Genomic DNA, 72089 nt, shown 5'->3' on the forward strand with positions numbered 1-72089 from the left:
ATAAAGAATTATTACGGGACCACAAGGACTAATACCTGAGGTCGCAACCGACGGCATCTGTTGCAAGAGGTAAGACGTTCTTTTTCTCTTTCTCTCTCAGCCAGTTGTCATTGATGTGTTAGGATAAATTTCTTAGCCTCAGACCTAGGTCCTTGATTATACCTTTTTTATAGCATCCTATTAAGAATTCGCTATACATTGCAACAGATACTGTTTTTTATATTAAAATGAATTCCTTACAAGTTGAACAATCATCGCGGTCATCCTTATTGGAAGATCAGAGAGTCACTCGTACGATGATAGACTTAACACTAGAAAATCTTAGTGGACTTGAACCTCTTGAGAGAGATGTATTAGAACTTCATAAACGAGACATTCTCCAGTGGCTCCAAGAGTTATTGCATATTGACAAGAAAATAATGAAGGAGACACCATCGATTGAGATGAGGAGCTGTTTGACAGACAGTTTCACTTACAAAACCAGGGTGAATAAATTATTGTCGCAGTTAGATGCTTCCTTACCGGTTCCAGAGATCCATTCCCCTTTACTAACCTCAACTCCTCCCACTCTACCTTCCCCAGCTCAATCTGGCATTGAATTAGCGAAGCCTAAAATAACATGTCCAACATTTACTGGCGTTGATAAAACCAATAAATTTGCCCTGCGGGATTTCCTAACCCGTTTTGAGTTTTGCACATCTGGAGTGAGCTCAAAGAAGGAAAAACTCATATGCCTTAAGGCATATGTGATAGGTCGGCCATTTCATCTGATCCATCACCTGTCAGAAAATGACCATAATTATGATGTGGCCATAAATATTTTAAAGGAGGAATACTGGGACAGAGAAGCCATTAGGGAAGAAATTTTTAAAAGAATAGTGCAGTCTACACCTAAGGTGGACAAGTCTTATGAACAACTAAAGGAATATCTTTCCCAGGTTCAGTATGAACTTGGTGAGTTAGATTCAGACTATGGTTATGATTTTTTAGTTGAGGACTCCGGAAGTGGATGTCTGGTGGCTCATATCCTATTTGATAAGATCCCTGATGAGATAAAGGCAGAGCTCATTAGAGGCTCTAGCACACCATATCCTGGCTTGAACTGCATACTGCAGTATAGTCACGAAGTTATTAAAGCATTACTCCGGATTAAACCTATTTCAACTCCTAAGACAGAACTAATTCCACGGTTTAAGCCAAGGTCAAATGCTGTTTGGACGAGAAGCCCACCTAAAAATTCTGCATTACAAAGTTTTCACGCAGACCTAGACTTGGAAGACAAGATTCCTTATTGCAATTTTTGTGCAAGAAATGGACACACTAGTTCTCAGTGTACTACCTATCCCTCATACAATGAGCGCCTGCAACGCTGTAGGCAACTTGGATTGTGTGAATTCTGCACAGTTGCCAGCCATGATCAGAAAGCCTGTCCAGGAGTCAAGGGATTTAGATTCCCTTGCAGGTATTGTAAGTCTCGGAGGCATTATGCTTCTATGTGTCCTCAATTTGTACTAGAGGAAACAGAAATAAATACTAGCATAAGTACAAAACTTGGGGACATTCAAAACCTACTGCCAATGGTCAACATCACAATTAAAAGGGGAGCCTCCTCAGTTTCTCTGAATTGCCTTATTGACTCGGGCAGTCAGAGGTCATATTTCTCTGAAAGGGTTCTTCAGCACCTGAAGTGCGATCCAGACTCATGGGAGGAGGTGGCCATGGACGTTGTGACCTTTGTGGGGAGAAAACGCCGCATTTTCAAGCAGTTAACTGCAGTTGTAGAGGTCTTGCCGGGAGTAGCCCCCCAACTACCTATTCTAATTGATTGCGAATTGAATCTGTCTCACAAAGTACCAGACCTTCCTCTGGTTTGGGAAAACCTAAGAAAACTGAATTATACCTTTGCTGCAGAGATAGAGAGTGGCAGTGTACAATTGTGGGGTCTCATGGGAATTGATTTGATTCAATATATGCGTCCCATGAAGATAACACGATGCATGAATGGTGCGGCTTGGCAGACATCCGCTGGCATTATCCCCATAGGAAATACAAAACATTTTTTGCATGAGAACCAAATCAGTAAGATTGCTATAACTCCGGGAGCCTTGAGCTATGAAATTGACAGGCAGTACTATTGTAACGATTCTTTGGTTAATAGTATTGTGAATCCTGTTCCGACCTATGTGGATCCATTTGCCGACATTTTTGAAGGAAGCACTGTGGATCGGGGCTTGGAATGGATGTTTAGTCTAGAATCCTTGGGACTGCCTGACATAGAATCGGTTTCTGACTATGACAATCAAAAGATGGAAGAATTCATGCAAAACATAGTTTATAAAGATGGTCATTATTTGGTTAAATTGCCTTGGCATAAGGACAAGTTATCTCAGGTTCAATCTAACCATCATATAGCACTTAAGGTGCTGGACAGAGTAGTATTCAATTTAAAGAAGAAGGACTTATATGAGGAGTATATTAAGGTTTTTGAAGACCAAGAAAGAGAAGGGGTAATTGAACCCCTAGAATGCTCCCCTCAGGAATACAAGCATTATGTGTGGGTTCCACATAGACCTGTGTTCAAAGACGAGCATACAACTACAACTAAAATTCGACCAGTTTTTAACTGTTCTTTTAAAACTAAGAACTCTGTCTCTCTAAATGATGCTGCTTATCCTGGGATCAACTTAACAGGGGACATGCTTGATTTAACTCTGCTTTTCCGAACAAATAGGTATGTATTTTTAGCAGACATCAAGAAGGCATTCTTGATGATTCGATTATCTAGTGAATCTGATAAGAATAAATTTTGTTTCTTTCTGCGAAAAAATAATAAGCTAATGTGTTATCGTTACACAACAATCTTATTTGGGTTTAGTGCAAGCCCATTCATCTTGAATTGCATACTAAAATTTCATGCTGGGCGTTATCCTTTGGATGATTGCACTGGGATGTTACAGTCTAATTTTTATGTAGATAATCTGATTAAAACAAGCAATTCCTTGGATGAGTTAACGGGCTTGTATACACGAGCAGTAGAAAGATTGCAAGAAGGAGGATTCATACTCCAATCTTGCAATTCTAATCATACAGAATTACACGATTTAATGAGGAGAGATGGTACTCTTGTGAGTCACAGCTGTCCTTGGGAGAAGGTATTAGGTTATCGTTACGATCCTCTTGCTGATACCATCAATATTGCTTCCTATAATTGTAACCCTGAGGAAGCAACTAAAAGGCATATACTGTCTGAAGCATCAAGGATATTCGATCCACTCTCATTATGTTTGCCGGTATCTATACAGGCACGTACTCTTGTTAGTGAGTTGTGGAAATTAGGTTTTGAGTGGGATGAAATTGTGCCAAGTGAACTTCAATCCAAATGGGTAGTCATCGCTCATGAATTGTCAGAACTTGGTTCTGTTACCTTCCCTAGAAAAACCCTTGATGAAGGGAGAGAAGCTGAATTATTTCTGTTTTGTGATGCATCCAAAAGGGCATATGGATTTGCAGCATATGCAGTCCAGGGGAAGGTTTCATCTCTGGTTTTTTCCAAGGCAAAGGTGGCGCCTCTTAAATCGAAGAGTTTACCAACTCTGGAGCTTTTATCGGCCTTCTTGGCCATCAAGTGCCTTCCGACTTTGTTGAAGGCCTATTCTAATGTAAGTTTCAAAAAGGTATTTCTTGCAGTTGATTCACAAATAGTATTATCCTGGTTGGTCACAAGGCGGACTAATAGCAAGAATGTTTTTGCCATGAATAGATTGAAGGACATTAGTCAATGGGAGGCTGAATTGATGTCTAAATTTGGTGTGGCCATTCAGTTTAAATATGTGCCTACTGCACAGAATCCCGCTGACCTTATCACCAGGGGTATTCCTACCTCTAAACTGAGGGCCAATTTGGAATATTGGGTTTCTGGACCGTCTTGGCTAAGAGACCAACCGATTTCTTGGCCTGAAAATCCTTTGAATTGTTTGAGCCCAGAAAGCAAAAAGATTGTATCTTCGATAGTTTGTGCTGTTTCGCACAGCCAGGAGGAGCCAGTTGTGCAATATGATAGATATTCTTCATTGTCTAAACTATTAAATGTCACCACATGTGTGTTCAAGTTTATTAATAGGTTGAGGAAAAGAGACTCCGACTTTGGTAAGATGGCTCGGACACACTTGATTAAAGTAATGCAGAGACAATCCTTCTGGGAGGAATTAGAATACTTACAAAATCCTTCAGGTAGGTCAATACCACCGAGAGTGGGAAGTCTAAACCTTTTTTTGGATAAGGAAGGATTAATTCGATCCAAGGGAAGAATTGGGAAGGTCTCTGTATATGAATACGAAATAGTTAATCTCTTGCTTATTGCTAAGGATCACCATCTTTCTAATCTCATAATATTGGACTGTCACCACCAGTGTAAGCATCTGGGTGTTCCTGCTACCTTGAATAAGGTCAGGTTATCTGGGTACTGGATACCCCAGGGTAGGCAGGCGGTAAAGAGAATTTTATCAGGATGCTCCTTGTGCCAGAAATTTAACTCTATTCCATTTACCTACCCCAAAATGACTGATTTACCTAAACATCGGGTGAATATGATAAGACCATTTTTGCACACAGGAGTAGACTATACGGGTCATCTGTGGGTTCTGAGAGGTGGGGAGAGGGTGAAGATGTATATCCTGGTCTTTACTTGTTTGGAGATACGGTCAGTTCATCTAGAACTGATTGAGGATATGTCTGTTCACTCATTCCTAATGGCCTTGATTCGATTTTCAAATATTTATGGGATTCCTTCGCATATTTATAGTGACAATGCTAAGTCATTTGTGGCTGGATGTTACATGATTCATGAGGTGATTGCTTCCAGTGAATTCAGGGAGAAATTGGGGACATGCCAAATCAAGCATGTTAAGATCCCTGTACACTCTCCTTGGTATGGAGGTGTATGGGAAAGACTGATTAAAACCATCAAGTCTTGCTTGTATAAATTAATTGGACGAGCTAGTCATGATTATTTCGATCTCCTGACAATTATTTCTGATGTACAAAATGCCATAAATGACCGTCCCTTGACTTACAGAAGTTCATCTGACTCAAGTTTGGAAATAATAAGTCCAAATCACTTTTTACGCCCTGTAGTAAACCCTCGTTTGATTTTGAGAATGGATGGGGATGGTATTTATCAACTAGAACCTCCCTCTCGGAAACAACTCTTAGAGTCCTTAAATTGCAGGAATGATGCATTAAAAAGATTTAAGAAAATTTGGTACGAAGATTATCTGCTTAGTATAAGAGAGCATGCCCAAAGACAACAAGGAGGGACTTCACCAGTTGTTTGTGTGGGAGATGTAGTCACAATCAAACTCCCTAACAAACCTCGACCATTTTGGGCATTGGGTAGGGTCACACGTCTATTTACAGGAGATGACGGATTGGTGAGATCTGCTCAGATAAAACGAGGAGATGGCTCCTTGCAAGTTCATTCCCTGAAGCACCTCTATCCCTTGGAGTCGTCTATTCAAGAACCCATTGATGGACTTGATTCCTTGATGGGGAATGCTGATGACAATCTGAATGGCTGTACATCTGTACTTGAAGACCCTATTGAAGAGGGCACAGAGCTTGGTTGGATTTGCCCTGATTGTGGTGAACCAGACAATGGCAGTGCCATGATATGTTGTGACTGCTGTGATGACTGGTACCATTTTTCCTGTGTTGGTCTATATCGACCTCCACCAGAAGAGGAGAGTTGGCGGTGTGGAAGTTGCCTCAACCAGGATCCTTCATTATCCCATGATATGATGGTGGATAATTTATTAAATGATGCTGAACATGCATGTATTTGCCCAGGATGTGTTCTACCGGATAATGGTAGTCCAATGATATGCTGTGATGAATGCAATCAATGGTACCATTTCAACTGCGTAGGTATTCAGCAAGTTCCCCCAGAGGGTGAGAATTGGTACTGTTGGAATTGCCTACATTCAATTCACTAACAGTCCACTCTCAGAAAATAGGTAATTATTTATTTACCTCTCCCATTTTTTTTTCTCTTCCTTTTCTCTTTATCCTTTATTTTTATTTATTTACTAGCAGTTCAGCCGGCTTGGCAGTCAAATTTTGACAAAAACCGATTACGAAGCTTGCCCTATGTCTGAATACACTTTATGTTGGTTTGGAATGTTTGGACCGGGGATTGGCTGAAGGTTCAGTTTTTTGGGGGGGGGTTTTGTTTCGACCCCTTAAAACTTATTTTTCTTGGATTTGTTCAATTTATCAAGTTGGATCCATGTCCCGGGAATCTAAATTTAGAATTTTGAGTGTTTGGACCCAAAATTAACAGTTATTTGTATTAAAATGTACTCAGACAACTTCACTGTTTACTATTTATTTATTCATTTATTTTATTTATTTATTTTCTCTTGAGACGGGAGTGTATAAGAAAATCTTTCCTACCTTCAATGACCTCGGGTTTTGAGAGATGGATGCGAAAGCGTCTTTCCCTTTGTGATTGTTTTTTATACTAATGGATAAATCATGTGACCCTAGACCTTCTATAAAATTGTATGGGTTGACTAGCTTGTGTGTTATTTTTTTACCCCCACTCCTGAGTCTACACTGCGATTATTCTGTAAGTCTGTTATCTCCTCTCTGTCTTTTTCCTCTTCTTCCTCTTCACTGAGCCGGATTTTTTTCTACACAATTTTTTCCCCCCTCCTACTGTTTTTACTGTTATTTATAACAGTTTTGTGAACTTTTTTAACCGTTTTTTAAACGGTTCGGCTATGGCCGCTTCTGCGAGCCAGACGCCTGTTATCGTCAATATGGAGACGGAGAATGGCGCAGCTGCAAATCCGTGGACCAAACCCCCGAAAGTCGACATTGACATAGACCAGTTCATAGAGAAGGCAAAACAATGCCTAGACAAAGTCACCAACACCGGACTTATAGTCGACATACCGAAACTCGAAGAGATCAACAAGAGATGCCTTACACTATTCGTCGTGGATAGAAAGTCCAAAAAAGTAATACGAGCCTCAGTCGACATCATCCTAAACCTACTAGCTAACGCAGGATTGAGACCCTTACGCGTCATCAAATGTAAGGGGTACAACACGTGGAGCGCTCTGTTCAACACCGCGCAGGAGTGCCTCACTATTTCCCAAAAGGGAATCATCACCCAACAACATATCCTCAGAACAGAGTACATGGGCAAGAGATGCACCACAGTCTCAGTTTTCCACGTCCCGCACCACATTGACGGCGAACAACTTGGTGCCTTCTTCTTAAAATTCGGGGAGATGGTCCACGTGGAAGTGGATGAGTTCCACGGAGTATGGAGCTTTGACATACTCCTCAATAAAGAGGATTTTATGAGTATACCATTCTTTTTAGAGGTTGGTGAAGAAAGACTACCGATAATAGTGGCCGGCAGACGTCCCACATGTTGGAACTGCGGGGAAATCGGACACCTAACATCCGAGTGTCCACTTAAAAAACCCCCACCAAACCAAAAGAAAACTACAGGCCAGCACTTAGGAACCAGCATGCCAAGTATTCCCAAACAGCCAGCTGATGAAGCGACCAACGACATCCTGAAAGGAGAACCCTGGCAGATCGCTCCCGGCAAAAAAACCCCTGGACGCATCTCCCTCGACCAGATGAGGGAGGAAGCCATGCTGCAGAAAGACCCTGGTAGGGAAAAGTACCTCGAAATCATAAACTTAAAAAAAAAACTGGACCTTCAAAAAAAACAAATACCTCAATCCCCATGTAAATCACCTCCACCCAAAAACTTGAAGCTAATCACTAGTTCCCCCTCTACATCCAAAACTCCTTCCCCGTTCAAAATGCCTCCTCCAGTCACATCTCCCGTCCCTCCAAAAACACCCAAACTAATACCACTAAGCCCCATTAAGAAAAACAAATCCTCCATTCCTGTCCTAGCTACCTCTAAGTCCCCTCACAATACCCCTCTCACTTCACCTGATAAAACCTCGACTAACCCTATTAACATGGACACCACCCCCGCAATTGATATAAAGAAAAAAACCCTCTACCTCCCTGGAAAAGATATCTGTATATTAAATGCTGCTGCATTGAACAACAACAAAAATTTTAAAGGTGCTGACCTCAGCAAGTTAATCGATTTCAGGGAGATAGGGGGAAAGCTAATAGACACCCCCACCAATTTCCCCAATGCAAAACGGATTTTGACCGTTATTAGGAAGAAAGAAGAAGCCAAGGACCTATGGCAAATGCTGGAGGAGGCAAACAAGACCTTCAATCTTTCCCCTCCCATAGTAATATTCAAAGACTCTGACATAAAAAGCCTAAAAAAATGTTGTGTTGGGAGGGTCCCGGTAAAAATTCACCCCTCCCTGTATAGGATAGCAAAATTAACCTATCCTTTGCATGTCGGTGGTATCTCTCGTGACGGCCTCATCGATACTACGATGGGTACTTATTCCCTCACGAGAGCCGTCGGCATGCTCACGACCGCGATGTTCGTTCCTGGTTCCCAACCCTAAGGCACCACCATGGATCTCAAGCTTGCTAGTTTAAATGTCCGAGGGCTAAGGGCCGACTCGCGCAAATGGCGCTTGAGTTTGGACCTGCAGCACCTCGGAGTGGATATCTGTTGTGTGCAGGAAACCCACCTTATTCCTGGTGACCATTTGGGTGCACTGTCTAAGACCTTTGAGGCTTACTCAGCGCACTATAATTCTCGCTCGAGAGGGGTTTCCTGGCTAGTTAAAAGGTCTCTAGATGCGTCGTGTGACCCGTGTTACTTGGATCCGGAGGGAAGACTATGTGTTTTGGATGCTACCATAAAGGGTAGGGCATTACGTCTTATTGGGGTTTATGCGCCCAATAGCCATTCTGAGCTGGCTGGTTTTTTTCGGCGGATCGAGCAGTTCATAGATGTTTCCAGAACGGTTATCTTAGCGGGAGACTGGAACGCCGTCCTGGATCCCGAGTTAGATCGATTTGGGTTAACATCTAGGGGAACTAACAGAGATCGGGATGCTGTTTTATTTCGTGAATTTGTGGATAAGTTTGATCTTATCGACAAATTCCGAAATGAAAAGCCCCGTGACTTAGTGTGGACTTGGACAGGTAGAGGCGGCTCCGATTCGATGCAGCTCTCGAGCTATATCGACCGGTTCTTAGTTAGGCGAGTCGACGTAGGAGTATTGAATTGTCCAAGTTTCCACAATATAGTTTACTCGGATCACAGACTTGTTCGTGTACGGGTAAACTTAGATAGACCTAAGCCTAGATTAGCCGGTTACTGGAAGCTCAACACGTCGTTGTTCGATGTGAAGGGCTTCCGTGACGGGCTATTACTAACCCTACAGCGGGAATTGACGGGGGCAATTATTGGGAATAGGTGGTGGGTAAAAGTTAAGGAAGCCATTAGGTCCTTTGCTGCTGACTTTAGCAAAAGACTCAAACTAGATTCTAGGGCAGCTAAAGTGACACTAGAGTCTAGACTAGATCGGGCGGTGGAGGAGGGGGATAGTGCTAGCGTTAATATAATTAGGGCTCGGCTTGCCTCCCTTGCTGAAAAGGAGCACCAAGCCTTAGCGATTAGGGCTAGGTTAAAAAGAATGCCCCAGGAAGCAACAAACATGGCCGCTGAACTGCGTGCAGAGGAGCTTAGGCAAGCGGCTGATAGGCACATCGCTCGTGTCACATTGCCGGACGGGCGTACCGTGACCACAAACCAGGGTGTGCTGGAGGCGTTTAGATCCCATTTCCAGGAGCTTTTTTCCATGGAACCCGGTCTGTCATTAGAACAGTTTGACACCTATTTGGCTGACTTTTCTCGTCTTTCGACGACCGAAGCGGCTAGGTGCGAAGGTGGCATAACGGAGGATGAAGTCATTGAAGCCTTAAAGCGGGTCGGCCTTAATAAGTCACCGGGGATCGATGGTCTTCCCTACGAAGTGTATTTGAGGTTGTCGCACATCTTCGTCCCCTTACTGACGGTTTTGTTTAACTCATGGTTTAGGAACGGCTCAATCCCCAAGTACTTTACCATGGGTGTGATAAAGCTTGTTCGTAAAAGCAAAGATGGAGGGGATGGGTTAGGCAATTTCAGGCCCTTAACGATGCTTAACGCTGAGTTAAAGATTTTGGCCAAGATTCTCGCAAATCGTCTGCAGCTTGTCCTGGCTCGTCTTATTAGCCCCGAGCAAACGTGTGCCGTGAAGGGCAGGACAATCCAGGATAACTTGCACTCGATACGCCTGATGATAGAAAAAGTCGACACTGAGGCCGCGCTGATCAATTTAGATCAGTCCAAGGCCTTCGATAGGGTTGACCATCGGTACTTGGGGGCTGTTTTATCGGCGGCCGGTTTTGGCCCGCAATTTCGCTCTTGGGTTCATCTTCTCTATGCTAACCCCGCGGTGATGGTAGAAGTAAATGGGAAGAGGTCGAGACCCTTCAGTTTGTCACGTTCCATTCGTCAAGGGTGCCCGTTATCACCCATGCTATATGTGCTTGCGATCGAGCCATTTTTGCGCAGGCTAAGGGTGAATCCGGTCCTACGCGGAATCACTTTGCCAGGTGTGGATGCCCAGGCGAAGTACTCCGCCTATGCCGACGACGTAACTGTGCTTGTAACGAGCAGTGCTGAGATTAGTGTCGTCGGTGTAGAAATCAGATTGTATGAAACGGTAACAGGGGCCAAAATTAACTGCGACAAGTCTTCGGGTTTGCGCATTGGTGCCTGGAGGGGTATGCCCCTTCAGGGGCCCTTTAGTTGGAGCGATGGGCCTTGCAAGATACTCGGCGTCTGGTTTGGTCCTGACCTCCAGCTGGAGAAAAATTGGTCGGAGGTTCTGAAAGCGGTACGGTCTGCAGCTTCACGGTGGATCAGTAGAAACCTTTCATTAAAGGGGCGAGCGGAGGTGTGTAATACCCACATCTATCCAATCGCTATTTATCGTCTATCAGTGCTTCCAATCCCGTCAGACACACTGCTATATTTGCAGAGGGCTCTTTTCAACTTCTTATGGCTTGGAAGGGCCCCTAAGGTCTGTCGCGATGTCTGCTACCTACATCCTTCTGAAGGCGGTCTAGGTATGCCAAACGTGGAGATTCGGCTATACACGCTACGGCTCTACTACTTAGATCGAATGTGCACACAAGATAGGGAAAACGGTGGCCTCTGGATGGAGGACACTAAGAAAGCCTTCCCGGCTTTGAGAGGGGTGCACTACTCCGAGGGGGAGGCACACAGGTTGCCCCGAGGTGAATGCCCCTTCTATCGCGAGTGCCGGCGCGCACTGAAGTCCCTCTTAAGAGTGAAGGAAAGCCTCTCTAACACTCTGCTGTTGTCCCGAAAGGCATTATATCGGGTTTTAGTGAGGGGATCCGTAACGGATGTCATCGGTGGGAGGCTCCCTTTGATGAAGGAGCAGCTCCGCTCAATCTGGCCTTGGGCGCCTGGGTCAGGATGTCTCACTAACGACGAGGCTTCCTTGACCTGGCTGGTAATTCGGGATGCTCTCTGGGTCGGTAAGAGACTCCACTCAGCTGGCTTGGTGGACTCGCCTATTTGTAAACGGTGCGGCGATGAGGACGAGACTTTATGTCACGCCTTCGTTTATTGTCGCATCGTGACGCCGCTGATTGAGTTTGTTACAGGTCTCATGGTCCGCATACTAAACACATCCTCATTAACTTTGGCTCCTATTAATGTCTGTAGCAATTGGGCTCCGACAACGGATAGGCTCAGAAAAGATTTGTGTTTGACCTTGCTAGCTGTGATGAGAGGTGTTATCTGGAACACACGTATGAAAGTGGTCTATGGATCTGAGGACTTTGCTCCCCTCGACCTTATACGACTCTTCCGTCATTATTTGAAGGATCGTATCAAGGCCGAGAGAGTTAGACTCTCTCCGTCAGACTTTGTTGAAAGGTGGGTGTCAGTTGCGCGTGTGTGTCGGGTGAGAGAAGCAAGTCTTGACTGGTTCTTGGATGTTCCTTAGGAAAAAGAATTTTGGGTGACAGGAACGAACGTCAGCCCTGACTCGTTTTTAGTCCAGAGTAGGTCACGATATAGGCAAGAATAGGACCATTATTTAGGCTTCTTTGTTCATAACCTAGCTAGTGTGTGATAGCGATCATTAGGCCCCTTTTAAGTTTGTCCCTTTTTTTTTTTTGTTTTTTTTTTTTTAACCCCACTCCCCTCCCCAATTAGGTGACAGGTCGCTTGATTCGCCAGAGATGCGGGTTCCCTTTCGAAGTTTTCGTAAGAGGTGTTTTTAAATAAAGCGTTCGGACCCGCATCACCCTTTCGACTGGCGAATCGGTGTATCTGCCATAGTTTAACAACGGGGGGGTCTTTTGTTACTAACATTGTAAATATTTCATTTATATTTTGTATATAAAATTTTTATCTTCCAAAACCCCCCTTTCTTAAGGGTTTTAATTAGGTTATCATGGTATGATGTTCTTATGGTGATTGATGAAGGATGTATACGCTGATGGATGTATAGTATGAATGTGGTATTATGGTGTAAGTAGAGTGAAAGTAGGAACTAGTTAGGTTAGATTAGTTAGCACTAGTCAGAGAAGACCGCCCTTTCCCCTCCCCCATCTTCGGCCTTGTGCCAAATTTTTCTGAATTTTTATTTGTAAATTTTCTGAAAATAAATACCTATTTTTTTACCCCCATCTTTACAATCGGTTCACACCGTGTCTGAAGTTGTTCCTTTTCTTCTCTTTCCTTTTCTTTTTTTCTTCTTCTCCTATTTACAATTGGGACACCGTCTTGGTAGTTCCTTTGTTTTTTCTTTCTCAATCAATTATTGTATTGATAAAGAATTATTACGGGACCACAAGGACTAATACCTGAGGTCGCAACCGACGGCATCTGTTGCAAGAGGTAAGACGTTCTTTTTCTCTTTCTCTCTCAGCCAGTTGTCATTGATGTGTTAGGATAAATTTCTTAGCCTCAGACCTAGGTCCTTGATTATACCTTTTTTATAGCATCCTATTAAGAATTCGCTATAGTTTAAAGCGCAGTTTCGGGTTAGGGGTGTCAAAAATTCTCCCAAAATTCAGACACACCTAGCGTTTCGATTGGCTGAATTTGGGGGTTCCGTATAATCGTGTTTACAAACCTTTATTTTTATTTTATTTTTTTACATAAACGTCACCACATCAAGGCCGATAGGCCACTCAAGGATAAGGGTTAAAGAGTGTAGAGTAGTCAAAAGGACAATATAGTAATCGATAGTAATAGAAGTTCGGTAAATTTGTTAACTTAAGTGGAACGGCTCATCAGAAATTTGTTCACATTGGACTTGAAGACAACCATATTATAGAAAGCTGGAAAGCAGGAAAACGGAAGACAATTCCACAGGCGTGCAGTTCTAAGAAAGAAGCTTTGATCATGGAATCTATGTTTAGGTTTAGGTACAGATAAAGAGTGGGGAAAATTATTGATAATGTTTTCAGCTAGTCTAGTGTTTCTTGTGAAAGTTTGGCGAGGGGGGACCATAGATTGAAGCTCAGTTGAACACTTTCCATGAAAATAACGATAAAGCAGAGACAAACTCGCAACATCTCTTCTGTGAGACAGAGGTTGCAGCGAAGAGAAAAGGACATCTCCCACCAGGCCACGAAGTCTATTTTGAACCCTATCAAGGCAGGACAAGTCTTTTCTAGCAGCTCCTACCCATATATGGCAACAGTACTCCATCCTTGGACGTTGTCGCGTTTTTGGCGAACGGCAGAATAACTTTCTTTTTGAGGGTTAATTGAGCTATTTCTTGTACAAGCAAGGTGCTTTATTTTTATTTAATTCAATATCTCAGGTCTTTACTTTACTAATTATCTTTAAATTGACCCAGCAAACTAATATTTATCTGTTAAAGGATTTGACAATGAATTTATTTAACTTCAAAATTGAAAACATTTTTCATAAATTTTCTTTTTCGCGTGTACAAATTTTTTTTTTTTCTTTTAGGAAATTAACTTTAGTCTTTAATCTTTCAAATACAATAAAAAAGTAGTTGGAAACCTACAAAAAAAATTATGATAAATCAGCTTTCAAAACTAGGTCTATTTTTATCCGCATATTTTTGCCCATACCTAGTTGTCTACAATTCAATCAACTTCGAATGAAATTATTGTGTTTATGGTAAACATTATTTTCCAAGAAATCACATAAGTTTTACTTCAATAAACACATTTTTAACAAAAATAAAAAAGTCAGATTGTAAAGCATATTTTATTATTATTTTTTTTTATTTTTTAAATCGGAGATTTAAATTTTTTTGTTCACATTTTTTATAAAGCATGGCGGAATCAATATCAGTTATTGAATTGCAACAATAAACTTATTTGAATGTTGAATGTTTAAAATTATTTTAAAAGTTATTTAATGATTTTTTTTTTTTGTTTTTGTGTTTTTTTTTTTTTTTAGTGTAAAAAATACTATAAAAAAACTTACCTTTTACTCCCGGAAAAAAAAAGGCGGGATGAATTAGTTTTCTTTCTTCTTTTAAATTCTAAACAGAATATCAGTTTTGTTTGTAAATTTATACAATTTTTGTTTCATGTGTTCAATTCGTTTGGAAATAAAATATATGAAAATATAAAAGAATCAAAATTAAAAGATGAAAAACACGATTTAAGCGTAAAATTATTTAAAGAGAAAATCAACTTCTAAAGAATAAAGAATTTCGGTCATCAGAAGACGGTGTAATCATTATTTTGTTCCTCGTGTAAAAATGCCCGTTCAATTATTTAATGTGTCGAATTAGTTTTCTATCAAGTTTAGATTTTATTTGTCAATGCTTAAAGTTTGTTGGAATTTCTTCAGTAATTTTTTTTTTTTTGTGCGTCCAATTTAAAAACAAATAAAAAAAACAAACAAATGAAAAACCTGAAGATATAAAATTCGGGCTTAACTTTTTTAAGACTAAACAATAGAGACCGAATAAAAATAAAAAAGTGTTCTTCTTGGCCGTCGGGCCAATGTCAAAATGTAGTATCTATTTTTCACTTCACTTTTTTGTTTCGATTAATAGAAGAGAACTCTTTCATGACTGATAAATTTTATTATTTTTGTTACTAAACAGAGTGCCCTTTTGGGGGAACTGGTTTTCCACTATGCTAAAACCCGACCTTTGTCTAAATTTACCCTCGTGGTGAGGCAAGTAAACAACAACAAAAAATCCAAATAATGCTCATATGAAAAATCAAAACTAAATATTTGACATCAAATCAAATAATCGAAACGAATTGCACAAACAGTGAAGTTAGCCAAAGACAAAAAAAAAAAAAAATTAACCAAGAAATTAAACTATAAACACATGATTAGATTATGAAACTTGCAACTAATTTTTATGAAAAACGATTTGGTGAAACTTATGATTCCAGGCTTAAACCTACTAATTAATCTGTGTGAGGAAAGAGTAGTACCTGTTTCTGGATGGCGTGTTTATACCAGCCATGTTTCGCATTACATCACAACTGACGTCTTTCCGGCACGTATATCGACACAAATAATCAACCCATGGAACATTATAAGAGTACAATTCCCACTCGAATACATCCACGACTTTATCAGCTTCAATTTGATACGGACAATAGAAAATAACCCCCCGACAGATGATTCCCTGCTGCATGTAAAAACCTGAAAACTAACACAAATATAAAACGAAAATGACATGTTAACGCTGGGAGTCACTCATGTCTACAACTACGTCTGCTGGACGGGTATAAAGACAGCTGGTTTTCCATCAACCACAAAAAACAGAGTAGACTGCCGAGCAATAAGAATCGTTTCATCAGCAGAAACCACCTTCGATCTCACTTAATATCAGTAGCTTAAGCCAGCAACAGCAACAGCCGATCACCAACGATCTTACTTAATATTAGTAGCTTAAGCCAGCAGCACCAGCAGCCAGCCACCGCCGATCTCACATATCAGCCACTTAGCCAGCAACAGCCAGCCACCGCCAATCTCACTTAATATCAGCGGCATCCCAAGCTAGTAGCTGTCATAGTATGAGTTATGTCCCCTTCGGCCAGTACTCTTTAATAAAGAATAATACAAGAGTTGCGTCCCCTATATTGAGTCAGCAATAAAATGGTACTTGCTTCATGACTATGCACGCTTAAAACAAATCCTGTCTTCGGTATCTTTTTAATAATGTTAATCTCTGATCCTATAATGATACATACATAATACGACATGGTGGCAGCGACAGGGTTAAAAAAAAAAGGAGAAATCCACAAGCAGAATGAACGCAAAAGAAAACATCAGTCTTTGTGTTGAGTATAAACGCACATGGTGACAATGACAAGTGCCATCTGAAAAAAAAAATAGTCGATGCATAAAGTAAGTTCGCCAATTTTATTCATTCATATCATTGTTAAAAAAAGGTATTATTATAATAATAATATAAAAAAAAAAAAAATTAAAAAAAAATGAGTACTAATGCAAGTGAACCTGGGGTCTGAAAATCTATTTGAATCGTTCAGATTCTTCAAGCAATGGTGCACATTATATTTCTCAGTAAAAAAACATTCCCGTCGAGAAGCAGGTCGACAACATTCTACTGTTATCTGGTGAAGAAGGTTTACGGCGATACAATGCCTGTACATTTGATGATGATGCTGACCGTATGAACCCGGAGGCAATTTGACGTAAATTTGAGGAGCGTCTAGAGCCCCAAACCAATTTCCGTATCGCATGCTTCTATCTGCGTGAATATAAACAGAAGAATACGGAAAGCATCGACGACTTCATGGCGAGATGTAAACTACAGGCGAAAAAATGCAGGTTTAGGGATAACCAAGAGACTGAAAAACGTCTCATTGAACAATTGATTACCGGCACCAGACACCCAGAGTTACAAAAACTTCTACTTTCAAAAGACATGTAGCTTACACTTCAAGAGGTCCTAAATGGTGGTAGAACGCACAAAGCGTCCCTTAACCACATGCAGCAAATGGCCGAAATTCGAGGTGATTGCCAGGAAATTAGTGCAATAAAAGCAAGCCAGTGTCGATATTGTGAAAATAAATATGAAAAAGAAAAATGTCCAGCCTGGGGCACCACATGCTCAGCGTGTGGTAAAAAGAACCACTGAGCAAAAGTGTGCACTAAACAAAAAGGAGGGCACAAGAAAATACAACCAAGTAAAAACGACACACAGCCAAAAGCAGCCGAAACAAAATAGATACAGAAAGTGGAACAGCAAAATCTGCTCAGTAAAATCTGAGCCCAAGGAGAGTATAGAGAATTTGAGCAGTTAAACTTTGATGCGATCTATCAGCCAAAAGACTGAAATAATAACGGAACTTAAAATAAAGCTTCCCAATGCACCAGGCACTCATGTACTCAAAGCAAATGTGAACACAGGTGCAGAAGGGAATATGCTTCATCTACAAACTTTTCGGAACATGTTTCCCATCAGAGTTGATGATTTAGGACAACCCATTCCAGGCTCCACAAAGAAAGAGCACACGATTCTGATGGTATACAACAGCTCAAACATAGTACAGCACGGATTGATCTACATACAATGTGGACACAAAGACAAGTGAAAAACTTTAAAATTCTTTGTCGTCACAACAGAGGGGCTTACAATCATAGGATTACTTTCTGTCAGAGACTTGGAGCTGATAAGCCTCCACTGCACCATTCAACAAAAGAAAGATCCGATTAACTCCGTCAGTGAATTGAAAATACATATGCAAGTCAGTTTGATAGCATAGGACATTTTAAAAGTGACTACCACATAGTCCTAAAACCTGATCATCATTTAGTTATACATACACCGAGGAAATGCCCTATCCATCTTAGAGGAGAAATAGAAGAGCAGTTGAAATCCATGGGAAGCCAAGGCATCATCACAAGGTCACCAAACCGACTTAATGGGTCAGCAGCATAGTATATGTTCGAAAGAAGAATGGAAAACTTTGCCTATGCCTTGACCCAAAGGATCTGAACCGGGCAATAATGAGATGTCATTACAAGACTCTCACCATGGAAAAGCTAGCACACAAGGTATCAGGTGCTCAACACTTCTCCAAACTAGATGCTAAAAATGGATATTGGTCCATACCTCTTGATGCAGAATCGCAATTCCTAACAACCTTCCACTCACTGTTTGGGAGATTCTGTTTCCAAAGAATTCCCTTTGGTCTGGTGATGTCACAGGATGTATTTATGCAGAGAATGGACAAGATACTGGAAAAATGCACTGGTACAGTTAGACTAATTGATGATGTTATCATCTTCGGAAAGACTAAGGAGGAGTACAACAGCAACCTCCGCCTGTATATGGAAGTAGCACAAATGAAAGGATTGTGTTTTAAATGGTGACTAGCGGGGGGGGGGGTACCCGGCGTTGACCGGGTGTTTGTGAGTGTGTGTGTTTTTGGGTAAATGAAAAGAAAAATCGTTGGTTGTTTTAGAAAAAAACAAAGCCTTCACGCAAAAATAGTAAAGTGTGAAAAAAAAGTGTAACCTGGCAGGTGCCCGTTTTTTACGAGTCATTGACGTGAACTTTGAGTACGAGTCTGTTGGTTTCTTCTTTTTATAGGAATAAGCTTAATACACATGCAGCGATTGTAAGCAATAGCTATTCAGCAGTTGACATTTTCTGTGGGACAGTTTTTAATGAGGTCAATAACCCGGTTTGTTTGTTTTTACCTAATTTTGGGAAAACCAGCTCCTTGTTTATTAGGGAGTGCCTCGTCTCGAAATGAAAGCAACCGTCTGATATGACGAAGCCAACATTGACCAAACGTTACATCGCTTTCTAGAGACCACTGGCAGTGGGCCAGTGATTCTAATCGAGTTTTGCTTTTTTTATACCAAAAAACGAAAGCAACACGTGCTGATCCGATAATGTCGAATATTTAACGTTTCAAAGTCGGGCAAATTAAATAGAGAGGTGAGCCCCCTTGTTAAGTTGTAGATATTATCATTTAGACGTGATATAAAAAGTTTTAAAAATGAACGATGGCCTCAAGAATCCGGCGGAGGAAAGCCTTTTGAAGACATACACAAAAAGCGAACATACATACATACACACATTTTCGCTTTTATATATATAGATAAATGTGAGATAGATCAAAAGCAGATAAACTTTTTGGGGGCTATCTATGACAAGAACGGTATTAAACCAGATCCTAGTAAGGTAGAAGCTATAAAGCAGCTTCCCAGCCCTACCAATGTCAAAGAATTGTAAAAAGTGTTGGGAATCATCACTTACTTATCACCATTTATTCCGCATCTATCAGACTTAACTGCACCCATGAGAGGTCTGTTAAAAAAAGAAGCAGAGTAACAGTGGACTGCCAGTCACCATAAGGCTATGCAAGAAATAAAGGATGAGATCTGCAAAGAAATGTCTCTCTATGAGATCTGCAAAGAAATGTCTCTCGCCTCCATTGAAAGAGACAAGCCTACAGGTAGACGCCCCAAACAAGGGTCTAGGTGCAGTACTCTTGCAAGAAGGAAAGCGCATTGCATTTGCACCAAAAGCTCTAACAGAAACGGAGCAAAGGTATGCAAACATAGAGTTTTTAACTGTAGTTTTTAGCTGTGAGCGCTTCAAAACATACCCATATGGAAGCAAATTCCAAGTAGAAAGCGATCACAAGCCGTTGGAAATGATCAGCTTAAAAAATCTAATTGCTGCTTCACCTCAATTTCAACATACGCTGCTGCACCTACAAGAATACAAGGAGATGATCCTGGCCGATGGATTCTCCCGGCTACCAAACAAAAGGAGTAACGAGGAGATCAACCTTTTAATATCCGAGTGGATTTTGTCCAATTTTCTGCTAAGAAATTAACACAGATAAAGCTAGCAACTAAAGCTGACTCAATACTCTGTGAGCTTAAGGAAACCATCTTGCACGGCTGGCCCAATACATGTAGGGAAATACGCAAAAACTTGCAGCCATATTGGTCGTATCAGGATGAGCTGGCCATCGAAAACAGCATTTTGATGAAGAGTAGTCGGATAATTATACCCAAAGTGCTGCAGCAGGAAATTGTACAAAAAATACATTATGGTCATCAGGGTATGGAAAAATGCAAAGTCCGGGCAAAAAGTTGTGTCTTTTGGTACAACATTAATAAAGATATAGACAGTGTCGCACAACAATGTACCCTATGTCAACAGAATCAAAAAGCCCAGAGTGCAGAACCTCTGATGCCACATGAGATTCCTGTAAAATAGTGGCCACTGATCTGTTCCACAGTGAAGGTCAAAATTACATGCTGATGGTGGACTATTATTCAAAGTTTCCCTTTGTGAGAAAATTAAAGGAATTCTCAAGTCAGGAAGTAGTCAAGCTAATAAAACAGATATTCGGTGAACAAGGGATCCCAGAAAGAGTAATCAGTGACAATGGTCCTCATAATAGCTCCAGTCTTTTCAAACAGTTTGCAAGTAAATGGGGATTTGAACACGTTACATCATCGCCTAGATACCCCCAATCAAATGGTCTGGCCGAGCACTGTATACAAGCTATAAGATCAGCGATGCAAAAGGCTGCCTCAAGTAGTTGTGATGTAGATATGGTATTGCTGTGTTTACGGTCAACCTCAATCGACCATGCAATTCCATCACCGGGTGAATTTCTATGAAACCAAACACTGGTGGGAAACTTACCAGTGAAGTGCCTCAACAATTCGACCCAAAAAGAAAAAACAGCAACTCGCCTCTATCAAAGGCAATCCTACCAAAAGTCTCACTATGACCAACACACCCGAGAGTTACCAGAAATATAAGGACAACATATTCACATATATGATCCAGACTCCAGCAAATGGTCCCCAGCAGTCGTCACACATAGATGTGTTGAACCAAGATCATATACGGTTCAGACTCCATCGGGGAAGTCACTTCACAGGAACCGTATGAGGACAGAAGTCTACAACAAGGCTGGACCCCGAAACATATGCAGCCACACCTATGAGGACCTCAGAATCAAACGATTTGTCAACAGATCGTATACCCATGGAGCATACAAGCCCCAACACAACCAATGACAGACCTGGTACAGATACACCCCATAAAACACTGAATACTCATCCTGGAACTCAAAAAGTATCCAGATCCGGTCGAAGAATAAGACCACCCCAAAAATTTACTTCTGATGAGAACAGTCCTTAGTTGGACACTCACACTACTTCTTACTAGTGTCAAGGTTCCTTCCTTATTTAATTTTTGTTTGTGTTTTGTTTTATTTTTCTTTGGAAAAGAGGGATGTTATAGTATGAGTTATGTCCCCTTCGATCAGCACTCTTTAATAAAGAATAATACAAGAGTTGAGTCCCCTATATTGAGTCACCAATAAAACGGTACTTGCTCCATGGCTACACATGCTTAAAACGTATCCTGTCTTCGGTGTCTTTTTAATAATGTGAATCCCTGATCCTATAATGATACATAAGCCAGCAGCAGCAGCAACAGCCGATCACCAACGATCTTACTTAATATTAGTAGCTTAAGCCAGCAGCACCAGCAGCCAGCCACCGCCCATCTCACATAATATCAGCTGCTTAGCCAGCAACAGCAAGCCACCGCCAATCTCACTTAATATCAGCGGCATCCCAAGCTAGTAACAGCACTAGCCACCGCCGATTTCACATAATAACAGTGTCATCCAAAGACAGCAGCAGTAGCACCAGCTAGCCATCGTCGATCTCTCACCAGATAACACCAGCAGGATCTTTTTGAGCCTCAATAAAAGTTTGAACTAAACATTTTCGTTTGTCCTTCTTGCTTTCATACGCTCATTTTGTAATAAAACATAAAAGAGAATAATTTTTTGGTTTTCAGTTAAGTCATGGGGTTAGTGCATAGCGAGTGCAGACTAATATAATTTCAAGACCGAATCGAAAATAAATGCATGTTTTTTTTGCTGTTGTTGAAGTTTTTATTTTTATGAATATAAAATTTGTGCATATTTCTTGTCATTGAAAGTGCTTAGTTAAAAGCTGTGGATGTAGCAAGCGAAACTTCTCCAGTGATAGCTGCAACAGGATTTACATCAACTTCTTCAATATTTTCTAACAAGTGTTTGTTCTGTGGTTATAATTATCATTATAGTTTTAAGTGTTTACCACATAATGTTTAATGCCACAAGTGTCATTTTGCAAGAGCATATGTTTCCAGAAATATTGAGCATCCCTTGAAACGACTGCAAATAACAATCTGCAACAACGTTCATGGAGACAAACGTCCAAATGTGTATGCATATTGTAAAATGTCACCGACACTTGAACTCGAGACCAGACCGATCAGAAAGAAAAAGGTGACATATACAATCGAATTTGAGCAAATAAGAAGTCGGTATTAATTTCATTGGCAAAAATATTATTTTTTTTGCCAAGGTTGTTGTTGTTAATTAATCTTAAAATAGGTCATGTTCATCCCCCTTCCTCCATTTTTTGCTTTATGCCGCATTTTATATTTACTATGCTGATAACGTGACCGCGCTTGTAACGAGCACTGCCAAGATTAGAGTTTTCAACATGAAAATAAGATGGTATGAACAGGTATCATTGGATATAATCAACCATGACAAGTCAGTTGGCTTGCACATTAGTGCCTGGATAATGTCTGGTTTTATTACCTTGTCTTTTATGTATCTGCCAACTTGTATGCCTGTAGTTTCTAGTTTGTGTTATTCTGTCAGTTATTAACACAGCTGAGCTGGAGCTCCACTGCACCCAGTCCACTAGACGATTGAGATTGGAACTGGGGTAGCTTGGTGTTGGTGGCTGGTCAGGTATCTTTTCCAGCCAGATGCCCAGCTGTTTCTTGAAAATGTCAGGGGACACCATTATCATATTTCTTCCTGTGGCTGGAATATAGTTGAATGTTCTTGTACCTCTGTAGATGAAGCTTTAGTCTATGAAGGACTTGATCCTGTGTAGTTTTAGGGTTGTCATTTATATAGCAAAGTCTTCCTCGCCACTGGTGGGTTCTTTCTATAACCATTGTGTTTGGGATACTTCTTTCTGAGATTTTACATATGTAGATGATAATATATCATTCTCTTCAACGTTGTAGTGAATAAAGTGGCCATAAAAGCATTTATGTTTCCTCTCTGCAACATTAGGTTTGTGTAAATTCCTTTGTGTCCTGTTGATCAAAGTTTACCGTTAACACTATCGCATGTTTTTTTTACTTTTGTGAGATATTTGAGCATAGAATACTTTGTCTTTTTTTATCACATTTTTCATACTTAAAGCCGTGAAGAATATCTTTTTTTTTTAAACTTTACTTGTTAGTTTAAAAATGAAGGGGCTCCCTCCTGGAGCTAACGCTAAATTCCATTACAATTTATATTTATATCTGAGGGCTCTTTTAAGATTACACGTTGTTCATTTACGGTATAACATAGCGAGGGATGATATATGGAAGAATAATTATGCTTCATAACTTTATGTCCGGAGGTTCTTTGTCTTCTTGCTGCTGGGTGCTGTAATAGATGTCCACCATACTGACACAATAACAATTTTTCTTTGTAAACAGGACTTTATATTTTATAAATATACATTTATTATGTATGTATCAGTGTTTCACATGAGTGTGCTATGTGTCTACGTGCTTGTTTCACCTAGCCTCACTTCCCGGATTTCTAGTCTGCACACTTTTATGACAAAATCCAAAGCTGCTCTAATCTTTTTGACCGTTCAGTTCTGGTGACGTATCTGATTAAAGTAACGTTTCCTTGTCTATACATTCCTAGTTTCCAAAAAGTTTGTATTATTTTCATACTTATTTTTTTTGTTTTCTTTCTTGAAACTTTGGTTGCCCGTTTGTCAGTATTCTTTAATATGTGCCTCAAAACTTTCAGAAAAGATTTCCATTCCTGTTGAACATTTGATGTATGGTGGCTCCATATGCATAGTTTATTTCAATGATGCAATTTTTGTGGTATATTTTTTGTTTTTCTTTATTCGTTAGATTTGGTATATTATTACATGTAATGGTAGCAGTTTCCTTGTTTTTGTATCTATTGATATTACATCTAAATTTTATTATTTTACTTTGGTTAGTGTTGTGGAGACGCCCACTAATTAACATAGGTGCGTGAGTGAGATATATAAAGGTATCAATCACCAATACTGGGAGAGTTCTGCAACGACTGCCAAATAGGCAAGACGCCTATGTTGCCTCTAGTATTATTTTACTTTGGTTACTTTTATGAAATCAAGGGACTCTGTTCTGGGGCTGATACTGGATTTCATTGTACTTTGTTTAAAGAATAGTCGTTGTCCCCTTTATGGCTGCTATCTGCATTTCATTAAAGTTTGGCTCTAAGGATTGTGAGTTCTCATATGCTTCACTAAGTTGGATTTAATAGAACAAGAATACCCACACTCTTCACAAGAATGAGGCTTTTCCCCAGTGTGAGTTCTCACATGCTTTACTAATCTTGATTTTTCAGAACAAGAATATCCACACACTTCACAAGAATGTGGCTTTTCTCCAGTGTGAGTTTTCATATGTTTCACTAACGTAGATTTTTGAGAACAAGAATATTCACACACTTTACAAGAATGTGGTTTTTCGCCAGTGTGAGTCCTCATATGTATCACTAATGTTGATTTTTCAGAACAAGAATATCCACATACTTCACAGGAATGTGGCTTTTCGCCAGTATGTGTTCTCATATGTGTTACTAAATGCGACTTTCGTGAACAAGAATATCCACACACTTCACAAGAATGTGGCTTTTCTCCAGTGTGAGTTCTCATATGCATTACTAACGTTGATTTAACAGAGCAAGAATATTTACACACTTCACAAGAATGTGGCTTTTCGCCAGTATGAGTTTTCATATGTTTAACTAATGTTGATTTTTCAGAACAAGAATATCCACACACTTCACAAGAATGTGGCTTTTCTCCAGTGTGAGTTCTTACATGCGTCACTAATGTTGATTTTTGAGAACAAGAATATCCACATACGTCACAAGAATGAGGCTTTTCACCAGTGTGAGTTCTCATATGCGGCACTAACGTTGATTTTTCAGAACAAGAATATCCACATACTTCACAAGAATGTGGCTTTTCGCCAGTGTGAGATCTCATATGTCTCAGTAAATGTGACTTTCGCGAAAAAGAATATTTACACACTTTACAAGAAAATGGCTTTTCACCAGTGTGAGTTCTCATATGTATTACTAACGTTGACCTTTGATAACAAGAATATTTACACACCTTGCAAGAATGCGTCTTTTCGCCAGTGTGAATTCTCATATGTCTCAATAAGTTAGATTTTGTAGAACAAGAATATTCACACACTTCACAAGAATATGGCTTTTCACCAGTGTGAGTTCTCATATGTATTGCTAACGTTGATTTCTGAGAACAAGAATATTTACACACTTCGCAAGAATGTGGCTTTTCCACACTCTGTACCTGCATTTCTTACTACAATTGATCTTGGAACAAGATAATCAAAATACGCTATTTCTTCCTCGCTTTTTAGCTTTAATTTTCAGATGTTGAACCAAATTTCATTTGAAAAATGAAACACCAGCTACTTCACAAGGCTATAGCATTTATCTGGTGTTCCTTCTCTAACTTAAATTTCTTACTGCTATAGATTTCTTGTCATGTAAAATATATTGTTTTTCAACAGTCACATACTCTTTTTCATTTGTGATTCAGTCTTTGAGCAACGTTTGATTCATTTTAACATTTATAACATGTTTTACAAAAGTTTATATAATCTTCGAGATGCATGACGTTTTCATCACTAAAAATTTGTTAAAGTAGAATTAATCTTCCTACAGATTTTTCTGTTAGTTTTCTTAAGAAAAACATGATCCATTAACATTCACTAAATGGGTTCAAACAGGAACATCTGTAAAAAAATTAAATTAATATTTTTAGTAGTTGCATTGACATATTAGAATTTTGTTTGTTTATTGCTGTTAATATTATTGGATTAGACTCATAACTTCTAGATAATTTATATAAAACAACATTATGAGACACATTAGAAAAACAACCAAATATTTTTTAACTTGAAACAGAACAAGTCGATATAGGTGTAGAGAATAACTGTATGTAGTAAAACGCTTATATAAACATACACATATGAGTCTTAATATTAACAATTTGTTATAAGGAAAATTTTTCCATATGTTGGTCAAAAAAGTTTTTACTGTATACAATTGTTTCTGCCTACCTCAAGCATGTACATTTACATATTTTTGATAAACAAATATGCAACATTAAAAAAATATTAACATTATTTTTAATGTTCGATACTTTTTACTTTTTTATTCATTTACATTTTTCTTTTCTCTTTTTATATTTTGCTTAATTTGTCAATTTTGTTATTCGAGTCTACAGTTTGCTTGAAAATAACACCCTAACCCCCAAAAATGTGATTATTATATTTGTAACTAAATGAAATATTTATATATATATATATATATATATATGTTATGAAAATATATATGGCAGTTAAGCTACACAGATTATTTCGCATTTCATTCTTGTGAGAATTTGTCAGGTTTATGAAAAAAGTTGTGGTTATTGCACGTTTTTATATACGCACATGCTATTGACTTTTCTAGGTAGCCAATTAGCTTCCTAGTTGCGACTGCACCCATCCTAATGTGCCAATGAACGGGCACTTACAGGAAAAAGGTACAGTTGACATCTGGTTAACCCCTTTTGTATTTTAGATATCCTTTTGTCATAATAAGCTGACCTACTTTCAGCCTAGGTATAGTAAGACATGTTATTTTGTGTTTTTATATTCTATATTTCGGATATATATATATATATACTTATTTATGAATATATGTTTCTTTTATTCTATTTTTTATTTTATTTTTTATTTATTTTCTATTATTATTGTCATAACTTACTACCTAGCTCTATCTACATCTTGAGCACTGTTGAAGTAAATACTGAAAATTTATGCATAAAATTATATCTTCGTATATGAATTTATGTGACTAAATGAAGTAATTATATAGTCATAATATTAACCATTGTTTCTGCTTTCCTCAAGCCCACAAATTTACATATCATCGATAAACGAATATGTAAAATAATAAAAACTTTTTACATTTTCTTAAAGGAGTAAATTTACTGTCCAGAAAATCATTTACCTTCATCTTAGATAGCATTCAAAAAGAGTTTCAGAATGTAATAGGTCTTTACTGTGTCATCTTTTTTCTATTTTAACCACAAACAAGGCACAGTGCCACTTTGATATATAGGGCTACTATCAGGGACATAAGTTACAGGGATATTATGTACGAATATGAGCAGCAAGATGTTTGTTCACATTACATTTGAACTTTTGCATGTCAGTATAGTTGAGAAAGCAGAATCTCGGAAGGAGTTTCAAAGTCTAACAGTTCTGAGGAAGAAACTACTGGAGAAGAAGGCTTTCTCACATCTAGGGATCTCTACTGTATAGAGGTGGGAGGTAGCTGCTTGTCGAGTTTGTCAGGGGTATTTATGTTGAAAGGGTACAAGTTCTTGCAGTTCATCAGAGCATTCACCATTAAAATACTTGTAGAATAGGCAGAGGGATGCAATATTCCGTCGATGAGACAGAGGCTGAAGTTTAAATGACAGTTCAGGACCTATCAGGTTGGCGACATTTTTTTTAACCCTGTCAAAGAATGAAAGACTAGTAGCAGATGCACCAGCCCAAATGTGACAACAATACTCCATACATAGGCGAATGGTGGCCTTATAGAGGTACAGGATATTTTCAGGCATAAGTAGCTATCTAGCACGGTAGAGAGAACCCACCTTCTTTGCAGTTGTCTTGGTAATGCTCTCAATATATCTGTTCCTACTCATATTGGGCGATCAGAAGTTTAGTATTGTAAAGTGCTATACTAGAGCTTCGTTAATTATGGACTCAAATATTTTGGCAAAAAGTGGAAGGAACTGAGTCAGTTCTTTCACCAGAATTATTGAAAACTGGTACTACAAAAGCAGCTTTCCAGCAGTCAGGAAAGAAAGATTCGTTAAGACATTTGTTGTATAGTACAAGAGAGAACCAAAGAAACCTCAGTGGAGTATTTTTTTAATAGCACGGCCAGGTTGAGATCGGGTTCACATGTTTTTGAGGTGTCAAGGTTTTTATGATATCATGCCCCTGAGAAGGAGTAATTTCAGGATCATCTAGTGCGGCATCTATCCGCAAAGGAGAATCAGGGAGAGGGTGATTTACTAGGTCAAAAGGGAGTTGGAGACAAACCGACTGGCAAGCATGTTAGCCTTCTCAGTTGCTATGCAACGAACCTCATGATTGTTTGATAGTGGAAGAATTGTTGATTGCCCATTATTTACTGCACTGTTGTAGATTTTCCAAAAATCATGGGTTTCTAATTTCTGTGCTTCAACATATTTTCTGTTGGTTTTGGTATATTCTTTCTTAGCTGTTGCTATTTCTCTCTTACAATTACTTCTAGCATCTATAAACTTTTGTCTGTTTGAACTGGACTTATGTTGGTTAAATCTGCAGTGTTCATGTTGCCTTTGAGCAATGGCAGCTACACACGTAGAAGTAAAGCATTTGGGAGAGTGGAGCTTGTTATAGAATTTCCATGTGGGAACATGTGCTTCAATTGCCATTTTGAACCAGCCAATGGTCTCATTTACACACTGTTCAGCAGGTAGAGAAAAGAAATTTCCCCATGGGAAATCTCTGTTGAGATCCCTGATGGCTTTGCAATCAACCTTTTTAAAATATCTCGTTGTTTTAAGCAATGGCTCTTCAGTTATAGGTCTAGAATTTAAGGCGATTTCTTCAGAATTCACAGTGGGATCAGCATTCCCGAGTGGACTATGGGCATTCTTTGCACAATCATTGGAAACTGTGGTCAGAAATAGATCTAGTAGTGAGGCACGTTAATCTTGTTGGTCTGGGAAATGTATTAGAAATATAACCATGTGATATAGAGAAGCTATGTGTCGTGCTACCAGTTGCGTATGTGTAAGTAGAGAATTCAAGCCTATTACTGTGATGGACATTGAAGTTACCAAATATATTTACTTGTGCCCTAACCTCATGGGAGAGTGCTGTATCTATACTGTTAGAGACTTTATTAGAATAGTCCTGGGTCGTGGGAGATCAGTAAAGAAAATATATGTAGCTAATGTTATGTTGCATGTTAAGTCTAAAGAACATAAAGGCCTAATCGTCTGATTCTAGTTTTATTTCTCTAGTAAAGGGGAGGGTATTTTAAATATAGACTCCAAGTCTATGCATATGTCTGTCTGAGTCCTTACGGTAAAGTAAGAGATAACCAGGCATGTTAAAGTAGTTAGAGGGGATGGAGGAGTGTAGGTTAGTTTCACTTAGTGCTAAGATATCCGGGGTGTTGGCTCAGAGAAACGATTCGACATCATCTAAATTAGTTCCTACAGATATTCGTAAATGCAAACCTCAAGGTCGGAGGCAAATTAGTTTTGTTTGAATAAGCCTGGTTTAATTGTATTTTTTTTTATTTAACTGGCATTTTATTTTTTTGAAGTTTCAGTTTAGGTGAGAGGTGTTGAACAAGTAGTGCAGAATACCAGACATGCAACACGAGTAGACCATCAGCTGACTCTTCATCTATAGAATTGTGGCCTTGGGAAAGCCCACTGAAGATGGGTGCACAGTACCTTTCCATGCACGACATGGCATTACAATCATCCTGATATTATACAACTGTTGATGGAGCAGCCACTCCAAGTTCTACCAAAGAGTTAGGGCTCCTATACTATCAGTCGGAAACACCAGCCAGGAACTGTCAATCCAGTACCCTCAAACCATCAGACAAAAGTTAACCCAATATTATTGCACATAGAAACAGGGAGAAGAGAGAGAATTACAAAGGATATTTATCAATTCCAATTTTTTTTTGAATAGTCACAATTAAAAGAGAGGAAATAAATAATAAATATAAACACATGAGCAAATGATTAAAACATGGAATAAATAAAACATGAAATAAGTAAAAATACACAGGAATTAATTTTCAACATTCAATTAATAGAATGAAATATGGAAAGAAACAAAAGAAATATGCAAGTGATAAAGAAGAAAATGGCAAGGAAGTTTTGAGGCATCGATCTTTAGAACCAAAGTACAAACAATCAACCAGTAGTGGGCTGCAAATATATTTAATAGCAAATTAAATGCCGATGCTCAAAATGTATAAACATTTTTACCCCTTCCTTTACTTAAATATTCACCAAAAATCAGAAAGTTTACCAATTTTAATGAGATTTTCAGTATTTATAAAATAATGATCACGGAATATAATCAACCCCATTATTTTTATTTAAATCTTAGTGCCAATGTATTATTTTGTTTAAACAAAAAATACCTGTATTAAAGTTATGGTTTTCTATAGTAAAAAAAAATAGAGGAATTTATTTTTGCGTTTTTCATGAAAATTAAGCATTGTAAAATATAACAATCTAAAAAAAAATATTAAATTTTTACAGGAACATTACGAAAAAGCCCCTAAAATCAGTATGAATGAATTTGATATAACTCGAAGAAAAATGAATTTTTCAAACTACCGACATACCATTAAATTAAGCATTGTTTATTTACTATTTTCACAAAAAAAATATAATAGCAAAAATGCTATTTCTTAAATTACAGATTTTGCATAATTTTTATATGCAAGATTTCATTAATTCCCTTGCTCACATAAATTGGCGTAACATAATTTATATATAATCTCGAACAATAATTAAAAAAAGAATAAATTTAAAAACAGGAACATAATATATAATTAAATTAAAAAATGATAAAAATTGGTACAAACATTCAGAATAGGAATGTACGGATGCACGTCTGGGGGGTAAAAAAATATGTCACCCCTACCTCATTTTAAGATCATGACTTTATTTTGAAACAGTGTTTTGATTGGCTGTAATTTTGGGTTTCCGTATAATCGTGTTTACAAACCTTTATCGGTTGCGTTTTGGCAAATGCCATAATTACTTGCCTTTTGAGGGCTAATTGGGCTATTTTTGTACAAGCGAAGTGTTTTTAATTCAATATCTTAGGTTTTCACTTTACTAATTATCTTTGAAATAGACCTAGAAAATTAATATTTATCTTTTAAAGGATTTTTACAATGAATGGATTTAACTTCAAAATTTAGCAGAATTGGTTAGCTTGCCATGAAAACATTTTTCATAACTTTTTTTTCACATGCACAAATATTATTTTCCTTTAGGAAAATTAACTTTAGTCTTTAATCTTTCAAATACAATCAAAAAGTAGTTGGAAGCCTACAAAAAAATTATGATAAATCGGCTTTCAAAACTAGGTCCTCCTATCTTTATCCACCCATTTTTGCCTGTATCTACTCTTTAAAAAGCGTGTTTATTATACTGTTTAGTTACAGAAAAATGGGAGATCGAAGACGAGGAAGTATGATTCAAAGTAAAGAGAAAAAAATCCTCTTTTGATTCTAAGAATTACAAAATTCTTGTTTTCTTAATTATACTTTTAACATTTTCTGCAAACAATTTTTCAATTTAGTTTATAATTACTGATTAACAAAAGCAGCATTTTGACGTATGAACAAGAAAAATGAAAAAAATGGCAAAAAAACCCAAATATATAACAAAAAAATGTTACCAAAGGCAAAAGAGTTAGCGCTTCTACATACCTGGAATTTTTTCTCTTGAATTTATTTTGAAGCGTTTATTTACTTTGAAAAAATAATGACGCCAAATATTATGTTAGAACAAGACATGAATAGTTGAATCAGAGAAGTCATCTGCGGAGTCCTGATAACCACTCCAAAAAAAAAATACTGGAAGAAATATATGTCACAGTGACAATTTTAAAAACGTTTTGGGTACTTATTCACTATTTGACCCAAGTGCTGAAATAATAACATTATTTAAAAAGCCATTCTCCCCATGGCAAGGGCAAGGGGTAGAGCTTTTGTAACTATTCTGAATTGTCACTTAACAATTTAATAAAAAACATATCGAAAAACATGAATTTTACATGAAAATATTATTTTTAAAATAGTGCAGGTCAAATAGTGTATAAGTATCAAGTTTTATTATGCCCGAATATATTTTTATGGCATCTTACATAAATTGTTAGGTGAAAGTACAGAATAGTTAAGAACACATGGGCTCTAACACTCTCCTCCAAAGAAAAACGTCAGAAAACAGAAACCAATATGACCTCTCTCCTCTTAGTCCTGCCAAGAAATTGGAAAGAGAGAACGAGTTATAACATGGAAAGGGAACAAAAACTAACAAAACTAAAACTGGCAGTGTCAAGCAATATGTGACGACACTTGCAAAAGTCTACTGACATCCTCAGGTAAGCCCACCAGAAAGGCAGAGCTTAATATTTTGGCGTTGACACTACCAAACAGTGCTGATAACTTTCATAAATCAACTAAGTAAATGTCCAACGTTTCATTGGGATGTAGCTGCCAGGTAGTGAACTCTTGCCATACAATGAAAGGATCCGTACCAAATACTGTATATAAGCTTTGTTTAATTTTTTCCCAGTCAGGTTCATCCCCGAGTTGCTGGTACACTGCATAGGCCCCTTCAGTTTACCTCAATAGAATATCTGTTGCTGGCTCCTTTATTTTGCACAATTTGCAAAGTCGTTCAGCCTTCTCAACCTATTCAACAACAGATGGCCCAGCAGCAGATCCATCAAATTCTGGTATTAAACAAATGTCGAATCTGTCCCTTTCTTTTTCTTAAGTCACCACTTATAAAAGTAACATGAAAATAAAATAAAAACGCCAAGATAGCTTATAAAATGGAAAGGGAGAAAACAATTTTTTTTTAAACTGACGGTGCCAAACTGTCCTCTTGACGATACAATGCACAAAAGTCTTTTTTTCCTTTCTTTCTTTCAACTTGCAATAAATCCTTGTGTATTCAATATTATCTTCCACCATTCTTTCTCATTCTAAGCTGTCCAGCAAAAAACTTAACTCAATTAAGATCCTTTAGAATTCATCCCCCTTAACAGTTACCAATTGTGTGCATATGCAAATTAATGGCATACGTTCACCAATGAGCGATCTACAAAATTATGCTTGTCTTTTCTTTTCTACATTTTCTGCTGGCATTTTACAGGCTAAGCAAACACAAGGTCTTCTGCGAGAGTGATAATTTACATGAAGTGGGTTCTCCTTTGACATTAAATTTATATAGGAAAGTGATCCCTTTCTCCAATATATTAAATATTTAAAAAAAAATTTTAAATCCTTCTTTGCAGACAGTTTTTTTTAAAAGCCTGTTGAAACATAAAAGCCCACAAAAGTAGATTTTTACACTGCTAATACAAATTTACCAATATTTTTGTTCTGATAATTGGTAGTGGCGAATAAATGTAAACTTTATATTAAAAAAAGTGATCCCCATTCTAAAATGCAAAATACTGGATGAAACATCAAAGATCAAATGAATTTCTCTAATGACATAATTGGTAGACAATTTTTTTTTTTAAATATTAAAACAGTTAAATACCAAAAACGCAGTTTTTTTCATCAATTGTCTATAGGTACGGGCAAAATGAATGCCGATGCTCAAAATTTATAAACATTGTGACCCCTCCCTTTACTTAAAAAATCACCAAAAATCAGGAAATTAACCAATTTTAATGAACTTTTCAGTATTTATCAAATGATGATCGCAAAATATAATGAACCCATTGTTTTTATTTAAATCCTAGTGGAAATGTATTATTTTGTTTAAACAAAAAATACCTTTACTAAAATTATGGTTTTGTAAATAAAAACGCAAGAATTTATTTTTGCTTTTTTTATATAAATAAAGAATTGTAATTTGTAACAATAAAAATATAATTTTTACAGGAACATTACAAAAAAAGACCCTAAATTCCATATTAACAAATTCGATATAACTCAAAGAAAATGAATTTCTCGAACTACCGATATTATTATTGAATTAAGCATTGTTTATTTAATATTTTCACAAAAAAAATTATAATAGTAAAAATATTTCTACTTTTTTTTGATTACAGATTCTGAATAATTTTTATATACAAGATTTTAATAATTTCCTTGCTCGCAAGGATTTAAAACTTTCGGCGTAACATAATTTTTATATAATCCCGAACAATAATTAAAAAAAAATCATTTAAAAACAGGAACATAAAAAATAATTAAATTAAAAAATGATAAAAATTGATACAAAAGGTCAGATTAGTAATGTATGGATGCACGTCTGGTGTGGGGGGGGGGGGAATCTGACACCCCTATCTGACTTCATTTTGAAACAGCGTTTCGATTAGCTGAAATTGTCTGCTTCCGTATAATCGTGTTTACAAACTTTATCGGTTGCGTTTTGGCGAATGACATAATCTGGAAAAAAAAAACTATTTAGAGGGTGAAGTAGATTACCCAGTGATAGCGTAAGCTCCGAAAGGTTGCAAAGGATGCCCTATGCGACCCCCCCCCTCTACTGGGTCGAGTAACAAGTATTGTAGTACGGCGAGCAGCGAGTAACTAAGTTGTGCCAACCGTCCACTAGTAAGTCATTAACACTACTGGTACTAGTCAGAGACGCAATTCTTTTATAACAGAAGAATTGTGCCTCCCACTACTCCTCCAAGTCTATAAGAGACTCGTCCTCTCAACCACTCAGATTAGAATTCCGCCACGTAAGCAATCTTCTTTTTTTATTTCTTTTTTTTATTTTCTCACAATAATTACTTTATTTTTTAGGGCTAATTAAGCTTTATTTTGTATAAACAAGGTTTTGTTTTTTAATTATTTAATTCAATATTTTAGGTCTTTACTAATTATCCTTGAAATAGACCCAGAAAACTAATATTTATCTTTTAAAGGATTTTTACAATTAATTTATTTAACTTCAAAATTGAGCTGAATTGGTTAGCTCGCCGTGAAAACATTTTTCATAACTTTTCTTTTTTTTTTTCACGTGCACAAATATTTTTTTTTTCCTTAAGGAAATTAACTTTAGTCCTTAATCTTTCAAATACAATAAAAAAGTAGTTGGAAACCTACAAAAAAATTATGATAAATCAGCTTTCAAAATTAGGTCTATTTTTATCCGCCCATACCTAGTTGTCTACAATTCAATCAACTTCGAATGAAATTATTGTGTTTATGGTAAACATTATTTTCCAAGAAATCACATACGTTTTACTTCAATCAACACATTTTTAACAAAAATAAAAAGTCAGATTGTAAAGCATATTTTTATTATTTTTTATTTTTTAACTCGGAGATTTAAATTTTTTTGTTCACGTTTTTATAAAGCATGGCGGAATCAATATCAGTTATTGAATTGCAACAATAAACTTATTTGAATGTTGAATGTTTAAAATTATTTTAAAAGTTATTTAATGAAATTTTTTTTAAAGTGTAAAAAAAAAACTTTTTAAAAAACTTACCTTTTACTCCAGGAACAAAATAAAAAAGAAAAAGCCGGGATGAATTAGTTTTTTTTTTTTCTTCTTTTAAATCAAAACAGAAAATCAGTTTTGTTTGTAAATTGATACGATTTTTGTTTCATGTGTTCAATTCGTTTGGAAATAAAATATATGAAAATATAAAAGAATCAAAATAAAAAGATGAAAAACACGATTTAAACGTGAAATTATTTAAAGAGAAAATCAACTTCTAAAGAATAAAGAATTTCGGTCATCAGAAAACGGTGCAATCAGTAGTTCGTTCCTCGTGTAAAAATGTCCGTTCATTAATTCAATGTGTCGAATTAGTTTCCTATCAAGTTTAGATTTTATTTGTCAGTGCTTAAAGTTTGTTGGAATTTCTTTAGTAAATTTCTATTTTGTGTATCCAATTAAAAAAAAAAAGAAAAACAAATGAAAGACATGAAGATATAAAATTCGAGCTTAACTTTTTTAAAACTAAATAATAGAGACCAAATAATAATAAAAAGGGGTCTTCTTCGCTGTCGGGCCGAAATCAAAATGTAGTATCTGTTTTTCACTTCACTTTTTTGTTTCGATTAATGGAAGCGAAATCCTTTACAACTAATACATTTTATTATTTTTGTTACTAAACAGAATGCCCCTTTTGGGGGAACTGGTTTGTCGGAATTTTATCTTGCTTCCAGATAAATTTGACGCTAAAGTAACTAATCTGAAAAAAAAAAATGAAAGCATGGAATAAAAAGGGGGGAGTAAAGAATAAAATATAAAGGTCTTTCTTTGAAACGAAGAAGAGACTTTATTCACAATAAAATTAGTTGCAAATTTTTCTCTTTGCGGGCATTAAATTTAAAAAACGCCAAAGTAACATATGAAAAAAATAACATTGGTTCTCATAATGAAGATGTCGTATCCAAGAACGAATACAATAAGATTCAAAATAGTAGTGCCTAATCACACTCTCTTATGTAGTAAATTTTAGGAGCGTACTCAGAAATTGAAAGCCAGTCAGGCACGTGCCTTCTTATTTTTATTTTTCTCGTTTAAAGTCCTTTTAGAATTTTCTCTCCTTCATTTGCGTGCAAACCATAGACACGCAGATGGATTTCAGAAGTATGGCCGCGTCGCATATCTGGGTATTCTTGCGGGGTTTTCTTCTTTGTAGGAGGTTCCAAAATTCCTTGTCACATAAAATAAGGTATTTTCTTTTTAAATAATTACACTCCTTCAAAAATATGTGCAAAACCGTAGTCACGTAGATAGTTTTCAGAAGTATGTCTCGTCACATGCATGGGGTGTTCTTGCCGAGTTTTCTTCTTTGAAGGAGGCTCGTCAAAATTCCATTTTCAGCGCAGGGCAATGAAACAAACATCCAATCTCCACGTCAGTGGAATTTCAAAAGAGGGCGAATCTCGCGCTGGGCTCGTGACGTCATCACAGAGCTAGCATTTTCCTTTTCTCAAATTAAAGGGAGTTTTGTACAAACCCAAAATATACGAAACTAAAAATCATAAAGGATACGAAATACAGAAAATCATATATATATATATAAGAACCAGATAAAAAATAATAAATGTAAACAGGGGGATGCACCATTATTAGTACAAAAAAAATTCCAACAGGTTTTCTTCTACACTAACACCCGACCTTGTGTCCAACTCAGCCCCCGTGGTGAGGCAAGTAACCACCAACAAAAAAAATTCAAATAATCCACATATGAAAATCCAAAACTGAATATTTGACATCAAATCAAATAATCGAAACGAATTGCACAAACAGTGAAGTTAGCCAAAGAAAAAAAAAAAAATTTAACCAAGAAATTAAACTATAAACACATGATTACATTATGAAACTTGCAACTTATTTTTATGAAACACGATTCGATAATACTTATGATTCCAGACTTAAACCTGCTAATTAAGTTGTGTGAGGAAAGTGTAGTAACTGTTTCTGTGTGGTGTGATCATGCGAGATATGTTTTGCCTTATCATCATTCTGACAGGTAAAAGGTTTTATTTGTTATGAGTTGTTTTCCCCAATGTTGTATTTTTGTTTTGTGTGGATATGAAACTTCCCAATAGCACTCTCCCTGACGAAGCGCTTGCTCTGTATACTACTCCAGTAGTGTCCGCTATGTTACTTTTTAGTGTTGACGTTGGACCCGATGTATAGTTCTTTTGTGCTAATAAAAACCTTATTTAAAGGGTACACAGTATTTGTTTTACATACAACAATTTTATTAGCACAAAAAGGTAAAAAAAAGTAAAAGATTTTAAAAATGGATCGTGCCCTGAGGCATTCTTGATTGGATGTACACACTTATTCATCTAATGCTGAGCAAGAATTTAAGCATTGGCTTGCTACGTTCAAATATTTTTTAGCGGCACTACCCCAGGAAAATCTCAACAAGTTGTCGGTCCTGATGAATTTTATTCCACCGGATATTTTCGAATATGTCAGCGATTGCGGAAATTATGAAGAAGCCTGTCTCAAACTGGAGGAATTCTTTATCAAACCAAAAAATGAGATATATGCACGGCATCTACTTGCCACGAGGCGTCATCAACCGGGAGAAAGTCTGGACGAGCATCTTCGGACATTACGAGTCCTTAGCAACGACTGCAATTTTAGGGATGTCAGCGTGGCGATATACGCTAATGAATCGATTCGGGATGCCTTTTGCCCAAATTCAGTCCCATACCATTTGCCAGCATTTGTTGGAAAATAAAACGTCTGACCTGGACAGTATGTTTGACCATCCCCGAGCGCTGGACAATGCAACGAGGAATATGGCATCGTATTCACCAGCACGATACTGGGAACCAACTGCTGCAGCCCTCGGGAAAGAAGAGACATCAGACTTGGATTCTAATCAAATAAATCTAAGTGCTTCGAAATCAGAAATTAAATGTTGGAACTGTGGAAATTATAAACATCCAAAATAACAGAGTCCAGCGAAATCGAGTGTTTGTCATCGATGTAAACGGATCGGGCATTTTGCAAAATGCTGCAAATCAAATAATACTACTCAATCAACTTCTGCCTCGGTCCATCATCCAACCTTAGCCTCTATAAGTTCGAGTTCGACAGTTCCATCGTCCCTACAGAGATCCACCGCAGAAATCCACATGGACAGTGGTAGTTCTGACAGCTTTATTCATACCAAAGTAGCTGAGGATCTGGATTCTAAAATAACAGATTCAAACTTGAGAGTTTTGATGGCATCGTCTGACCTCCCATCAAAGGTGGTAGGTGCTTGTTTTCCTAACGTACTTTTTAACAAACGTATGTATCCCAACCAGAAACTGTCAGTTTTAAATAACCTTTGTTGTGATGTGAATCTCGGACTGGATTTTCAAAGTAAACATGAAAGCGTTACGGTGGGAGTTCAACTCCTATTGAGATTTGGGGACTCGCTGTGGCTTCGGTAGAACTGCCTGAACATTTTGCTAATATAAATAAGAACTGCAAACCGGTTGCCACCAAGTGTAGACGTTATAGCTCAAGTGATAGCAAGTTCATTGACTCAGAAGTTAAGCGCCTTTTAAAGGAGGGGATCATCGAAACCTCAAACTTTCCCTGGAGGGCACAAGTGGTCGTGGTTAAATCCGATAATCAGAAAAAGAGAATGGCCATTGATTATTCTGGAACTGTGAATAAGTACACAAGCCTTGATGCCTACTCCCTGCCCCGGCTGGATAACGTAGTGAATAAGGTTCCTCAGTATAATGTATTCAGCACAATCAACCTGAAAAATGTGTATCACCAGATCCCCATCAATGAGAATGACAAACCTTCACTGCTTTTGAAGCTAACTCTGGTTTGTGTCAGTTCACCCGAATACCCTTTGGGGTTACAAATGGAGTTTCTTGTTTTCAGCGAATTGTCGATGAAATTATTAGTTCTGAGGACTTACACGACACCTTTGGATACCTGGACAATATTTTCATCTGTGGAAAGGATCAGGAGCAACACGATGAGAATCTAGCAAAATTTATTAAAGTAACAGAAAAACGGAAAATTACGTACAATAAAGAAAAGTGTGTGTTATCTGTGAATGAACTGAGCTCCATGGGTTATATCATTGGACTCAACGGTCAAATTAAACCCGACCCTGAGAGGTTGAAGCCTTTAAAAGAACTCCTTTATCCAACTGACGCCAAATCACTCAAGCGAGCCCTGGGGTTTTTCTCGTATTATTCAAAGTGAATCCATAGATATTCTGATAAGATTCAGCCTCTTATTTACCCTTAATTAGGAAGCTCGAAATGCATTTGACAATCTACAGCTAGATATTGAATCAGCTGTAATAAAAACTATCGACGAGAATGCTCCCCTTGAGTTGGAGACTGATGCATCTGATTGTGCTCTTTCTGAAGTCCTCAACCAAAATGGTAGACCAGTTGTTTTTTTTCTCACGAATTCTACATGGCTCTGAACTAAACCATCCAGCTGTTGAAAAGGAAGCGGCTGCCATTATAGAAGCAGTTAGATATTGGCACCATTACCTCTAGGGGGACCGCTCCAAACTTATTAATGAACAGAAATCAGTAAAATTTGTTTACGACAAAATCACCATAGTCGAATAAAAAAGGATAAATTGCTCCATTGGAGATTGGAGCTTTCATGCTTCAATTTCGACATTATCTATAATAGTAGCAACACCCTCCTCAATTTGCATCGATCCTTGTGCCATCCTGGGATTACAAGGATGATGACCTCTCTTACTCTCTTTAGGATATTTGGCAGATGACAAAGGACTGTATTGTTTGTAGCAAGTGCAAACCAAGATTTTTCTGCCCTGTTGATGGGCATTTAATCAAATCAACTCAATCTTTCGAGAGTTTGAACCTCGATTTTAAAGGACCCCTACCTTCATCTACTCCAAATAAGTATATGTTGGTATTAGTTGATGAATACAGCCGCTTCTCATTTGTATACCCTTGCAAAGACACAAGTACCCAGGGTGTACTGCAATCTTGATCCCACTTGTTTTCTATATTTGGCATGCCCAGCCAAGTTCATTCAGATAACGGGAGTTGTTTCAAGAGTGCTGAGTACAAGAATTATATGCAGGGCAAAGGGATCTCCACGAGCTACAGCACTCCATATCACCCGCAGGGGAATGGTTAAGTGGAGCGAATGAATGGAACAGTGTGGAAAACTATTTCATTAGCATTGGAAAACAAAGGTGATCACTGGGAAAAGGTTTTAGTAAACTCCTTCCATTCCATTCGATCTTTAATATCCACATCCACAAATGAGACACCTCATGAGCGCCTGTTTAAACACCCAAGAAGATCAGTGTCTGGGACAGCGGTACCGTCTTGGATGACCGAGTCTGGTTTTGTTTTAATGCAGAGACACAACCGGTTAACTAAATATGAACCTCTGGTTGATAACATTGAATTTCTAGATGCTAACCCCCATTATGCCTTTGTTCGATCTAACGAGGGTAGGCAGATAACTGTATCTACACGTGACTTGGCCCCGTTGAAAGACTTCCAATTCACCAATCACTCACATGACTCGGAAAACTAGAATGATACACCAGCAGATCAGCAAGAGGAAAATTCACCTCCACCAGTAGAACCACCTGTTTTGCGACGGTCAGAACATAGTAGAAGACCGGCAGATAAGTTGAATTTTTGATTCTAGAGTTAGTGAATCTGGATTAAATTTATTTTGTGCATCAGAACTATTAAATTGCACTCCTTGTGTTGGCTGAATTAGTGAGTTTTAACATTACAAACCTGAAATATTAAACTACGTCCCTTGCATTGGTTGTGATAAACCCACCTTCATACACTAATACTTGAATAAACTTTCCATCCACAACAGGAACTTTCTAATTTAATGGAGGGGAGAATGTTGTATTGACGAAGCGCTAGCTCTGTAAACTACTCCAGTAGTGTCCGCCATGTTACTTTATAGTGTGTATGTTGGACGCGATGTATCGTTCTTTTGTGCTAATAAAAACCTTATTCAAAGGATATATAGTATTTGTTTTACTTACAACACCCAGGTATTACCTCCTAATTTGAGAGAAAAGCTAATTGCCAATGTTACATAAAAAGGGCTGCCCCTTTTCATGTAAGTAAAAAAAAGAGAATTAGTTAAATGAAAATGATATCAGATAAAACGAGAATCGAACCCTGTAGACAAGTTTTACGGAACAATAGGTTTTAAATTGAATGTCCAGTTAAATTGTTAATTCTTTTTAAATATTTTATAAATAAAATTTGGCTGGAAAATCTGCTCACATATTTAGAAAGAATGCATAATGAAAATATCGGTTAGAGAATTAACAAGTAGGTTTAATTCCTTTGTAAAACAACAAAAAGAATGGGAAATTTCCTGATCGTCAGAAATGGTTTCAAAATGTGCAAATCACGCATGTTTTAAACACGTGAGTTGTGGTCACGTTGACTAGATATACGTGTGACGTCATGGCAGAAATGATTTCTCAATATAGGAAAGACTTCGAAGTTAGAGAATAGAATCAGATTGAGATCAGAGACTCAGAGAAGCAGAGAGGATCAGACAGATTCTCAGTTAGAGTCAGGGCACCCTCTTTGAAGTGGGAGGCTCAGAAGGAACCATGTAACAACTTTGAATCCCTGAAGTACAGAATCCTTTCCGACCGGTCGAAGAATAAACTATCATCATGTTTTTTTTATAACTGCCGTCTTTCTGTGTTCATTTCAATGAGAAAAGGTAATGTGTTTAATCATTCCAGTATGTATCAATGTATACCACTTCATCCTCTCATCAAAGTATGTCTTATGAATATGAACTCTCTCCATATAAATGTCTTCAACATGTATCTACTGTCACTCTGTCTGCTCCCTAAATGAAGATTTAAAATATGTGTGTTGTCAACTACAAGGAACATTTAATAATATATGAACAGGCCGTCACGTAAATAATATGTACCCCCTCAAAAATAGATAACATAACACCAACAGCTGACGAGTTGTCACTTGATAATACAAACGTGCCTTCTTGACCATTTTTCTCAGATCAGAGTACCCCCCCCCCGCAAACTCTGGGGTAAATTAACTGCTTCAGTACTTGTGCACTACTAGGTGTTATATCACATATCTCTCCATATTTACATAAACAAAACAGAAATCAGCAGGAGTAGTGATGGTGACAAAGATGACGATCCTAATACGAACCCTGTTTGTCGACACAAACTAAATGATCATGTCAAATACAACCGAGAGCATAAAAATGTCTTTCTTTCTATGTCTACGCTAATGGCATAATTGACAAATCATTTCAGTAAAGAAAAACATAAGAGGAAACCATCCATAAAAAGAATCAAATTCAAAGTATGAACATCACAGAATGTTCTTCCAGCACGTACATCAACACAAATTTATTGCTGAATCATCCTTGATCAAACAGTGTCTATTGTAGAATAAGACGTTAATCTTAAGCAGGGCTGCTGATCAAGCCCATACTTGGATTCGAACTAGGGATGTACCGATTATCAAATTGGCCGATTACCGATTACTGACTAATCGGCCTTTAATAATCGACTGATTAACGATTAATCTGCCAATTAATAGATTTTATAGAGAGAAGTTTATTGAGAATATTTACAGAGACAGCATGTTACGTTTTTAAGTGTTCCCGCCCAGGGAAGGCTCTCACAACCGGTGACCGGTGATAATGTTCTTTCCATAAAAAGTTCCGACGGTGAATTGCTCATCTCGCCATAACACCTCCCCCTAAGACAATTTCTCCCAAGAGAATTTGGTTTAATATCGTTTGCTGTTTGGCTTGGGGCTCAGCCGGTTAACTTTTCTTTTCACCCTTGTACTTTTTCTCCTCAATATCGTTTGAGTGGGTGGAGTTAGTGGAGAAGCTGGAACTCTCAAATCTGGAGTAAGTTCTGTTAAGGGTTGGGGAATATTAAAAGAATCATACAAAACCTCCAGGGGCAGGTCATTTTCTTCTGCCTGTTTGTAGTCATCAGTGTGTCGAGGTCTTAGCTGATTTATATGCCTGCGACAGTCGAATTTATTACTTCTTACAGAATATAGCATGTGTCCTATTCTTTTCATGATAATCCCCTCTTCCCAAAATTTTTTCCACTCCAGTAATTCAGGAAGAATATTCTGTCGCCAGGTTTGTAAAACCTTGTTGGAAAATTTTCTTTTGTTGTTGTTACTCTGGTTGCACTTGGTAAAATTCTGTCAAATACAGATCTGATTTTCCATGCAAACATTAGTTCGGCTGGTGACGAACCGGTATCAGTGTTTGGGTTCGGAGTTATCCTGTACACCGATAAAAATTGTTCAAGACTCTTCTCATCAGTGTCCATGCCTTGGTTTTTCTTCAAGGCTCTTTTGAATGTATCGATGAACCTCTCTGCTAGGCCAGTTGACTTTCGGTGGTAGATTGCCGTTGTTAAATGTTCAATGGCTACAGCCTTGCAGAGTTCTTCAAATTCTTTGCTGGTAAATTGGGTGCCGTTGTCGCTGACAATAGTTTTAGGCACTCCAAAACGACTGAAGAGAACTCTTAGTGCATCTATTGCACTCATCGAAGTAGGGTGTTTGTATTTAAACACTTCTGGCCATTTTGTGAAACTGTCGACAACCACTAAGAAATAATGTCCATTTAAAGGACCTGCATAATCGATATGTAACTGAGTCCACGGTGTATCAGTCTTTGGCCACGGTTGTATTTGCACAGGTGGTGCCTTTGCTGCTAGCTGACACCCTTGACACTCTCTTACGAGTTTTTCAATGTCCTGGTCCATCCTAGGCCAATACGTATATCCATGCATTTAAGTTTTCATTCTCGACATGCCTGGATGACCACTATGAAATTTTTTAAAAATTCTTCTCTGAAGCGTAGTCGGTATGACGACTCTGTCTGCGTACATCAAGGTTTGAGCACAAATGGAAAATGGTAAAATTTTAGGGACTTTCTTTGATTTTCCATTTAGTTGCACCAACTTTTTCATTTTCACAATATAATCATCCTATTCTGTTGCCTTATTTATTTTGTCTAGAGTCACTGGTAACTCTCTGATTGTGTTGCACAGTAATCCGGAGAGTTATTTTTCCTCTGTCAATGCAGCTATTACTGTGTCTTCCAAAGGTTCAGCACACTTTTGGATTAGCCTGGACTGTCCATCTGCATGTCCGATATTTTTGGATGAAATGTACTCCATTTTAAAGTTATAATTTAGTAGAATTATGCTCCATCGTTGGAGTCTGTTCGCAGTGTGCGTATGTATCCCTTTTTTAGAGCCAAAAATAGTCAATAAGGGTTTGTGGTCGGTTTGCAAAGTAAACATCCTTTCATGAATAAATCTATGGAATTTTTTAATGGCATAAATAATCGCTAAGCTTTCTTTTTCAATTTGAGAATAGTTTCTTTTAGCCGGCAAAAGTGATCTGGATGCATGGGCTATTGGCTTTGTTGATCTATCTTCAAGTTTATGAAGAAGAACTGCTCCTACTCCGTAGTCACTTGCATCTGATGCAACAATCAATTCTTTCGGTGGATCAAAATGTGCTAGAGCTAAATCTGATAGCAGGCATTTCTTAATATCTTCAAACGCATTTTGGCATTCTTTTGACCAAATCCACTTTTGTTCTTTTTTTAACAAATCATTCAATGGTGCTCTCAACTTATGCATGTTTGGAATATAAATAGCATAATATTGTGCCTAAACCCCAAAAAGATTGTAACTGGGCAACATTATTGGGTGCTGACATCCTCTCGATTGCTTCTGTTCTCTGAGGATCTGGTCTTCTGCCTTTGCTGTCGATAATTTGACCAAGATATTTTATCTGTTTTAAATAGAATTCACATTTATCGACACTTAACTTGAAACCAAATTCCTCAATTCTTTGGAAAACTGCTCTTATGTTCCTGTACATTTTTACTTTTGACAAGGATGTCATCCAAATATGCGATTGCAACATCTAAATCAGCAAGCATCGTATCCATTATTTGCTGAAATAGTGCTGGGGCCACTTTTAATCCAAAAGGAAGTCTTTTTAGTCGGAAAAGTCCTAGATGGGTATTGATACACAAATACTTAGAATAGTCTTCACTGACTTTTACCTGAAGGTAGGCTTCCGATAAGTCGATTTTGGAAAAAATTCTACCTCCATTCAGCTTTGTAAAAATGTCTTCAGGAGATGGAAGTGGATAACTATGATCCATCAGACAGTCATTAAGACCTGTAGAAAAATCGGCACTTACCCGAATCTTCTTATTTTTCTTTTAACATACACAGTGGGGCTCGCCCACTCAGAATAGTCAACATTTTCGACTACACCATTCTTCTGTAGTCTTTTTAGTTCAATGTCAATATCTTCTTTTGAAGAAAAAGGCACATTTCTTTTTGGTCTAAAAACAGGTTTCACATTCTGTTTGAATTCAAAATATACTTCAGTTTTGGTGCATACTCCTAATCCCTCTAAAAACACTTTGGGGAATTCACTTTTTAACACTGCCAGAAAATGGTCATTTTGTTTGGAATTTTTCTTTTCCAACGCTTTTACATTATTGCAAAATGAATTTATGGGTAGCTCCCATAAATCAAACAAAACAATCCAATCAATTCCAAAAAGGCAAGAATTTATTCCTGGAACAACTGAAAGGTTTGAGGAAAAAGTTTTCGATCCAAGAGAAACACTGCAATTAAATTCTCCCATGAATTTTAATCGCTCTCCGGAAACACCTTTTGCAATTTTTTGTGTTTTTCTCAGTTTAGGACCACCAATTCTCTTCCAGGTCACTTCGTCGATAATTGATATGTCGCTACCTGTGTCTAAAAGTAGCTTCACTGAGTGACCATTTATTTGTGCGTGAACGAATTTCCGTTTCCCTCCTTGTTTTATTTCTTCTTTTGACAAGACCACATTTACTTTTGGCTTCTATTTCCGTCTTTTGTCTTGCTTAGTTCGGCAGTGGGATGCCCAGTGTCCCACTAGGCCACATTTGGTACAACGTTGGTCTTTATAAGGGCAGTTTTTTCTTAAGTGCGGACTCGCACAACTCCAACATTCAAAACTTTTCCCTTTGTCTTTTGGAAATGTCTTCTGTTTTACTACCTGGACTTGGGATGTGACTTTTCCCTCTATCCTCGTAGTGTCCCTTTTTACATTTACCAATTTTTGACATTCTTCTGTCACTTTTTGCAAGTTCATTTCCAGGTCTTGCTCCATGATTGATAATATCCTTGACCTTAAATCCTTGTCCTTCGGTGCTGTCAGTCCCTGGACAAATATGTAGCACTTAAACATGTCCACTGATAAATCCTTTAATTTAAACAGTTCACACTGGGCGTTGACTTTGCCCGCATATGTGACAATGTCATCAGTTTCGTCTTTTGACGTATTTAAACACCTATACCGTGTATGAAAAAGGCTATCTCTTTCACCGAATATAACACACAAAATTTTCACCGTTTCAGAAAAAGAGATCTCTTCCGGTTTTTTAGGCAATATCAAATTCGTGAATTTAGTATTTTCTTCTGTGCCCATTTTTTGGAGTAATAGTGTTATTTTTTCCTCATCCGACCACTTCTCGCATCATTTTGTAAATATCGTTTCAAACCTACGATAATAGGCTGGAAAAGTGTCACCTTTTTCTGGGTCATATTTAAATTCTGAAAGCGAGTTCACTATACTCTCAGCCAAAAAAAATCTGGATGCATCCTCCTTAGATTTTTCTGACAAAATCGTTTCACAAAATAAGTGATTATCTGTCGTTTGTTGTATTACAAGAGTTTCGAAACGTTCTTGTTGAATTAGCATTTGTTTTTGAAAATTCATTTGGGCTTTTTGTTGAGCGATTAAACTCTCAGTTAACGTTTTCGTCAACGTCGCTATTTGTTCCGATGTCATTTTCTTTTTAAATGTATCAATAGCAAGTTAACGTATACCACAGAGAAAAAAAAACAATATTGTTCAAAAACAAGATGCTTGTTTTCACAGAAAATTGTCAACACATAGGAAAGTTCTAAAAAAAAATCACCGTTAAAATAACACTCAACAAAATTTCAGGAGACTCTTTTTTCGTCTACTTCAGCAGACACACGTAAACTTCTTTTAAAAATTTTCTTTATTAAATCAACACAGATTCCTCAGTATTGTTCATTTGTTGTTTTTTTTATCGTATTATCCAAATACAAAAAACACGTCCGTTAATCATGAAGAAAGTCACAATTTACACACACACACACGTTATATAATATTGGGAGTTTAAAAAGAGAAAAACGGAGTTTAACTTGTCAATAATATAAAAATTATTTTTTACTTGCGTAAATTTGTGGCAGACACCAGTCTTTTGCTTTCTAAGAAGCCTTTTCTTCAATTAAAAGTGAACTTTGTGAACAACAATTTTCAGAATGTTCGCGGTTACCACATGTTTTTTTTTTTTTTAGATGAATTTACAGTTCGTGTCTCATCTTCATCGCCAGTTGATATATCCTGTGGTGGGTGGCCGTAATAAAAGGATATTCAAGAAAGGTATTCCACCGGGTAAATAAATGGATAAAGAGGTTCTGAAGTAATAAAGAAATAGAGAAGTTTATTGAGAATATTTACAGAGACAGCATGTTACGTTTTTAAGTTTTCCCGCCCAGGGAAGGCTCTCACAATCGGTGACCGGTGATAACGTTCTTTCGATAAAAAGTTCCGGCGGTGAATTGCTCATCTCGCCATAACAAAAATTTACCTGTAAAGTCCAAAGTGTAAAACCTTTTTTTAAAAAAACCATGTTGATTTTCTTTTTTAATGAACGTTCATGTTATGCTCACATCGTCAAGTAAATACCAGACGCTGACGGCAAATTTTTCTATTTCATTCAATGTTTTCTTTTTTTAGATATTTTAGAAAAAAATTTAGTTGATGAAGAAGTATTAAATATATCAATCAAAAACTCGTGTATTTCATTAAAAGAATTTTTTAAAAATCGATGAAGCGGATTTTTTGTTCTAGTTGATGAAGAAGTATTAAATATATCAATCAAAAACTCGTGTATTTCATTAAAAGAATTTTTTAAAAATCGATGAAGCGGATCTTTTGTTCTAGGGAAAAACTTATAAGTGAATGTGCGTTTCTTTTTTAACTACGGAGGATGAAAAATACTAATTTTGGTTAACACACGCAATAAAAAAGTGACATTATTTATGCCCTTGGACGACACCATACTTCATAAATTTCATTTTAGCAGCAGCAGCAGCAGCTATTTAACGCTTTGTGCAAAACACGTTACAAAAATACGATTTTCTAGGACCCTCGTTTTAAAAATCCTTTTATTTAAAAAATACATGGAATTTCAAATATAAATATTGATAAATTCTTAACAATGAAGAATGGAAGTACTCATTTAATAGTATTTTTAGGCAAGTGATTTTTTGGCATTTATATATATATACATATACTAGCTGTACCCTACCACACATTGCTGTGGCTCAAATTGGCGCAATGGAAAAAGTTCCAAAACGAGAAAAAGCATGTTTCTTATAGTTTTAATTTTCCATTTTGCATGGGTACACAGTTTTTGTTGTTCCATTTTCTTAGCTGATATAGAGATTTTCTGATTTGGTGATTCTTGAATACGTAACATAAATTGTCCATGTAAAAACACAGTCAGTGTGTAACTGTAAGACCCACGATTGTAAAGATTGTTCCCTGTCCTTTGTTGATGGTTATTGCAAATGCCAATAAAATTGGAAAGTGCAATTTCCTAAAGTGTAATGATGTATCCGGTGGAATCATAGGAATGCATGGAATGAAGATATATTCATCTGTGAAAGGTCCTGTTATGATTGTTGTTTCTATGATATTGCTTCTTAATTTTTTTTACTGCAAGCTATGTGCCATTGCAAAGCTTGGATATATTTCACAACATGATAATTAGTACGCCAAATTTCAGTTGCAATACATGCGGTGGCATCTCTGGCAAATATAGCTGTTGGATAATAAACCACTTTATCTGATTTCAAAACAGTGTCGATGGATTTGTATTTGACTACCTCACTTGGAATTTTACATTGAATAATAGCATTAAGTTCATGGGCGTCTTTGTATTGACCTGCAAGAATAGCTCATTCACTCAGTCAAGTGGAATTCTTATAATTTGAATATCTGTAAAAACCTTTTAAACTAACTCTTCTTTTGATGAAATAAAATTACAGAAATTACAGAAGTTAAAAGTCAAAGAATTTTGCCCTTAACTCTGATCAGCTGGCACTTTTTCGTACCCAATTTCCCACAAGTGATGAAATAATTTTTGTCCGGATCGGACAGTCTGCAACTGGACATGCATATTTTGAGTTAAGTTTAATGTCTTCACATAGAACAAAAAAGTAGCATATTTGAGGCAAGCATTTATTTCATCTGTTGGTGTTGATTGAAGAATAACAGGTAACATTTGTCTGAAATCTCCTGCAAGCAATATTACTCAATTCCCAAATGGTCTGACATTGCCAGGTAAATCTTGCAAGGATCGACCAAGAGTCTCAAGTGATTTTTTGTGTACTATTGTGCATTCATCCTAAACAATAAGTTTGCATTTCTGCAATATTTTTCCCGATATTGGATGTTTTGGAGATGTCGGACATGAGATTTTTTAAAAATGGAATGTTTTAAAGTAGAATAAATAATTCTACTTGGCAGCAAGGTCGCAGGTATTCCTCATGCAGCAAGGGCTAAGGCTATGTCATTTTGTTACCAAATGGCTGCCAAAATCAATTTAATTAGAAAGGTTTTATCAGTTACTTCTGGTGCTGTTCAAGGTAGCAGTAATTTCCAAATAACTTCTATTCTCACAGTCAGTAAATTAGGTGACTAAAATAGGATTTATCCATGTTTTGACAATGCCTTATTCACTGTAATTAATTTAGGAGACTAAAATAGGATGAGGGATTAGAGATGGACAAATAGAGAGGAAGATATATAGATAGAAAAGAGAAAGTGAGAGGAAAATAGAGAAAGAGAAGGAGATAGAGAGAGATAAAGCGATTGATAGATAGACAGAGAGTGGGGGAGAGTTAGAAACAGAGAGGGCGAGACAGAGGAAAGCAGAGAGATAGAGGGAGTTTGTTTTTTTTTACATGGAGTTTGCCACTTATCAAGGCCCAATGGCCACTCGGGGATAAGGGTTATTGTGTGTACCGTAATCAAAGGGATAGTGTAGCAATAGTATTGGAGAATTGGTAAGGTGTCATTACTTAGGGGGGCAGTTCATCAGGAATTTGTTTGTGTTGGACTTGAAGACATCAAGGTTGAAGTCGGGAGGGAAACAGGCAAGTGGAACAGAGTTCCACAGGCGTGCAGTTCTAAGAAAGAAGCTTTGTTCATGTAACCTACGTTTTGATTTAGGCACAGATAAGGAGTGGGGAAAATTATTGACGGTGGTTTAAGCTAGTCGGGTGTTTTTTGAAAAAGATTGGCGAGGATGGACTAGGAATGGAGCTCAGACGAGCACTTGCAAAAGAAATAACGATAGAAAATGGCAGGCTCACTACGTCTCTTCTGTGGGAGAGAGGTTTCAGGGTAGAGAAACGGGCATCCCCCACCAAGCCACGAAGTCTATTTTGTACTCTGTAAAGGCAGGATAGGCTATTTTTAGCAGCTCCCGCCCAGATGTGGCAGCAGTACTCCATCTTTGGACGTACCTGGCTCTTATATAGATAGAGAATTGCATCAGTAGTGAGATATCTTCTGGAGCGGTAGAAGGATCCCACCATTTTCCCAGCGACCTTGGCAACAGACTTGATGTATGTGTTCCATTTCAGATCAGGAGTAAAGGTCAAACCCAGAAACTTTTCAAAACATGGGGCCTCCCCTAGATGAGAGCCATCCATTTCAATTGATGCCAGATGGGGATCAGAGCGTTGATGATGTAGAGATAGGAGTTTGGTCTTAGATGCATTAAAGGTAACCAGCCACCTCTTTCCCCACTGTACCACGCGCTCAAGATCAGAGGAGAGAGAATCAGAGAGAACATCATCATTTATGGCCTTTGATGTGTTGCCATAGATGGTCGTGTCATCAGCATAGATGTCAATGAAAGATGCTAGTATGTGTTTTGGGAGATCATTCATGTAGATCAGGAAGAGAGTTGGGCCCAGTATGGACCCCTGAGGGACTCCAGCATTAATACTGTGGGCCTCTGATTTCTGCCCACCAACTACTACTCTTATGAGCCTATCTGAGAAAAATGATTTAATGATCGAGAAAACATTTCCAGTTATACCATAGCTGGAAATCTTGTGTAGTAGGCCTTTATGCCAAACCTTATCAAAGGCCTTTGATATGTCGAGAGCAATTGCCCTAGAAATGAAGCCTTTGTCGAGAGATTCACTAATCCTATGAGATATAACCGTTAGCACATCTGCTTTAGATCTAGCAGAATGGAAACCATATTGCGTGTCACTAAGAAAGTTATTTCTGCTGAGGTGGTTGACTACTTCTCTATTTATTGTGGATTCCAGCAACTTACTCATGACACACAGGAAACTTATTAGTCTGTACTGAGAGGGGGATGACTTATCACCTGAATTCTTAAATACAGGGCATACCGATGAGGTTTTCCAGGGTGTTGGAAAGCACTTCTCCTTAAGGCAATGCTTAAACAGTTTGGTAAATATGGGGGCAAGTTCTGGTTGTAATGTTTTTAACACTATAATTGGAATACTGTCGGGACCAGTTGCTTTACTGGAGTCAAGGTTCTTGATTAGCTTGGCGACCTCACGCGCGGACATTTGTATGTTGCATAGCGTATTGTCTTTTATAGGAGGGAATATGGGGAGTTGATGGCCTTCATTGCACAGGGTAGAATTTGCCGCAAAGTTTTTGGCATAGAGTTAGAGAGAGAAAGGGGCTTAAAGAGAGATGAAGAGGGTGATATATAGAGAAAGATAGATTGAGAGAGGGAAAGGGAGAGATGGATAGAGAGATATTAAGAGAGGAAGAGAGAGGGGGAGAGAAACAGAAGGGTTTTTCCTCGCTCAGTAGAGAAGAAATCTTTTGAGACTGAGGCCATTTTAATTTTTTGTTACTATCCAGAGTACCCCTTTTTAGGGGGGGGGGCTAGATTGTCCACACATTAGAAACCGACCGGGTTATCTGTACTTTCACCTAACAAATTAATAAAAGAAAAACATATTGTAAAATTTGAATTTAACATGAAAATACTATTTTAAAAAATAGCACGATAACATAAGTGCATAAGTGCCACTTAAGGTACTCTTTGGGCGTTGAGTTCCATGCCGACCAGCATAATTATTTAATGGTTGCTCCCTTAGCCCTCCCCCTAGTCAAGGCTAATGCATGCGCACATAACATTTTTTATTTACTGACGTTGGCTTAGTAACTAAACGATTTATTGATAATTTTGTAACTCTTAAATACATGCCGGAAGATTTAAATTGGTTCATTATTGTTGTAATGAAAAAAATTAAAAAAAGTTTCATTCAACACAAAACCAAAAACACATATTAATGATAAATGATTTATTATTTTATTCATTGAAATTTACTAATTTTTAAACAAAAATTTTTTAAAAAGTTAATAAAAAAATAGTTGCTTATGTGCGCATGTAAAAATGTTTGTAAAAGTGAGAAATTATTTTAATCATTTAAAAAACTTATTTGTTTTTTTTTGTTTTATGTTTAGATTAGGTCCACCTTATAATCACCCCCAACCTCCTCATCTTAAGAACAGCTTCCGGAATAAACACCACTTTTGGAGGGGGGGGCTATTTGAAAAATTTAACTGATATTTGTTGTCAGCATACCCACCCGAAAATACTATTTAAAAAAAAAAGGATGGGTTCAGTACATGTTGCGGAGAAGTAAATTTATTTATTAATAAAAGTCGTCATTTAAAAAAGAAAATTGTGGAGGTGGACCTAAATGTAAATATTTACCCAAAGAATTATCCCAAAGTTTATTACAAAAACAATTCAACAATTTGTTCATCCGTACATGTAAATTAAAAAATATTTGTAAAAGTGAGAATTACCAGTAAATGATTTAGTTTTTTTAAATTTATTTATTTATTTTTTTACATTAGGTCCACTTCCACAAATGTTAAGAACGGCTTTCAGAATAAACACCCTCAACCTCTTCATGTTAACAATGGATTTGAGAATAAACACCATTGGGGGGATATTTACGAAATTTAACTGATATTTGTTGTCAACATACCCATCCTCAAATAGTATTTAAAAAAAAAACGATAAAAGTCGTCATTTAAAAATAAATTTAAAATCAAATGTTTGTAAAAGTGAGAAATTATTAATAAATGTTTAGTAACATTTTTCGGTGCTAATGCAGAGAGTGATCTGCGCTATTTTTGAAATCGTATTTCCATGTTTAATTAAAGTTTTATGATATGTTTTTATTCAATTGTAAGGTTAAAGTACAGAATAGGTACAAAACACCCTCTCTTCCTCATGTTAAGAATGGCTTTTTAAATAATAACGTTATTATTTCAGCACGGATCACTTTCTGCATGAGTAAGTTTTTTTGTTTTCTTTTTTACTTACCTTGTAGAAGTTGAAACGGAAGTTACCAGAAATAAAACCGAACAAGTCTCGCAGAAACGACTTCGAAAAATATTTATATTTTATTTAATATTTTAATAATTCGCAAGGTAAATTTATTTTAATGACATAAAAACATGCCTCAACTCTAAAGATGGGTTGTCTGAAAATTTCAAATAAATTGGTAACATAGAAATATGCTTTTATTCACTTTTAACGAACCAAATTTACATTTTTATATACATATATATATATATATATATATATATAGATTTATAAGCAAATCGAAATATGTTGATTTTCTTTATATTGTTTTTAAGAAAACCGTTTTAAAGACACAAATATTGCATAATTTTCTATTAAACCTGTTTTTTTTAAATTTGGTTTTTGCTCCTTTAATTGAAAAAAAAAATTAGGGTTTGAATTATATTTTCAAGTAGTTATAAGCTTAAAAAATAGTAAGTTGAATTATTAAGGTTCTGATCATCATTTTTAATGGCCACTTTCTGATACCCCTATAGAACCTCTCCCAAACATACTGGCAATAATTTGGTTTCGTCCTTCCCTTCATTGTTTCCAATAAGGCGAATTGATTTACAAGGATTTGTATTAGAAGTTGGCCACTTATTAAAATTATTTAATTGTTGAATTATTTGCATTTTGGTTAAATTTGTTAGTTTGCTAGCGCTAAAAGCCCACACAAAAAAATTGAACGAAAGACAAAATTAAAAAGAATGGTACTCATGCAGAATTTAACCCCCCTCCCCGTGCCGGATTCCAATTAGTTTAGGGTTCGACCGGTAATCACCGGATTCAGCCGAGCATTGTTCAACTGTTGAAACACTAAATCAACATTTTATTTATTTTTTTTGCATAATTAATTAATGATGGGAATATTTTTTGTTTATTTTAACAGCTATTGACAAAAAAAATTTATACATTCTCTTGAAAAAAATCTAACTTTTCTCTACTTTCACCTAACGATTTACAGTGTTCATATAAAGCATTGATTTTTTTCTTTTTATAATAAAAGTTCTGTTTTCAAAAAGAAATGTTTACTGACAACTTTCTTTTTTAAAAAAAGTGAAAGTTTTCCTGAAAAACAATTTATGGTAAATAATTCACCTTTTCTTGGTGGAAAAAACAACTTTTATTGATAAAAAAAAAATTGAAAAATAAACAATACAAAATGCAATTTTTTATGAGGAATGTGTTCCAAAAATGGCCGAAAAATGAAGTTGTTGTTTTTTAAAACGAAATTACATTTATTAAAATCCATTATTTCTGAGTAACTTTTTTTCCAAAAAGATAAAACCCTGAATTTTATCATATTGAAAACAGAATAATGTAAAACTTTTTCTACTGTTTTTAATTAAATTTTAAATGTTAAATTTTCCCAAAAAGTTAACAATTGACATTTTTGTCTTGTACAAAAAACGTACATAAATATTTAAAAAAAAAAAAAGGTTTTTGAAATAATTAATTTATTTATTCGTTGTCTAAGTAAGATTTAGGGTGATTTTCTATGAGAATATACAAAAATATTATAATATAACTACCTGGATTTCAAATAATTCCATTTATTCATATAGGCAACCAGTTACTTCGCGTCGATCTAGACAATGTTTACGTTTGTACTTAATAAAAAGCAAACTATGGAAAACCAAACAGGCCAAAAAAAACTTATTTTTCAGTGACGAAAATTTCAATGTATTATTAACGCTGAGGCTGGCCAGTACCAGATGGGTGACCATTTGTATGAGTTTGGTTTTTAATGTGTATGTGTGTGGGGGGGCAGGCTCCCCAAAATGGGGGGGGGGCAATTTAAAGCAGAAGAAAAAAAAATTATTTCAGCGTGTTTGGTCCACCGTAGCCGAAAGGTGGCAAACGTTTTCAAACGGGATCGAAAAAAATGATGCTATTTTTAACACAAAGGGCACAATATTTATCGAATTTTTTTTGTATCGATTCTTCAAAGAATGCCCTGTTTAATAATGGTCATGCATTATTCGGCTCGCTAAAAAAAAAAAAATTGTTAATTTATTTATCAAATATTTTTAAATGGCTTTTTTCGTATAAATATTAAATTTTTTTTTGTTTTGTTTCACTTAACTTAAATTAATTATTTTACTTAACATATTCACCGAATTTCACACTTCAAAACTCAAAAGCGGGATAATTAAACACAATCGAAGTTCTGATATTCAGACGTCAAAATAAGGTATGCAAACAATTTTTTTTTATTTTAATCTATAATCCTGTCCCTTACAACAACACAATATGTTTTGTTCAGATTCAGATGATTGTTTTAAGCATATCTGGAACCGCCTCAAAACAGGGGGGGGGGTTGTAAGCAAAAAAAAAATATATATATAAATATCGTTTATGAAAAATAAGTACACTGTTATAAAGTTCATTCTTCTCTTAATAATCGCTGAAATTTTCGTATTGATTGGATAATTACCTGCTTTTTGGTAGATTTTTAAAAAGACGGTACGTCAAAAAGTACTTACCTGCCCCCCCCCCTCAGTTTTGGCGGTGCCTAAATAAGGCCAAAACCGTGGATAAAGAAAATAAACAAAGTTCGTAGTTAAAATAAAATAATATAAAAAAAATAACATTAAGGTATCAAAAAAGGTATTTAAGAAGCGGATAAATACTGTTTCTTACCGGAGGTAGCTAAAAAAGGCGAAGGATAATGAAAAATAACACACCAGGCCACGCGGCTACAGTAGAAAGGCAGCTTCTTAGAGGACAAAACACCGGTCAATCTGCCGGTGTCAAGTCAGGGGAAACTCTATAAGAAAAATGTCCGACCAAGGGAGATAACTGTTTAAGGGACAAAACTGAGAGACATACTCCTCGTCTTAGAACACGACCTTTCTGATAGGTTGTCACCACAAACCTGTGTGCATTGTGAGACCAATCCGACTGCTGCCGGGGAGTCATCCTCCTCGCCGTGCTTTATAGTAGGTCTCACATCGACGATCCATGGAGGTGACCCTGGATGAAGAGCAGTGTTGTTGTTGTGGTCTTCGCTGTCACACTCCTTGCATTTAACGTTAGCTCTGCAGAACCTGGATGTATGTGCTGTAGATGAGCAACATTTGAAGCAGATGCCATTTTCTCTTATGAAAGTCTCGCGCTCTTTCAAGGGTTTCTCTCAAAAGGCGCGGCATTTTGACAATGGGTGGGAGCTGGGAGACCTTGTGCAGTTGCAGTGGACAATATTGCATGGGTATGTGCTTGTTCTTGTTTTGCCGACTCTCAAAGTTGGAAACTGTGGGGGACACTTCAGTTTTGTGCACAGATATTGCTCTGCGTTTGTGTTCTTGCGTTGTTGTTTAAACGTTTTTTTTTGTGTGTGTATTTTAAATTCAAACGGTCAAATATTAATTCATTCAGTTATGTTCAAGGGAGGTAATTCATTTTTACTTGTCTACAGACTTTCTGTTCAGGGGAAATAATTCATATTCTATTATGTGCTTATAAACTGTCATTGTTTAAATTATTATTATTTTTGCAAGATTTTAATTCACAATTCTGTTTGAAACGGTTATAACTAACCGCTGTTGTTTAAAAGATTTTGTAAGATATTAGACGCTCCGCTGGCGCTCTGCAGCTTCAATAATTATGTAAGTGATATAGATATATGATCAAGGGGATTTGTATAGATACGATTAATCAAAGAGAAATTATATATCTATTTCTTTATACGTTAATTTGTTTAGAGTATGTAGTTATTAGAGTGAGTACTTTTTTTTTCCCCTGTAGACTGTTCCAAACAGAATTTTGAATAAAAATCTTGCAAAAAATAATAATTTTTCTTGGCCTTCGGGACAAGATCAAAGTGTAGTATCTGATCCGGCAGATACTGCAAGCAAAGACCCTATGTGGGGGCGACCCCACAGATAAGACCTTGGTCCATGTTGGGGCAACCCTTCATACCAATTGTCACTATCAAGCTCCCCTACTCCCCGGGGAGTTTGTCCCCATTTCCCCTTCACTCCTCACATTAAAAATCGGCCTTGTGCCTAATTTGCTCCGTGGGGGAGCAAATAAATACCATCTGTTCCGGCAGATGCTGCACTTAAGATAATTTGTACCAGTCAATGGAGGGGAAACCCTCTATACTGGGACAATTATTATTTTTGGTAACCAGAGTGCCCCCTTTTTGCCTACTTTTAGGGGAGCTGGTTTTTACCTCACATTAAAAACGGCCTTGTGCCTAATTTGCTCAGTGGGGGAGCAAATAAATACCATCTGTTCCGGCAGATACTGCAAGCTATGACTAGCTATGACTAGCAAAGACCAGATGTGGGGGCAACCCCACATGCCTGACCTTTAACCAGCTCCCATTTCCCACCTCTCGGGAGCTGGTCCCCTTTTCCCCTTCCCCCTCCCTTCACTCCTCACATTAAAAATTGGCCTTGTGCCTAATTTGCTCGGTGGGGGAGCAAATTAATACCATCTGTTCCGGCAGATACTGCAAGCAAAGACCATATGTGGGGGCGACCCCACATATAAGACCTTGGTCAATGTAGGGGCAACCCTTCATACCAATTGTCACTATCCAGCTCCCCTACTCCCCGGGGAGTTGGTCCCCATTTCCCCTTCACTCCTCACATTAAAAATCGGCCTTGTGCCTAATTTGCTCGGTGGGGGAGCAAATAAATACCATCTGTTCCGGCAGATACAGCAAGCTATGACTAGCTAGGACTAGCTATGACTAGCAAAGACCAGATGTGGGGGCAACCCCACATGCCTGACCTTTAACCAGCTCCCATTTCCCACCTCTCGGGAGCTGGTCCCCTTTTCCCCTTCCCCCTCCCTTCACTCCTCACATTAAAAATTGGCCTTGTGCCTAATTTGCTCGGTGGGGGAGCAAATTAATACCATCTGTTCCGGCAGATACTGCAAGCAAAGACTATATGTGGGGGCAACTCCACATATAAGACCTTGGTCAATGTAGGGGCAACCCTTCATACGAATTGTCACTATCCAGCTCCCCTACTCCCCGGGGAGTTGGTCCCCATTTCCCATTCACTCCTCACTTTAAAAATCGGCCTTGTGCCTAATTTGCTCGGTGGGGGAGCAAATAAATACCATCTGTTCTTCAGATGCTGTAACGTGCATCCAGGAGATAAGCGCCCGCGTGTTTGCGTGTTGTGTGGGTACGTGGGAGGGACGGATGAGGGGAAAAAGACTTACCTCGAAACCAGCTCAGCATTACCGACCAAAAATAGAAAAAAAAGACCAAGATGGCGGCCGCCGTCTTTTGTAAAGTATGATGTCTCGCAAAGTCACACGAATTCTCGGAATTAGCCGGCCTAGAACGACGATAAAAGCGGGTGAGGGGAAAGACGTGGGTGAGTGACGATTGAGTTGGCTGGGGAATCGTGTGGCTGTTGCTCCTTGTGCCGTGTTGAGGATAGCTTACCGTGTTAAAGAGAGAGTCGGGCGCCATCTTGAATTTTTCCTTACACTTTTTCGTTACAGATGCTGCAGCTGCACTTCTATTTCTTGTTCTCTTTCGGTGGAAGAGAAATCCTTCACGACTGAGACAATTTTTATTTTTGTACCTTTTCTCCACGTTAAAAAACGACCCTGGTGTCTAACTCTGTCCCGTGGGGAGGCATAGTAAATAGGTACATAAACATTGCTAAAACAATTTTCTTTTGTCACAATTAGTAACTCTAATAAAATCGAAATTTAAAGATACATAAACATTGCATTTGGCTTTTCTTGGCGTTCGGGACAAGATCAAAGTGTAGTATCTGTTCTTCAGATGCTGCATTGCTGCACTTCTATTTCTTGTTCTCTTTCGGTGGAGGAGAAATCCTTCACGACTGAGACAATTTTTATTTTTGTACCTTTTCTCCACGTTAAAAAACGACCCTGATGTCTAACTCTGCCCCGTGGGGAGGCATAGTAAATAGGTACAATAATAGAATATGAATTACTTCCCCTGAACAGAAAGCCTGTAGACAAGTAAAAATGAATTACCTCCCTTGAACATAACTGAATGAATTTATTTTGACTGTTTGAATTTAAAATACAAAAAAAAAAAAAAAATTTAAACAACAACGCCAGTTATAACCATATTAAGTAGAATTTGAATTACGTCCCTTGATCTTAAAATCTACAGAATTTTCCCCCTGAGCATTTAATTATATTAATTAATCTTTGAGCGTTTGGATTTAAATCTAAATAAAACCTTTTTGCAATTTACATCCTGGAGAGAGGATTCATTTCTCCACTGCCGATGGTTTATTACCCGAAAGGACTTTTGGAATTAAATACCACCCACAGTTAAAATTCAGGTAGATAAATAAATAAATATATATTAAAAAATTATATATATAATAAATAAAAAAGAAAAAAATATTGAATTATTTAATATTCATATATTTATCTTCTCACAACTGTTACATATGGAGTAAACACGAGTTATCTCCCTTTGACTTAGTAACTGCCACCGTCACTCGTGACTTCAACGTACCACTATCGTTGAGTGACACTCTTTTTAGTAGTAAACTACTTTATTTCTATTCAGTGTAAATAAATTCCTTGTTACGATACCACGTGCATTTCATAATTCATCTCTTCAATGAATATTTCACTAACAAATAACTAACATGATTCTACTAATGTTCACCTGTATCAACCCATAATATAAAATCATCAACACTCACAGCCGTATATTACCGAAAAAAAAAAGATAATTTTTACCACATCCAAAAGCATGACATTTTTCTTCGGATAATCTTGGACAGGAATGGAAAACTTGGACAAACCAATTTCAATTGTTCCTGCAAGCTACAGAGTTGGACAAGAAACAGGAGAAAGTGAAAACTTCAATATTGCTGACCTGTATAGGAAACGAGGGAAGGAAAATACATTAAATGTTCAACTTTGAAAATGATGAGAAGCTAAACTTGAAAAAAGTAATAGAAAAATTTGACGCGCATTGCCAACCAAGAAAAAACCTGCCGTTTCTCACATATCAATTTCTCATGTGAATACAGAAAGAAACACAGAGATTTGATGAGTATGTCATGGAATTATGACAAAAGGCAAACAAATGTGAATTTGGTGATCTCACTGAAAGATTAATAAAAGACATTCTAATTTGTGGTGTTAACGACAACATGTTGAGAGAAAGAACGCCCAAAGTACCTTCACTGGATTTACAGAAGGCGATACAAGCAGGCTTGAGTGCTGAAGAAACGAAGAGACACTCCAAGATAATGGCTACATGTGAAACAGAAAATATTTCAACAATTCGCAATCCAAACAAAAACAAGCTGCCTTCCAACGTCATGTTCAAATGTGAAGACAAAAAGCCCGCCAAAACACAACAATGTATTGAAACATGTACCTACTGCGCTGGGTCACATCAGAAAGGAAACTCTCCAGCATATAATAAAAACTGCAGAAATTGCGGTAAAAAAGGACATTTCGCTTGTAGAGGACTAGGATATATAAATCCAAATCCTGTTACAAAAGAATAATGAAACGAATGGAATTGAAGGAAACAAAGACTCAATTGATTGATAAGATAAACGTCATTTATTTTTTTTCGAAAGAATGAATGTTTTAGTTATAACATGTGTTCATGTCCACGCGTGTGTAACCAATGTTCGTTGTGGGACTGGTGTTGTAGAAAGAATAGGAAATGTGTGTTCATCTCAAGTTCGGATCACTATCGTTTGTTTGCGCGTGGGAAGAGAAATGAGTATTGTAGTGGAAATGAGAATGATAGTCCAGCGTGTAGACAAAGAAGAGAATAGAGGTTAAGCAGTATGCCATGTTAGCAGTCAGTTACACGGTGGTGTTCTCAGGGACCAGTAGTAGATAGAGAGAGAAAGAGTGTGAATGTGTACATACGGTCTGTTAGCTCGTGCCCCATACATAGTCGGGAGGCGGCTTGTTAGCTCAACATCTCTGGTCGAGAGCTGGTCCTAAAAAAAGAGTCGCTTGTTGCTCTCTCTTTTATACTCGTTTCCGGTGGTCATTTGCGCATGTGTATATTTCCTTAGAAAGCGGAAGTGACATCATCGATGTGTGCGTTCGTGTGCGCATTACCATGTGTGTCTATACACGTGAATGTGAGTGTATGTACGCGAACGTGAATATGTGTACGTGTGTGGACGTGGGCGCGTATGTTTGTGTGTGCATATGTATATGACATAGCTTGAAATGTGAACTCGTGTTTTTGTGCGAGACTAGAAAAGGCTCGCACACGCTCAAATGTGTCGAACGAAAAAGTAAAAACTATACAATGTCGGACATTCATACAATTCAGATCACGTGGAGCAAGACCATTTTAACATGAACACCAAATTGAAAAAAAATGAAGACGCACTTCAAACTGACAAATGGAAAGTAAAGATTCGGGGCAACGAAACACACATCAACTTCAAAATCGATACAGGTGCTGAAGTAAACGTATTACCAGCAAAAATATATAAAACTATAGAACCAAAGCCAGAATTAAAGAAAACGTCTATAAAATCAACCGCCTATAACTGTATGCAAATTCCTACGATAGGGAGTTGTGTTATACAATTACAAAATAAAAATAAGTTCGCATTTCATTGTGGCGAATACAAATGCAAACGCAGTAATTGGCGCAGAAACAGCGGAAGAGCTAGGACTGATAAAAAGAACATACGAAATAAACAAGATGGATACAGAAATGGACAAATATATCCATACCATTATAAAACAATACCTAATGAGCGACTAAAAACTCAACATATACCATGAGAAGACTGGGAAAGACCCAACACTAAAAATGCTCATGAAATATGCGACATCAACTTGGCCAGAAATAAGGATGTGCCACCCACAATAGCACCATATATGCCAGTCCGCGATGGGATATTGGTCGTGAAAGGACTAGTATTGAAAGGTACACGAATAGTGGTCCCAATCTCCCTAAGGAAGGAAGCCCTACAAAAAAATCCATACTGGACATTTAGGCATAGAAAAGTGCATAGCAAGAGCGAAAGCGTTCGTATATTGACCAAACATAAACAATCAAATAAAAGAAATGGTTAGCACATGCACACATTGTCTAGATCACAGAAACCGACAACCGTCAGAATCACTACTACACGATGAAATACCCGTAACACCATGGACCAAAGTTGCGACAGACGTATTTTACTTATATAGTAAAGTATATGTAGTGATAATAGACTACACGACAAGATATTTCGACATCCACATGCTTGATGACTGCAAATCAAGTACGGTGATCAATAAAATAAAGAACACCTTCACAAAATTTGGCATTCCACAAATAGTGATAAGTTACAATGGACCCGAGTACTGATCATCAGAATTTAGACAATTTGCTAAAGATTGGGATTTCAGGCATATCACAAGTCTGAAATACACACAGTCCAATGGCTTAGCAGAAAGAAACATTCAAACAAAAAAATTCTTTTAAAAGAACAATAAAGAAATCGTTTGAAAGTAGACAAGACCCATACCTAGCAATGTTAGCGTTACGGACTTCACTATTAAAAGATAAAACCCCGTCACCAGCCCAACAGTTGATGAAAAGGACGCTAAGGACAAATCTTCCAAATATCATGCACAACAAAACAATGAAAAAGCATGAAATAAATAAAAAGTTCAAAGAACTACCAGAACTAAAGAAAGACGATAGTGTCCGTATTCTTTCACAAGAAAAAAAAAGGTAAGATTATGAAAAAGTTAAAAAGAGCCTCGTTCATATCTAATAAAAACAGAACAAGGAAAATATGTATGGTGTAACAGACGTCATATTTTAAAAACAAAAGAAATTCAAAAGTTTAAAGTCAGACATGACTATGAAAACATATTTAACCAAGAAAATAGTCAAAAACAAGTTGTATCAAAAACAAGCTCAGAAAACAAAATAATACCAAACTCCACAAAGAAAGGGAGACCAATCAGACGTCCAGCCCGATACAGAGACTAGATGAGAAAACTTTAAAAATAAAAATACTTTTATTTTTCAGTAAAAAAACCCAAAAAACCTGGAGATGTTTCATATGGAGTAAACACGAGTTATCTCCCTTTGACTTATTAACTGCCACCGTCACTCGTGACTGCAACCTACCACTACCGTTGAGTGACACTCTTTTAAGTAGTAAACTGCTTTGTTTCTATTCAGTGTAAATAAATTCCTCGTTACGATACCACGCGCATTTTGTCTCTTCAATGAATGTCTCGCTAACAAATTACTAACATGATTCTAACTAATATTCACCTGTATCAACCCATAATATAAACACAACGACTGTACATTCCTGCATTGTTCTAGCCTTCTAAAAATACCTTTCATTCTCTAACAATGCTTCAAGCAAACTACGCCATACTTCTTATATACTACGCCATACTTCTTATATATATATATATATATATATATATATATATATATATATATATATATATATATATATAGTCATCCACACATTTCACAGCTCATCAATGCGGCTAGTCATCCACATACAGTACTGAGATGGTGCCAATAATCTAATTCAGATTATTGGCACCATCTCATTTATTCAGTAGCAAATTTATCTAAAAAAAAAAAAGAGTACAGCTCCAATCTATGGCCCCTTCTCGCCAAACTTTCCTGAAAACCCCACTGGAACCACTATCAATAATTTCCCCCACTCTTTATCTGTGCCTAAACCTAAACGTAGATTCTATCAACTAAGCTTCTTTCTTAGAATTGCCTGTGGAACTCTTTTTCGCTTTCCTGTTCTCCAGCTGACCACAATATCGTCGTGTTCAAGTCCAACATAAATAAATTCTCGATGAGCCGTCCCCTTAAGTCATCCAATTTACCAAATTTCTACAATTAACGATTACTATTGTAATGGCATTGTCCCATTGACTACTGTACACTCATAAATTCTTATCGTCGAGTGGGGTCTGGGCTTTGATACGTTGTAACTTCTATATAAAAATAGTTATCTGCTTAGAAAAATCGTTTTAGAATATTGACAGCACTTATTGTTATTGTTCAATTAATGTTTTTAACACATTGTTTTGCCACATCTTTATATAAGCATGCTTATATAGACAGGCTTTCTTGATTAGCGGATGGTTAATTGAAGGCAGCGTAGAAGACAATTATATATAACAATACATATCACAGAAGACACAAGTGTGACACACTATCATATGCGTTTTTTAATAAATCAAAACAATACTTAGATTTCTGTGCTTATTTCTATAACCATGATTGATGATCTTTTTAATCAACAACTGCTTCTAGATGTCAAAATAATTCCTCCTGAATTTTGATTGTTCTTTTTGAAGTATCTTCCTGACAAACATTGTCCATAAATGTCGTATATATCCAGGTCAGTGAAGAGCATGTGTATGGTCGTGAGATTAAATTCATCTGTATTGTTTAAAGATGTATTATTTATTCAGTGTCTCAATTGTTCATAGATATTGTATTCATCTGTATTGTTTAAAGATGTATTGTTTAAAGATGTATTGTTTTATTACACAGTGTCTCAATTATTCATAGATATTGTATTCATCCGTATTGTTTAAAGATGTATTGTTTTATTACACAGTGTCTCAATTGTTCATAGATATTGTATCCATCTGTATTGTTTAAAGATGTATTGTTTTATTACACAGTGTCTCAATTGTTCATAGATATTGTATTCATCCGTATTGTTTAAAGATGTATTGTTTTATTACACAGTGTCTCAATTATTCATAGATATTGTATTCATCCGTATTGTTTAAAGATGTATTGTTTTATTACACAGTGTCTCAATTGTTCATAGATATTGTATCCATCTGTATTGTTTAAAGATGTATTGTTTTATTACACAGTGTCTCAATTATTCATAGATATTGTATTCATCTGTATTGTTTAAAGACGTATTGTTTTAAAACATAGTGTCTCAATTGTTCATAGATATTGTATGCAAACACGACAGTAAAAAACTTCTATATTGCAGTAAGACGGAAAATTCGTCTGTATTTCTTAGGGTTTAGTCTCTTCCTGTTATGCATACATCACCTTTTATTAGCTATGATTTTGTGGCATTCTTTAAAAATCAACATCTTTATGAAACAACCGGTATAGTTGCTATGATTAAACACATTACAGGTGCAATCAACTGGTCTAGCTTCTATAGCCAGAAATTTGTCAAGTGATTTATGTAGATATTTTGTGATATTGAAATCTTCCAAGTTATCTTTGATATTCCAGGCATAATTTGTGGCTCTGGCAGTTCAGGTTTGTTTCCGTTATATTGAGAAATTTTATTTTTTATCTACTGGATCTCTTGTTTATTTTAATTTTCTTAAAATTTTGTACAACTGAAGATGAGGTATACTACCTGATACTGGACATTGACCTGCTATCTGACACATTACATCTTAAGGATCTATTTAAGATTATAATCGTCCCTTTACATTCACTTGCTTGATATCGATTGCACGGCTCAATAGCTGTATTTGCCAAAAAGTTTTTAGAATTCTTTTCTCAGTGTAAATTCTCGTGTCTAAAAAAATGGATTTTTTAGAACAAAACAACGCATAAACTTTCCAAGAATATGAATTCTGTCAATTGTTTATTTTCACTCATTACAAACACAAGATTTTACTCCTTTTTATTTCACATCAGTTACAAGAAATTAATTCTTTCTCAATATTTAACTAAGATTTGATTTAATTATGATTTAAAAAAAAACAAGAGAATGAAGTGTAGAAATTGCCGCTTTTATAGTTTCAATCTTTTTTATACAAAAGATTGGTCTTCGAGGTATTGTGTTTAAGTATTTCTAAATATTATTATTAGTCCATATGCTCTTACTACAACCGATAAAATGTTTCTATCTTTCCGAGAATATATCGTTTATAAAGCTTTTTTAAATTTTTTATGTTGTGATATATTCTCCCCTTTTCACTATATTATGAAAATAGTCATTGAGAATAGTTTCGTACCTTAGAAGTCATTTCAAGTACATTAACGTTATACTGTCTTTTATGGCAATTGTAATTTGGAATAGTTTCGGCTATGTAAGCAAACTTTCATGGTTGTCACATCCGTGAGATTTTTATGTACTGCTCCATGCTTACTACGGTGGCATGATATGCATGGTTTATTTAAGTCATAGATCCATTTTTTTCATGATGAGTATATGTTATCCATACATTAGTTTTTATCCTTTTTTTGTAAAGTTACCAAATACTGAAACCATGAGATGACAAGCCACCATGAAACCAAAAACATTCTTGTTTTCTCTATTTTCCATTTTGTTGACATTTAGTACATTTGTCAAAACCAAACTCCAGTGTGAGTTATCATATGGTTCATTAAATCTCATTTTCAAGAACAGGAAAATCCACACACTTCAAAATAGTGTGGCTTTTTTTTTTGTTTTATTTTCCTTCAGACGAAGTTCACAGAAATCAAGAGGCTCACTACCTGTGGCTAACACTTAAACCTTGTCTGAAATGCAGAGATATTCGAATGTTCCAATAACGCTCTTTATCTTTCAAACACTGAGTTAGTAAAGACATTAAGAACATAATCTTCTTCTTCCAAACTAACTATTTACATATACTATAACTTTCGTCTTGGTCTAATTGAATTCAAGGACAATAATTCATCTTGTCTGGTGGAGTATCAAGCTTTGTGTTATTACTTGAGGTAACATGAGTTCGCATATGTATCACCAAATTTGATTGAGAACAGAAATACCTACACCTCTAACAAGAATGTGGCTTTTCCCCAGTGTGAGTTCTCATATGTGTCATTAAACTTGATTTAACAGAACAAGAATATCCACACACCTCACAAGAATGTGGCTTTTCTCCAGTGTGAGTTCTTATATGTTTCACTAAATCTGATTTCTGAGAACAAGAATATCCACAAACTTCACAAGAATGCGGCTTTTCTCCAGTGTGAGTTTTCATATGTCTTACAAAATTTGATTTTCTACAACAGGAGTATCTACACACTTTACAAAAATGTGGCTTTTCCCCAGTGTGAGTTCTCATATGTATCAATACTTCTGATTTTCGAGAACATGAATATCCACACACTTTACAAGAATGTGGTTTTTCACCAGTGTGAGTTCTTTGATGTCTCACTAAATCGGACTTATTAGAAAAAGAATACCCACACACTTCACAAGAATGTGGCTTTTCCCCAGTGTGAGTTCTCATATGTCTCACTAAATTTGATTTGTCGGAACAAGAATATCCACACACTTCACAAGAATGTGGCTTTACCTGACTCTGCACTTGCATTTTTGGTACAAGTTGTTATAAAAATATGGTACTTTATTCTCGCTTTTATATTCTTACTTGACAAATTTTGAAGCAAATTTGATTTTATGCAAACATAAACATCATCTACTTCACAAGAATATAGCATTTATCTGGTGTTCATTCTCTTAGAGATATTGTATACTGCTGTGGTTTCTTGTATAAAATATTGTCTTTCCAAAAGCCACATATTTTTTTAGCAATTTGTGATTCGATTTCTTAATATGTTTTAACTTATTTCAACAGTAAACAGATATGTCAAAGTAATGGTATGACCTTTGATGCTTTTTTCTATTAAACAAAATTTGTATCCAGTACAAAACATTTTCTCACAGATTTCGGTGATGATGTCCAAATAAATCGCCGGGTATATAGGATGATGTTTAATGAAAATGTAGTCCATATAAATTCAATACATGGGTGCAATCAGGAACACCTGTAAAAATATATGAAATTCAATATTTTTAGTATTTACATTCACATATTAGTATTGTGTTTATTGTTGTCAATATTATTGCATTAACTTACAAATTCTAAATTAATTTAATCTAAAAAGTCATAGAAAAATAACCAAAAATTATCTTACTTGACACAGAACCAGTCGATATAGGTGATTCTTCAAATATATAAAGATATCTTCATTAATTTAATTCTTTTTATCCCCCTTTTTCATACGTTTTTCCCCCTTCCTTCGGTTCAAATAATTTTGAACTACATACTGGTTTTGGAGATTAGATTTTCAGACTTTGTGGTATTTCTTATCGAGTAAACGTCAAAAAAAAAGTCCTCAATTTCAATAATGGCATTTCCCCCAGTGCTATTAAAATCCTTCATAAAATATCTGTATGTAATGTTGCCAAGCTAATCAAAAACCTTGATTCCAGTAAAGAAACTGGTCCTGAAGCATTCTAATTATAGTGTTGAAAAAAACTTAAACCAAAACTAGCGCCCATACTTACAAAGCTGTTTAAGCGTTGGCTTAAGTAGAATTGCTTCCCATCACTCTGGAAAATCTCATCAGTATGTCCTCTATTAAAGAATTCTGGTGATCGGTCATCTCCCTCTCAGTACAAGCCCATTAGTCTTCTGTATGTCACAAGTAAGTTGCTTATCTGTGTTAAATAGTTAAAAATCTCAACAAAAATAACCTTCTTAGTGACATGTAATATGGTTTCTGTTCTGCTAGATCTTCAGCAGATGTTCTTACAGTTATATCTCATAGGATTATTGAATTTCTCGATGAAGGCGTCCTTTCTAGGGCAATTGCTCTTGACATATCAAAGGCCGTTGATAGGGTGTGGCATAAAGGTTTACTTCACAAGATCTCAAGCTACAGTATAGCTGGAAAGATCTCAGTTATTAAATCATTTCTCTTTGATAGGTTCATAAGAGTAGTGGTTGATGGGTAGTAATCAGAAGCTCACAGTATTAATGCTGGAGTCCTTCAAGGGTTCATTCTGGGCCAAACTCTCTTCCTGATCTACATTAATGATCTTCCAAATCACATCCTTATATCATCCATAGACAGTTATGCTGATGACACTACCAGCTGTTGTAGCACATCAAAGACCGTAAATGACCAAGTTCTCTCTGATTCTCTCTCCTCTACTTGAGCACATGGTACAATGAAGAAAGTGATGGCTGGTTACTTTTAATGGGTCTAAAGCCAAGCTTCTATATTTACATCATCAACGATATAATCCCCATCTGGCATCAATTGAAATGAATAGCTCTTGTCTTGGGGAGGCTTGATGTTTTGACAAGCTTCTGGGTTTGACCTTTACTCCTGATCTGAAATGGAACACATACATCAAATCCGTTACCATGGTTGCTGGAAACATGGTGGGATCCTTATATCGATCCCGTAAATACCTCACTGCTGATGCAATTCTCTACCTAGATAAGAGCCAGGCACGTCCAAGGATGGAGTCCTGTTGCCACATCTGGGCAGAAGCTGCCAGAAAGGACTCATCCTACCTTGATAGAGTTCAAAATAGATTTCCTACTTTAGTAGGGGATGCCCTTTTCTCTTCCCTGCAACCTGTTTCTCACAGAAAAGATGTTCCGAGTCTGTCTCTGCTTTATCATTGTTTTCATGGCAAGTGCTCGACTGAGCTCCAATCTATGGTGCCCTATTGTCAAACTTTCACGAGAAACACTCGGCTAGCTGAAAACACTATCAATAATTTCCCCCACTCTTTATCTGTAGATTCCATGAACAAAGTTTCTTTCTTAGAACTGCACACATGTGGAATTGTCTTCTGTTTGCCTGATTGTGAGCTGACTACAATATGCTTGTGTTCAAGTACAACGTAAATAAGTTCTTGATGAGCCATTCCACTTAAGTTTACAAATTTATCGAATTTCCATTAATAACGATTTCTATATTGTCCAATTTATTTCTGTACACTCATTAACCCTTATCCTCGAGTGACCTCTGGGCCTTGATAAGTGGTGATGTTCATGTAAAAAAAAAGAAGTGATTTCTGTGCGCAATGGCAACAGCACCTTCTGGGGAGTACCAGTGCTTGCTCTTAGGTTTTTGCTGGAGTATTTTGAAGGGTATGAAGCGGTTTATACCTACAATTAACCATTCTGTCAGGTCTTATTCTATAGAGGACATATTATTGTTAAACATAGAACACAGAGGTAGATCTGATATTAATGTACGAAAACTATCCCAGTCAGCCATAGAGTATCGATATACTGTATGATGGAGAGGTACGTCTGAAGACTTATTACATTTTGTTTTTATCTTAACTGAGAAAACCAAGTGGTCAGAAGATACAAGTGGTGATAGAACAGAAGATGAATATAGCTCAGGGCAAGTTGTGAGAAAAAAGTCTAGGAAACTTGCATACTGGCTATCAGTGTCGGGAAAACAGGTGGGTTTGTGAACAATCTGAATGAGATCATAAGCAATAGAGAAATTGTGACAGAACCTTCCCTCATCATGTTAAGGCTATATTGAGACGTGATTTGTAATAAAATTCTGATTGTTGTTAGGTTTGTAGTCGGTGAAAACCTAGAAAAATATTGTATTATAAATCTGAGAGTATTCTTTAATAACAAATCTTGTATTGTTCAACGCCAGATGCTGTAGTTTTTTTTTTGTTGTTGTAAAAACCCATCTTGTAGAAATGGCATGTTTATCCTTTGGGAGAGACAATATTGAAAAGATATTATTTTCTTTTAAAGCATCTATTTCGTTTTTCTTTTCTATTTTCCATTGCTGATAATCTTCTGAATTAATTGTTTCATTAAAGCTTTTGATGTATTATCCAGGCAATAGAAATAGTCGACTTGATAATCTTCCAAATTGTTGACCACAAAAAATCGGGTTGTCTTCTACTTATATGTTGGGGTGAATTAAATATCAGCATCATCATTGTCATCATTATTAATACTCTTGTCCTCGTCAATGGTGACTTCATTGTGATCATTTGTTTTATGAATTTGAGGAAATATTAATTCATCTTTTTCATTTTGTCTTTGAAATTAAACGCGTTTGTGAATTTTACACATCAGATTCTTTTTACTTTATTTTTGTCTGAAAAAATACTTAGTAAGCTGAGCTGTTTTTATCATACCCAAGAAATATACTGCGACCTATTTTGATATTTAATTTGCTTTTCTGATCTATAAATGCGAACTCAGTTGAACCAAATACCTGGTGCTACCAGATCAGGCTGTCTGAAGATATTGGCGTCCTGAGGCGAAATGCATCTAACCGTTGATGCTTTTTGTTTTTCTACTTCCTTTTGCAAAACTTAATTATGTTCTGCAAAACCCATAACAAAAACAACA

The 72089-nt window shown here is 36.7% G+C and overlaps 2 long non-coding RNA genes across 2 annotated transcripts in view; both read right to left on the reverse strand.

Moving 5' to 3' along the window:
* Window positions 1–24448: 24448 nt before the first annotated feature.
* On the reverse strand, window positions 24449–56731 carry LOC145293379 (uncharacterized). Its single transcript, XR_013869728.1, has 2 exons — window positions 56643–56731; window positions 24449–25880 (listed from the first exon to the last, which is right to left on the reverse strand). It is a non-coding gene; the product is annotated as an uncharacterized LOC145293379 (long non-coding RNA).
* Window positions 56732–67263: 10532 nt separating this feature from the next.
* LOC145293380 (uncharacterized) overlaps window positions 67264–72089 on the reverse strand; it is a 19397-nt gene continuing 14571 nt past the window's right edge. The window contains exon 3 of the long non-coding RNA XR_013869729.1: window positions 67264–68718. This is a non-coding gene — a long non-coding RNA (uncharacterized LOC145293380). The remainder of the gene's footprint in view (window positions 68719–72089) is intronic.

The sequence above is a fragment of the Euprymna scolopes genome, chromosome 14 (genome assembly GCF_053919585.1).
Source record: "Euprymna scolopes isolate OS-2025 chromosome 14, ASM5391958v1, whole genome shotgun sequence".
Taxonomy (NCBI): Eukaryota; Metazoa; Mollusca; class Cephalopoda; order Sepiida; family Sepiolidae; genus Euprymna; species Euprymna scolopes.